Source organism: Mya arenaria, chromosome 14 (genome assembly GCF_026914265.1).
Source record: "Mya arenaria isolate MELC-2E11 chromosome 14, ASM2691426v1".
Classification (NCBI taxonomy): Eukaryota; Metazoa; Mollusca; class Bivalvia; order Myida; family Myidae; genus Mya; species Mya arenaria.
This window is the reverse complement of record NC_069135.1, coordinates 23,148,924-23,209,871: the sequence shown is the minus strand read 5'-3', so window position 1 is coordinate 23,209,871 and position 60,948 is coordinate 23,148,924. Positions and strand designations below refer to the sequence as shown.

The window sequence follows — 60,948 nt, the reverse complement described above, 5'->3', positions numbered from 1 at the left end:
CTCTTCAGAACTATTGGACCGATTTCAAAATTATTTCATAGAAATGTTTCTAATGTGACCTTCTGTCAAATCCATTCACCCAATGGTGATTAAAATAAACCACGGCCGCACGCCTAGTTTTCACGGTATGTTCGTACGGAAAACCACTGGCCTTATTACAAAATATTTTCATATAAATGTATGTCCATTAGGTCACCCTCTTATCATTTTTTTTTTACTTTCTTTATAATTATGTTTTGTTTTTGTGTTTTGAAATAAAGAAGATAATAACTTCAAACGTCATTAACCTAATGTATTGAACTTATAATGTAGGAGTTAAGACCGTTGATATATCTTTAAACTGATACATATTTTTTACGTTTTTATATGCCCTTTTTAAAACACAACGGGACGGATAACAAGCATTTGTCCACTCATTACCAAATTTGGTCAGAATGTGAATGGGCATGTAACCTTGGACGAGTTCGATAACCGAGATGATGTTGTCATTCAGAAGTTATTGCCCTTGAATTATAGAAAATCTGGAGTATTATTGAAGTTTTACTCAGGTCAGCAATATAAGGCCTTCTTAACTCATGTGTTTAAACTAAAAACGTTTTGTTTTTCTTCAACCTCGTCTCTAGAGCTAATTTAAAGACGGTCGGAACTCAATATAGAAAGGGTTACATCGTGCGATAAGACCTCGATTTGTAGTTTTGAAAAAAAAAAAAATCGGGTCTAAAGACAAATTGTACAGTTATCGCCATAACGCAAAAAATAATGCAGCTGCATGTTTACAATCTTTTACGGGGTTTTGCAGAAAAAAGGATGAACCCAACACTGTTAGGGATTCTGCTAATTATAACAGCAGCATTAAAATTTTCCAACGCACAAGTTGACGAACGCCCCGTTATCTTACCAGCCCCAGTTCGCGGCATTGATTGCATCTGTGACTACAATGCTAACCCTTGTCGCTGCAAGTTTGAAGTTGAACATCTTTTGACGATGATATACCAGGAGGGTGATGAGACATACCTTGTTAAACCGTATAAAGGAAAGTTGATGGCCAACAAAACCATTCTGAATGCAAGTCAGGCTGAACAAGTGATTACAGCAGACGGAGATGGTTCAAGACTAGTTATTGGAATCAACGGGAAGTTTCCTGGCCCGATGATTGATGCGTATGAGAATCAAGAAATAGAGATAACTGTTGTCAACCGATTCCATACGGACAGTGTAACGATTCATTTCCACGGTCTCCATCAAGTCGGACGGCCATCGATGGACGGAGTAGCTTTCGTCTCACAATGCCCCATTCTTCCCGGACAAACTTTTGTGTACAAGATCATAGCAAGTCCTCCTGGAACAAGTTATTATCACGCTCATATAGGAGACCAGAGAAGCATGGGCCTGTATGGGCCTTTTGTTATAAGGAAACCCCAAAGCGCTGATCAATTCTTTGGAGAAATTATCGTAACTCTCCAGGACTGGAACCATGATATGGATTCAGAAACAGCGTATCAACGAATGATTACCGAACAGTTTAACAGCGCAGGAAATAAGCTCCCTCCAACGTTTTCAGTAGACAATGCTAAATTTAGCAGGTTTGCATTTCATTCTGGTCTTGTAAATGGTAAAGGAAGGTATTGGTCAACAAACAAAAAACACAACAATGCGACTCTTGAAAGATTTATTGTTCGAAAAGGACAAAAGTTTAGGTACAGAATTATTGGCGCTCAAACACTATATCCAATGAGAGTGTTCATACAAGAACAAACTCTTTCACTTAGGACATCAGACTGTTATAATCTTAAGCCAATAGAAGTTCAGTCAATAATTGTACATCCGGGTGAACGGTTCGATTTCACGTTCAGTTTTGGGAGTGCTTCAAGAAAAGAATACCTTTTGGTTGCAGAAACTATTGAAACTCGCGATAGTCACAATAGCTACCATGCGGCTGAAGCGGTAATTGAAATTGAGGATTTTGATGAACCACGAAACGTTAACCCCGAGAACGACTACACAAAGACGGAAGTTTGCAGTGAAGTTGCAAAATGCGCTGTTTTTAATTGTCCATACGGAAGTCCGGGTACAAATTCTCAAAACTGCCTAAACTTTAACCACGTCACAAACACAGAGCCTAACAGGGATCCTTCTAGTATTATGAGCATTGACGAAGAATACTTCTTCAACTTTGCTTTTCCCGGGAGAGGCTATACACCAGGGTCAGTAAATGGTCGAGAATTTGTGTCCCCTGTATCTCCAGTTCTAACACAGCCTGGTTCACTGAAGACAAAATGCGGTGAAAAGGACTGTACCAATGACATCTGCAAGTAAGTTTCATTCATAAATAGTATTTCATGCATACTGTCGAGATTACTACAGAATGTCATGTTTAAATAATGTTCGCAATAATTCATAACCTCCGTCTAAAATTTCCAAATGACCATCTCATGATAAAAATGTGTAATTGTTAAGTATTCCATTTTGATTCGGTTAAAATGACAACAAAACTGACTGGTACAATTATATTTTTGTTTTCCCCTAAAGATAACTTATTAAAACATGTATTCAAATATATTGGTTTGAATTAATCAATCCGAGATTGAGTCATAAATATTTATTTTTTTAGGTGCACATATATTGTGGACCTACCAAAGGACAAGGTCATTCAGCTGATCTTTACTAACCTTGGCACTGGGTCGGGTTGGTCCCATCCTGTCCATTTACATGGTCACACTTTCTTTGTAATGAAAATGGGGTTCGGTAAGCACCTTTTGTTTTATCTATAGATTTACAAATAGCTGATATTGTTAGTTTTGCCGTGTGATTGCGGATTAACTGACTCTCATATCTCAATATTTAATAGAGGACACTTTATTGGTTCAGTGTACGATCATGGCATATTTCACGAATGGGATGGAGGTGAAATATATTGCGAACTTACACTGAAACAAATATTTTTTTTCTTTTCATAATAAGCCCTAAAAATACATAAATTGTGTAGTTTTTCATAAAAACGAACTCAATTATGTCCGGAAATTTTGTCGTTGAAATTATTTTCAAGCTCTGTGTGCGCTCATATATGAGTTGGAAATAAGAGTGCTTAAATTTAAAAACAGTGAAAAACTCAAATTGTTATTTTACTGTTTGAAAAATCTATAAAATCACCAGAAATCATAAAATAAATGTCCATCATACATATTTCTCAGAGTGCATCGAAATTTGCCTTCTTCTCATACATGAATTTAGACGACATTTCAACCTATTCAGCAATATGCTTATTAGCAAAGCACAATAAAAAACTCTGTTTATAGGTGCATACGATGAAACAAACGGGCGTCTCATAAACGACACTGCAGACATCATGTGTACAGATTTGAACAACTTTTGCACGGATATGCGATGGACCAATTCTTCTTGGACAGGTGGAAACATTCCTGACCTGAATAACGATCCTCCCCAAAAGGATACCATAGTTGTGCCGACCGGTAAGAGGATTGCTTTACTTGCAGATACAATGATCTAGCATATTTGACGCACATAATGATTATTCAGAATGAGATTGTCGTGAATGTTGTGTTAGTGGAAACCGCGGTTGCCTTGAGAAAGATAATCAAGAAAAAAGCAAATCGGTCATTTATATACATTTTATTTCTTTTATACTTTTTTACATTTGTTCAAATTGTCAATAAAAGATGAAAATCATTTAAAACAATTATTAGTGTGTGTTTGCCATTGGTTAAGCACATAAAACATTTTATAAGGCACAAGCATTTCTTTTAGGAAAGGCTTTTATCTGTCTGAATTCAATATTGATGCCAATTGTCACAGGTATCTGCAGGTTAAGAACGATTTTGGGTGTTGTTGTTTTATCAAGTAATCTTGCGAATGCTATTCGGAGTAAGTCAACGAAACACTGCCATTATTCACGTTCATAATCGGTGTAATAAAATATAAGGGTCCACAGATAATCTACTATACATGATAGTCAACAGGGGGTTCAACGTAATTTATTTTTGCGGAATTTTAAGTGAGGGCATGTGCAGTGTGGAACAAAATGGCGGATTCCTTTGGTGTTTTTTAAGGATATTTTGACCTGGTTAGTAGGATTATATTACTGTTGTCATAATATAAATACGCCTACACGGAGGCCATACGTTTTGAACCTGTGTTTTGAGAGGCCTTAAATAAAAAAAAATATTGAATGTATAAGCTGAAAGATGGTTTGTTTACAAAGTGAAAATAGGAAGTTGTTTGACTTAAAACAGTGTTTTTAGTCAAAATATACCGTTCTTGGACGACGAATTTTAGTAAAAGTTTTTTTTTAAGTTTTTGCATCTATTTCTTTACGAAGGCTTAACATTGGTACATTATGGCCATTTTTATGTTTAAACACATTAAACTCAATAAAAGTTTAGTTAAAACCTCTAAAAACAAACGGGCTTTCGGGTAAGCGTATTTATATTACGATAACAATGACATGAACTTACTTTCAAGGTCAAAATATCCTTCGAAAATACTAAAACACCCCCCAAAACCGCCATTTCGTTCCACACATGTCACTCATTTAAAACTCTGCCAAAATATACGTGGGACTCCCTGGTATATATTTTGACGTTGTACAGAAAGTGCCTCGTTCGGACTGCACGCATACTTTTGGCGCTTCTATGTTATTAAGAACGTTAAAAATATGCACTATTTTATACATAAACGCCATTAATTTGACATTTTCTTTAGGCGGTTACGTTGTTGTCCGCATAGTAACAAACAACCCTGGTATGTGGTTCCTCCATTGTCACATCGACCTCCACAACACTAATGGAATGGCCATGGTTATCAGTTCCGGACAAGGGTCGTATCCAAAAACTCCTGAAGGATTTCCGACATGTGGCAACTTTCTGAACGATGAAGAATCGGATGATGGTGAGACATACTCGTTATTATAGTAAACGGGCGGTTTTTCAAACGGGCACAAGTTTGAAAAACGCGTGTTTGTACTGTGAAATAAGCTGTTAATGTTGTTGATTCTTTTATGAGATTCAGAACATGTGAATGTATGCGGTGATTACATACAAAGGTGCACATACGTATTTATTTCATCGGCAGTTCATTGACAAAAAAACAACAACGGTGTTAAATTCTGAACCACTCAGTTTGAAACAGTGAGTTTATTGAGATATAAGTTCACTGTTTCACTCATTTGAGCTCGCTTTCTCTGTAAAAAAAGAACGAAAACGTAATCCGGTCCGGAAAAAAATGAATGAGGTTGTTTCTGTTTTAACGTCGTTTGGCGCGATTTTACAATTAAAAATCAATTATTTATTATTTTTGATGAATACTAAGCATTAGGTAAAGAGAAAAAAGCCTGTTTCAGTATAATATTACGACATATTTCACCTCGAACATCAACAACCAATATTTCACTCCATGGAAAGCCACTCATGAAATATAGCTTTTAGTGGTCTATCGGTGAAATATATTGCACTGTAACAAACAATTATCCTTTATATCAATACGCATTAAAGAAATAAATTTAAAGTATACATACATACCAAAGTTCTAACGCATCGCTTAGGGTTTTATTGATTGCGAAAAGACGTACACGGGTTTGCGAATTTATTTCATTGGCTAAAACAAATGTTGTTGTAACTTGAGGCCACAACCCATTTGTTCTCTTTGGCACATATTTGTAAATGTATGTATAATGTATTCAGGGGAGATAACTAAAAACAATGTATGATAGGAGTATGGTTCTTAAATAATACACTCTCTCTCTTATTGCCATTTATCTAAATTTTAGGTTTCATTTCAATCTATTTAGTATTTGCCAAGATATGGCCCGGAAAAGTACCCAGTTTTGAAATGGATCAGGTAAAGGGGAGATAACTAACAAATATGCAGGCATGATAATAGTTCGTGTGGATTGCTCTTTCTACCATTGCTATATAACTATATTTGAAGCGGCATTTCATTCCCTTTACAAAGTACATAGATATGGCCCGGACAAGCACCATTCATGAAACAATGGTTAAGATGAGATTAACTTGATTAATATGTATGGCAGTATTATGGTTTTTGAACGCTTCACTTTTTCTCGTTATATTCTATCCGTATACAATGTACCAAGTTTTATTTAATCCAATCTGTAGTTTTGAAGTTATACTCCGAACAAGGAAGTTATGACCCGGATCAATAGCACCAATTATAAAATAATGTTTCAGGGAAGATAATTGTAAACACATGCATGGTAGGAGTATGGTTCTTGTGCATTGCACTTCGCCTTATTGCCATCTGTCTAGTTACCAAATCTTATTTCCATCCCATTAGAAGTTTTGAAGTTATTCTCCGGCCAAGGGGCCCCTTTGTAGAGAATAAAAAAATTCCCGTTGTTAAATTTCATTTAATATCTTTTGGATATTTTATTTTTATGTCCCCGAAGGTGGGCATATTAAAATCGCACCGTCCGTCCGTCTGTCCGTCCGTCCGTCCGTCCGTTCGGCTCTGTAACTTTCCCTTGTATGGACAGATTTTAAAATGACTTGCCACATGTGTTCCACATACCAAGACGACGTATGGCGTGCAAGACTCGTGTCCCTACCTCGAAGGTCAAGGTCACACTTAGTGGTTATTCACAATGGAGTGCTGCATATAAGGACAAAGAGTATAGGTTTTCGTGTCCGGGCTGTAACTTTCTTTTGTATAGACAGATTTTGAATTAACTTGCCACATGTGTACCACATACCAAGACGACGTGTCGCGTGCAAGACCCGTGTCCCTGCCTCAAAGGTCAAGGTCACAGTTAGTGTTTATTCACAATGGAGTGCTGCATATAAGGACATAGTGTATAGGTTGTCGTGTCCGGGCTGTAACTTTCCCTTGTATAGACAGATTTTAAAATAACTTACCACATGTGTTCCATATATCAAGACGACGTGTCGCGTGCAAGACCCGTGTCCCTACCTCGAAGGTCAAGGTCACACTTAGTGTTTATTCACAATGGAGTGCTGCATATAAGGACATAGAGTATAGGTTGTCGTGTCCGGGCTGTAACTTTCCCTTGTATAGACAGATTTTAAAATAACTTGCTACATGTGTTCCACATACCAAGACGACGTGTCGCCTGCAAGACCCGTGTCCTTACCTCAAAGGTCAGGGTCACACTTAGAGTTTATTCACAATGGAGTGCTGCATATAAGGACATAGAGTATAGGTTGTCGTGTCCGGGCTGTAACTTTCCCTTGTATGGACAGATTTTAAAATAACTTGTCAAATGTGTTCCTCATACCAAGACGACGTATTGCGTGCAAAACCCATGTCCCTACCTTAACGGTCAAGGTCACACTTAGTGTTTATTCACAATGGAGTGCTGGATATAAAGACAGAGTATAGGTTGTCTTGTCCGACCTGGAACTTTCCCTTGTATGGACATATTTTAAAATAACTTGCCACATGTGTTCCACATACCAAGACGACATGGCGCGTGCAAGACCCGTGTCCCTACCTCAAAGGTCAAGGTAACTCTAAGTGTTTATTCACAATGGAGACTGCATATAAGGACATAGAGTATAGGTTGTCGTGTCAGGGCTTTAACTTTCTCTTGTATGGACAGATTTTAAAATAAATTGCCACATGTGTTCCACATACCAAGACGACGTGTCGCCTGCAAGATCCGTGTCCCTACCTCAAATGTCAAGGTCACACTTAGTGTTTATTCACAATGGAGTGCTGCATATAAGGAAATAGAGTATAGGTTGTCGTGTCCGGGCTGTAATTTCTCTTGTATGGACAGATTTTAAAATAACTTGCCAAATGTGTTCCACATACCAAGACGACGTGTCGCGTACAAGACTCGTGTCCCTACCTCAAAGGTCACGGTCACACCTAGTGTTTCTTCACAATGGAGTGCTGCATATAAGGACATATTCGAGTATAGGTTGTCGTGTCCGGGCGGTAACTTTCCCTTGTATGGACAGATTTTAAAATAACTTGCCACATGTGTTCCACATACCAAGACGACGTGACGCGTGCAAAACCCGTGTCCCTACCTCAAAGGTCAAGGTCACACTTAGTGTTTATTCACAATGGAGTGCTGCATATAAGGACATAGAGTATAGGTTGTCGGGTCTGAGCTGTAACTTTCCCTTGTATGGACAGATTTTAAAATAACTTGCCACATGTGTTCCACATACCAAGACGACGTGTCGCGTGCAAGAACCGTGTCCCTACCTCAAAGGTCAAGGTCACACTTAGTGGTTATTCACAATGGAGTGCTGCATATAAGGACATAGAGTATAGGTTGTCGTGTCCGGGCTGTAACTTTCTCTTGTATGGACAGATTTTAAAATAGCTTGCCAAATGTGTTCACATACCAAGACGACGTGTCGCGTGCAAGACCCGTGTCTCTACCTCAAAGGTCAAGGTCATACTTAGAGTTTATTCACAATGGAGTGCTGCATATAAGGACATATTCGAGTATAGGTTGTCGTGTCCGGGCTGTAACTTTCCCTTGTATGGACAGATTTTAAAATAACTTGCCAAATGTGTTCCACTTACCAAGACGACGTGTCGCGTGCAAGACCCGTGTCCCTACCTCAAAGGTCAAGGTCACACTTAGTGTTTATTCACAATGGAGTGCTGCATATAAGGACATAGAGTATAGGTTGTCGGATCCGAGCTGTAACTTTCCCTTGTATGGACATATTTTTAAATAACTTGCCACATGTGTTCCACATACCAAGACGACGTGTCGCGTGCAAGACCCGTGTCCCTGCCTCAAAGGTCAAGGTCACGCTTAGTGTTTATTCACAATGGAGTGCTGCATATAATGACATATAGTTTAGGTTGTCGTGTCAGGGCTGTAACTTTCCCTTGTATGGACAGATTTTAAAATCACTTGCTACATGTGTTCCACATACGAAGACAACGTGTCGTGTGCAAGACTCATGTCCCTACCTCTAAGGTGAAAGATACACTTAGTGTTTATTCACAAGGGAATTCTGAATATAAGGACATAACAGTGTAGGTTGTCAAGCATGGGTGGTATTTTTTATATTCAGAGGCAATTTAAAATAACTTGCCATATGTATTTGACACGTAAAGGCAAGATCAACTTTTTATGTAATGACCTTGTTCGTAGGTCAATGTCACATTCGGGGGCATTCGTCACATACTGTGACAGCTCTTGTTTAGTCCTACATGCATTGCAATTTGCAATATGCAATAACCTTTTTTTCACAGGCGCAATTCGAAACAACATATTTTAAGTAGGGATCTTAAATAAGATTGAAAGTAAAAGTAGCAGTTAAAAAAACGAAGTTCGTACATTTCTGCCAAATGGATGCATTTACCATCGATTTAGAATTTCGCGACCGTTTTATGTTTGTTTAAATGGTGTTTATATCTGGTCCCAAATTCTCGAACCTTTTTAAGTTCCTTATAACAGGATAAAACTAAGCTGACATTTTTTTTCTATAATTTGCGTAATATTTACTTCATTAAGTGTATTTAGACTTTAAATAGGAATCATCTTTATAATTATTACAATGAACAACTTTTCATTTATCAAAACCAATGTGAAAGCATGTATTATTGCTTATTGAGATAAGCTACTCCAGCCTGTTAAGCTTAAAAAGGATCAAGAAATTGGGGCCAGTCCTCTGAATATTCATAATTTTGAATAAAGAAATAAGATGAATATATAAATTCAAACTGCATTGAATGCTTTAGAACTTTGGCTGAGTGTACTGATATAGCACTTTCGATAAATATTAAGCGTATAGTTTCATTGAAGATGTCTAAAAAACAAACATACAATTCCACAAATAAACGTACATGTATTCGTATACATTGTAGTATTTCCTAAGGTATTTTGTTATATTAAAGACAATAAGTATATTGTGACAGTATGACTTCTTTTTCTTTTGTCACACGAATTTTGTTTAATCACATGACTATAATTTGATGTACCGTTTATTTCAGAAACGAGTACACCACTCCCTCTATGGTCTGTAGTAGTAATGGGTTCTCTCGGAGGTCTTTGCTTCATATTGATCATCTGTATCATAATATTATGGTATGCAGCAAGGAACTGAGTTTAAAATGCTGTGCAGGCCGATTTCGATGTGGGTTGGATGTATGCTACCTGGAATATGTTTTATGTTTAAGGTGCGTTTTTCGCGCCGCATATTTCCTACCTTTTTACTCATTTATAAACACACCAATTTCCTTACATATTACTTCAGAACCTTAATTTACACAGGGGAGTATCACGTGATCGCTATAGTACATCGGCCGAACAAGATGGCGAATAATTCGCCCGCTTCAACGTATAATTTCAGAAAAACAGACAACACGCGAGTAAACTGTATTACAATGCGGATACTCTGCGCCTGTTATACAGATCCTTCCGTAATATTCACCATCCGTAAATGCCGAAATTATAATTATAATAAGGATATAATGTGGAATTGTTTTATGTTTTACAATTTCATTACATTATTTCGAACATGCTTTTGAAGATATGCACAATACTGACTGATCTATTAATTTTCCGTACAGCGACTAATTATCTGCATTGTTTGTTTGTTTGTTTTTTAACAAGTTGTACTGTAAACGACAAACAGCAATATAACGAGCAGCTGCTTGATTTCCTATATCCTAATCAGATCTGTAACATATTATTTCTCTGACACTGCCTTTCATGGCAAAGATTGGATACATTGATGTTAACCATGTGGTGTCACAATTGGTGAAAATGATAATGTGTATCTATTACAAAATCATACGTGTTTAGCTTACTTGAGCACAAAGTGCTCAGCGTCAGCTATTATGATAGGGTATTTGTCCGTCGTCCGTCGTCGTCCGTCGTCATCATTTTTCTTCAAACAGCTTGTCCTCCTTAACAACTGGGGCAATTTTAACCAAACTTCATATCAATGTTCCTTTAGTAGTCCTCTTCCGGGTTCCTTCAATAAAAGTGTTTCCATGCAGAACTCTTGTTGCCATTGCAACCGAAATGAATAAATCGTCTGCTCAGAATATGCTGGCCCGTTTTTAAAATAACTTCACAGAAATGTTCCTTAAGTTACCATATATCAAGTGTCTTCATCCAACGTTGTTTCGTAAAAAGAACGGCCGCCAGTGGGTAAGGCTACTTTTCACTATATGTCTTTATGGAAAATTTTAAAAATCTTCTCTCAGAAACCAGTAGCCCATTTTGTTATTTATTTAAACATATTCTTTGATGTTATTTTCCTAACAGTGTAAAAAATGTTTGTATTATATTTATTCGTACGTTTTCAATAGCTGTTGTTATTCAATAAGTGCTAACGAAGGACTCGCGGATATTTTGTAATATTTACACCTCAGCTCGGCAATTGCGAATATTTTCAGATGAACGCAATATATTCGGATTTGTTCGGATCGCGAATCAATGCATAACAATATCCATGTAAAATTGAAAAAAGAATATCTTGTGATTTTTTGTATTGTGTTAGGAAGCTCCGAAAAAAACCTTAAATCAACATGATAGAAAGTGTTAATTTATAATATGTTAAATGAATTGTTTCAATTTTACGTTTGAGTTGAAGTGATTGATTTTTTCCACGCGTTATCGGACATAATGTGATTAACTGTTTCCGGTTACGGTCGGGTCGTTCTATGTACGGAATAGGTGATAAAAATTACTGTGAGTTTCTAACAATTCTTGAATGAAATAATGAACTATTGTTGTAAAAACAAGTAATGAATTGCGTGATTGATGTCATTATCGGGGCTATGAACGCAGTTGGGCTGGATAAAGTACGCATTAAAGCACACACTTAAACCAGCCCAACTGCGTTTTCCAACGACACACACTTAACCAGCCCAACTGCGTTCATACCCCGATATTAACATCAATCCCGCAAATCATTTCTTAAATCTTAAATATATGATGACTCTTGACATATCCTATATGTATGTTTATATAATATTGTGAAACAGTTTGTATGTCATATGATTAACCACTCTTCTTTGCACTGACCATGACCGAAGTCACATTGTACTAAATATGACACTGATAAATACATTGTTTGTATTTTATGTCCTATGTTTACAATTCCAGTTTTTATTTACCTTTACTGAGATGTGTTGTAGTGTTATAGTTAGAAGTGTACATACAATAAATCATTATCTTACTAGATGTTATTTGTTTCATATACAGAAAGAAATATACCTTTTTAATAATATAAATTGCTATTTAAAAATGCTAACGCACGATACTCGAAAAGAGGCTAGCCTGTACAGCAGACCAAATTCAATACACTATAATTATCTAATTACTAAAGAACTTCATCCAGTGATACATCGTCAACTATTCTATAGTGATGGCATACTAATAATATTGACAATTTGTCAATGTATATCTGCGCTCTATGACTTTGTCAATATATCAATCAAGTCTTTATAATTGTCCACTCACGTTCGATACTTTTGCAGATGTCCTTTATTGACAATATTATTTGGCCATGCATATAACATAACATAACAAATCGCTGACTTCTTATGTTTTCACTAAATTCGAAGAAACCCGTATTTGGTGAATGATGCATTTTGTATTTCTATCAATTGCGATATTTGAATGAGTGGAATACTGTGACCGCTTAAGGATAGACCTCTCGTCGAATGCTTAGCCAAAAACTGTGTATCTTTTTCAAAACATGGACAATACAAATAATTACATCTTCAGAAATTGAAGTTCCAAACCGCGTAGGGCCATTGAAATCGGATTATCCTCCAACTTAATTATGAAACACCAAATTCTTTGCCCAGGTAAGCCCGGTACAGTGGAAGGGATACGAGGCCATAGCCTCCTGGCAGACGCGTTAGTGAAGCCTACGTGGTTGTAGTCCTAGATTGTGTAAGAACTCTCACAAACGCTTTACATATATTTAAGCCGACATTCCAATAACTCTTATTACCAATTATCTGACCGTTTTAGATATAAATATTTAGGCTAAGATATTTCGTTTGGGGTTTTCCTCCGACTGATTTGAAGAGCCAAAAGAAATTATTCCTCATGTTCTTGAAAACATTCTCCAAAATTCTATTCGGACTATCCCAATAAGTCGAATGTTTAAATACGGACATGGCTACGTTAACAGACACATATAATAAATAACCATAACCTCTCAAACTTGTCTTCTAGACAACAGTGTGTGTATACCACGTAGTAAATTACGTCATATATGCTACGTCGGAAGGCTCTATTTTTCTTAAAATGAAGACTTAAATCAAAGATAACTTTTCTTTTACTACACCATTTTAAATAAAACAAAAGACCGTCTATGCCTCTTACAGAGCCCCGCCTTCGTTTCACTACCAGAGTTTGATAAGGTGATTAGTTTCTACAGACACTTCGACAAACTTGTCTCTAAAATAATATTTTGACAGTGCTCCGTCAGACGGCCGCATTGTGAAAAGGTTTGTCGAAGTGTTTTAAGAAACTCTTAATCAAACGCTGGTGAAAGACCGAAGGTGGGGTCCATTTGCGGCGTAGACTGCGATATGTTTCATCTTTAAATGGTGAAGAAATAGTGAAGTTATGTTTGTTAAAAGTGTTCATTCGAAGCAAACTGTTACCTTCTGACGTAGCATTTATGACCCAATTGATCACGTGGTATACACACACTTGACAAAATAGCTGTGAAAAACCTTCCAGTCGGCCATGCTAATCTGAGTTTACCTTTATAATCTGGTGTAGATACAATACTTAAACACCAACATCAACACCAAGAAGTTCACTTAAACTTTATGCTATAGATACACCAACTCACACACCAGCGCACTAACCAGAAAGTTTACTTATACCACCTGCTGTAGATACACCAACTCACACACCAGCGCACTAACCAAAAAGTTTACTTATACCACCTGCTGTAGATACACCAACTCACACACCAGCACACTAACCAAAAAGTTTACTTATACCATCTGCTGTAGATACACCAACACACACACAAGCACACTAACCAAAAAGTTTACTTATACCACCTGCTGTAGATACACCAACTCACACACCAGCGCACTAACCAGAAAGTTTACTTATACCACCTGCTGTAGATACACCAACTCACACACCAGCACACTAACCAAAAAGTTTACTTATACCACCTGCTGTAGATACACCAACTCAAAACTTCAATAATAGTATTCCGTAATGGTGGACCTCTCCGTTAAAAATGGTCATTTGGTGACACGCCCATTGACGTTTCTTTTTAGCTTGCTTTTGATAAACAAACGCTGGTAAAAGACCGAAAGCGGGGCTCCATAAGCGGCGTAGACTGCGATATGTTTCATGTTTCATGTGAAATAGGGAAGTTATGTTTGATAAAAATCTTCATTCGAAGCAAACTGTTGCCTTCTGACGTAGCATTTATGACCCAATTGATCACGTGGTATACACACACTTGACAAAATAGCTGTGAAAAACCTTCCAGTCGGCCATGCTAATCTGAGTTTACCTTTATAATCTGGTGTAGATACAATACTTAAACACCAACATCAACACCAAGAAGTTCACTTTAACTTTATGCTGTAGATACACCAACACACACACAAGCACACAAGTTTACTTATACCACCTGCTGTAGATACACCAACTCACACACCAGCGCACTAACCAAAAAGTTTACTTATACCACCTGCTGTAGATACACCAACTCAAAACTTCAATAAAAGTATTCCGTAACGGTGGACCTCTCCGTTAAAAATGGTCATTTGGTGACACGCCCATTGACGTTTTTTCCATAAATGGTGAATTCAGTTTTGTTTAATGGATCCGATATAAAGTGTGTGTGTGTGTGTGGGGGGGGGGGGGTTAAAATATTCTACCTTAGAAGAAAGTGTCAAATTCAATACTGTAATAGTTGTTTTAGGCGTGAATAAATCTGCCAATATTAACGTTGCTCTTAGGGAATATGGTCGCTTACCTCTTTTTCTAGACTATAAATGTAGACTTATAAATTATTGATGCAAATAAATCATTATATATATACCATGAAATATTATCTAATCTTAAATAGATGATATAGAGAGGCGAACTTGGGCTTCTGGCGTAAGGGAAACTTTGTTAAAATTTTGGTCTGGCTTCGTTTTGGCGATGTCAAGCTAATCAATGAAAAGTGTAAATTGCATGTTTTAGATAATTTTATAACGATTGGTACAGAAATATTAACGAATTTTCTAGATATCTGCATCATATTCTTTTCAATCTCTCCTCGTTGAATACTATTTACTTGCAAATTAGGTTTGCAAAAGTCAGATGTTCGGTGACGAATTTGGTACAGAGACTGATAGACATCTAAGAATCGCTTTGTGATTTATGTTCTATAATGATATTGTTGTAGCTGAAGAAGAAACCATGTTTTTAATGCAATGAATTTGATATAATACGATGTTTTTATTCAGACAATATTACAATTACAAATTCATTTGAAAAAAGTATCTTAAAGCAAATAGTCGCGTTAAAGATATAATAAATTGTTAACATACATCATTTCATGCACGCATTTATGCACAATAACTAAACGTGTATAGGTCTGCAAAAGATAAGTTAAGATAGTCATGAGAAGACGATTGCTATTTTTGTATGACAGTGATGTATGTATGTTTTGTATTATGGGCCGGTGGCCGTAATTTACTATATAAACATGATTTGATTTGATACAAAAATAACGCCCAATAAGTTCACTTATACGTCCAAGTATAGACACACAAACTTACATCCCGACCAACATATGTGTATCTTTTCCGCCTGCTATAGATACACCAACTAAGACACAAACATAACAACCAAACAAACACACACTATCACCATTGTTCGAAAATTATCGGTCTTATTTTATTGAGTATCCCAGCAAATAGTTTTGTTTGCGATTTAATTGGCTAACTAGTTATCGTGTGATCGATAAGTCGGTCCTATGTAATGGTTGCATTCCGTACAGTTCAAACATGATATATAATTAATACTGTAATGTGTGATGAATTGTCATTGATTTTACCAGTTAACTCAATTATTAAAAATCCGATTATTTTAAATAAGCAAAACATCCTCCGAAACCTATTCGTCTGAAATTTGATGAATCGGGTCCGTCGATTCGTACGCAAATGGATAAACACGGTGACCTACGAGTTTGGGGACAGGTAAATGAATACCCATTTAATACATCAAAAGGTTTGTAATACACGGTTTAAGACACACGTTTATTTATATCTTGAAATTTCTTTTTTTCTTTAATTAGCTTATACAATTGCTTGTTCAGAACGTTTTTTTTATCAAACATATTTTATAGTTTTATTTTGCAATAATAATGTGGCTGGTCTATTTTGATCACGTGACCCTCCATGGTACAAATTTGAAACCTATTCAATACTAACGCCGCGTCAATAATTTCACTTTTTCGTCTTAGCATAAACACACCGACTCAAAACAACTTCCACTCTAACCAACAAGTTAACCTTGACCATCGGGTGTAGATACACCATACTTTTAAGAACGCAACAAAGATACCACATGAGCTGGACAAACAAAACAGCAAAAGCACCATCACTAAAATCTGCCACGCTTAAATATACTGTGTGTGACTATACTTTCCAAGTTTCCAAGTTTTATTTTTCAAACAACTCAGTTCATGTAACATGACAGCATGAGCATGTGAAAAAGAAATACATAATAACAACGAGGCTGTTGTAAAAAGTTAACATTCAAAGAGAAGTACAAAGCAAATAAAACGGGAGAGACATATGTTATACAATGCTTTATATGAATATGTCGAGAGTTATAGAGTATTGGATACATGTGTTATTGTACAGTACAAATATATTAACATTTAGAACAGTTTTACTATTTCCTGCACAAATTTACACAACGTTTTGTATTTCGACATTTGAGTGTTACACATACACACTAGAGATTTAAATTTGATGACATTCGGATTGATATAGTATTTTTTTTATCAATAAATCGCTTTCTGCTATTGGTTAAAGCTTTACATTCAAGTAGATAGTGATATTCGTCTCCAATGCTACTGTTTGCTTGATACAAAGGACACTTCCTCGATGACATATCAAGTCCAATCCAGCTTCCTGTCTCAATAGGAAGACGATGGTTTCTGGTTCGAAATTTAATCATAAACTTTAACAATTTGTAAGGTGAAGTTTTAAGATAGTTCTCAATTCCGAACTCGTTCTTAAACAATTTATAGTTGTTGCATTTACTGGAAGTGTTAACAATGCCATACCATTCATTTAAAAACAAATCTATGAGTTTCTGTTTAACATTGCAAGTCAACCATTTATGATTTGGAAATATATGTGCATCCCATATATTATTACGACCACATTTTATGAATATTTTTTTGACAAAAGAAATCCATAAAAAAGCATTTCTACGTATGTTTACATCAAAAATATAATTACTTAACATTATCGTATACATAGTTGTTACTAATTTTGGGTACAATGGTGATACAATTTTTGTCCAATGAAATCATTCTAGTCTCTATGTCAATTGATAACGGTTTGACGCCTGTTTCACCGTATACTATGCAAGACGCGGTGCTTGACTTAACACATAAAATATATTTCAAAAAATTAAGTTGAACTCTTTCTAAAATTTCATTATTGCCATATCCCCAGCATTCACAACCATATAGAGGTATAGGTTTCATCATTTTATTGAACAGATCTATTTGCATATCAATCGGCAGGGCTAAATGCTTACATTTGCTTAGAAGGCAGTACATAGCTTTAAGTGCCTGCTTTGATATTTCAACCTTAGCTTTATAAAAAGAGCCACTGTTGCTAAATACTAATCCTAAATATTTAAAACTATCAACCGTGTCCAATGGATTGCCTTTATACAGAAATTGATAATTACGTCTTCTGCCTTTCTGAATAACTAGAATTTTGGTTTTAGAAGTGTTGACAGTCAGTTTCCATAGGTCACAGTATTGTTCATAAAGGTCAATAGCATTTTGAAGATCATCAGCTGATTTAGATATGATGACAGTGTCATCTGCATACAAAAGTACAAATAATTTCAGATAGGCGACCAAATTATTATCTAATGGGTGAGTATTACTACTGACACCGTGCAAAACTGTACTATTTCGAAAATATTCATACAGATCATCTAAATAATAAGAAAACAATAATGGCGATAAATTCTCGCCCTGGCGTACACCAATGGAGCACGCAAAGTAGGTTGAATGATTTCCATTAACAGACACACACGATTTTGCATGATTACACATTGATTTCACAACATCCAAAAACAGGCCGTTGATATTGTATGACATTAGCTTGAACCATAGTAAAGGTCTATTTATAGTATCAAATGCACCTTTGAGGTCTATAAAAGCACAGAATATTTTTTTTATGCTTTTGTAACAGTTCAATTATACAATTTAACACAAACATGTTATCAACAGTAGAATAACCCTGTCTAAAACCTGCCTGGTATTGATTAATTAGATCGTATTTGTCACCGAATTTCTGTAGTCTCGAATTTAAGACGGAGGTAAAAAGTTTTCCTATACAGCTTATATATACTTTCGAACAGTCTTAATTACATCCAGTAGCGGACGTAGGAGGGGTTTATTTTATACGTCACTCGGGCTAGGTTAAGTTTTATAAAAACATATTAGCATATAGCCGCCGCCAAATTTAAATATGTATATAAACAGGCCTGCCATTTTCGCCTTCTACCGCTGGTTATATGGGCACTACTTACTAAGAGAATCAATATGAATAAGGGTATCAACAATATGTGCAGTGTGCAAAAATGGCTCCGTTTGTAGATAGAACTTTATAACGTTGATAATATGCGTCGCTCCACGTGAGAAAATGATTCACCGATTTACTGGGCTCATGGAATATAAATTAGTATTGCATGGAAAAAATGTTAACTTTTTGTAAGATACTTATGCTTTTGTGTACAAGTTCTGCACCGTTTTGAACCGAATAATAGCCTACGGTTACGCACAGCGACCATGTTTCAGGTTTATACTAGCAAAGAGAAATTCGTGTACATGCATTTGTTTAATCTATTCAGCTTCAGCAAAACAATGTACATTTACAAACGGGACCTACAGTCACCAAACTTGGTAAAAATGATAAACCTGTAATTAAAATTAATCAGCATCAAACGTTTTCTTAACTGACTAGTATCCATTGACTTAGCCAACCCACTATTGTCAGCTTGTTGTCTATGCTACATCTTTATTAAAAAAAACAGTCGGCATGTTATTTGATAAGTAACTTGCGTAAAACAAGTCAAAGTGTCCAATTGATACGAAGTGAGGTGGTGGCGGTAATCTTGGTTCTTGTTGGAATAACACGCGTTTGTATTGAAAAACAAGACAGACATACGGACAGACAGACGGACAGACAGTTCATTTCTACTTGTACAATGTGCATCGTCAACAACATATATGTTTATAATGGTCAATGTCAGCGTACATGCATACTAGAATAATTATACCATTTAAAGCAATTTTAAGCACATTACATTCTGTTTTGTCTGTATATGCGCACTTACCGGAAGTACTTTACAATAGGTCTGTTTACAACGTTAAATATAATCAATAGCAAAGTCGATGCCATTGGGGTTATTTGGTTTCATTTTTGTCATTGAATGCATTAAAACATCATGGAAGGAACTATAAATATTTAAATAACCGTACACTTTTTTCACCTTTAACCAACCAAGTTGAGTTACAAAAACATGAAAGGTTGCAAACACATATCTTCCCGACACAATATTGTATACTTTCGAATGGGTACGAAATAAAAACATTTACACCAACTACATGTTTACTTGTGCTATGGAAATGAACAACATCAGTATATATAAGATACACAAATCTCAATTCCCAGGGAAAGATCCTGTATTTGACGTTAGAGGGAGCGTAACTTATGGGGCTACAATATTGACTTGCGCATTTAAAGGGTTGTCGGGGGGGGGGGGGGGTCTGGAAGTAATCTCTCAAGAAAGAACTCTGGTTTCGCTAGTGATTTCAGTTTTCAGCGAATCAGCCGAATCAGGCAAATTACACCAATTCGCAGACTCATTTTTACGTGCGTTATCGTTTTAATAACACATGTCCGTGAATAAAAGCATGGTAATACTTCCTCAGACTACCTTTCATATCAATAGGTTTTGAAGCTGAATGGTTTGTGATTTTAAAAACGATAAAATAGCTTAATTTTAGATGTTGCAAGGACATGTCTTCTATTCCAAAGAGAAACTTTGGTGAATTAAAACAGTTGGCCCATCTTTTAAAGCCCGACCTTCGAATTGCACTAGCTGCTGATGCCGCATTCGGATTATTCTTAGAGTTAAACGGTGAAATGGTAAGAATAGACCAAGATTTAAAACAAAATATATAATTATGTTACCACTCGTTTGTTAGTATCGCTGTAACCATTCACTATTGTATTTATGTAAAGCCTTTGCTCACATTGCAATAGTAACACTGATGTGCTTTGCACATTATCTTCTAATTTTACATTAGTATTCATTGATGTAAATTGATAATAGCAAAACATATATAGCCGTGGTTGTGGTATAGAAAATGCTAAAAGAATGGTTATTTGTAACCTGAATGCGTTTTTATTTCATGTGATAATTGAAGCAAATGCATGTTTTAAAAATGAAACATTGTTTCACAATACATCTCATTGGCCTAAAACCTGAAGAACATATGAACAATATGTACTATATTGTCAAAAAGCGCTATAAACGATATTTTAAATAATCTACTTAAGATTTCGTTGACAAATGTATGGCCAAGTGCGTATATCGTAGTGATTAGACGGTTATATTTGAAATCAAAATCACGGGTGTGTGTGGGGGGGGGGGGGGTGGTCGGTTTATCTTTAAATTCAGGGAAATGCAATAACTCATTGTTATGACAATCGCCAACACATGTAGCTTATTACTTTTGACCTATGATCTATGGCCTATGACGCGTGGCTTATTTGATAAAAACAGTACTTAAGAACATTGTATTTTAAATTTTAAACTAATGTAACAACTGTAGCTGGACAATAACAGGAGTGCCGAGTACGCTTTTTGAATGATATTGTCACTAAAACTTTTAGTACAGCAATAAAAATTGTAGATACTTTCTATTATTTAAAGATTGTCATTTCCATCGAACTTCTGTTTCATCTAACTGTTCATACTGACTGCTTCCTAATGGTTAAACGTTTTGCCTTACTCAGTTAAAAACAAAAAGGTTTGGTTTCTTCAATGGGGTAGTTTGGCACTCTTCTGCCACCTCCTTGTCTCAACTCAACTTGCTTGTTCTGCCATCTACTGTAATTTAGCCAACTAAAATAATGTTCATTATGTTTGTTCCGGCAGTGTTTTTTGTTCTCAGTAGAATCTGCTGTATCAGCCTGTAATAGAAATGTATTTTAGCCGAGATCTTAAACAAACTATATATCAATACAATCTAAATAAAGAGCAAAATACAAACTGCAATGACTTTATTAGAGAAGAAAAAGATATTTAATTTATATATGTATATGCTGTTAGTAATAATATGCACTTTCTTTCCAAATGATAACACAATTTTATCGGGTGCTCAGGTATCAAAATTTACAATTATTTACAGTAGCTCAATGTAATCACAAGCTTAAGTCTACATAGGGTATCTTAAATAAAGTGAACTTTTATTCCATCTTAGAGGTTCAAAAACTGCATTTTTTTTTTCGCCGCAGTGCGCTAGAATTACAAGAAAGTAACCGCTCGGGCGTGCAAAGCTATTTACACTGAAATTGCACAAAATTATTTTGTTGCATTGTAGTTGTCTTAAACAATATGGCACACATTAATATTAAGTTTGTTGGCCATACCAGTAGGTATTGAATTTTTGATGTTTAAACATATGAACACACAATAGTATTGCTCGATACCGTTTCATTTACGTAAAGATTTAACAGAACTTTAATTCATATATTTTAAGATGTTATGGTGTCTAAGACTACCTCGAGATCACCATGCTCGTGCATATATACAAAAAGAAATGCATTAAGGTAGTTGTGATGACTTTAGTTCCTCAGTTGACTTTCAAACTCACTATCGTTAATCAACTTGTCAAAAACGCGATCGCATTTTACAATTAGCTTTGTTCCATATTTTTGTGAGTTTTGGATGCCTAGTATTAAATGAAAGGGTCTTATGGGTGGAATATATATATATAAGAAACTTGGAAAATTGATTGTCGTATACTAGGAGATTAAAAAGCAAGCCATTTCATGTCGGATTTCTGTAAAAAAAAAACTTGCATATTTATTGTGCATAAATGTAAACTATAGGCGATTCCAATTTAATGATATATTATGTTATATTCTCATCAGGTATCAGCATGTTATCTTATAACGATGGCATGCCTAAAACACTCGTTAAAGTTAAGGTTTATTAATTCATAAACCGCACTATTTACGACTTAATGGGCTAGTATATTATATCGACAACGAGTAACCCGGAAGCCTATTTTCAAGGACGTAACCAGTCGGGTGTGCAAAACTGTTTGCAGGGAGGTTGCCACATTTGTTCTGTTGCAAAGTTTTGTCTAAAACTAGCATTCAAACTCTTGCAAGCACCCGTTAACATAAGGCAAAAAAAAATGTTTGCTTAGGGTAACCTTCCCAAAATTTCTAGGTTGGGTAGGTCGGGATTTTTTTTTCAAAATCTGTCGTAAGTTCAGAGTGTTTTCTTGCACATGGCAGTCTTTCCTACATTACTGTCACTGCGTGACTTTGTTTTATCATATAAACAATAATTCCGATTAAAATCGTAACTCTCTATTCGCTAACGAATACTTTTTTTGCTCAGAAACGGAAAAAATAGTTAGGGTCGGCGCATTTTTATAGGTAGGGTCGGGTTACCCGAAACAGACATATTTTTTAGGCCTAATTATATGAGGAATTTACCTCGTTGGATTTCTCGGTAGGTGTTCCATTTTATTGTTTTATCTAAGTCGTTTTGGGTTTTAACAGTTTGCAGATGAACAAACTGAAACTAAATTGTATAAAGTTAGACTTCTATAGAAAGCATGCCCATGTATCTGTAAAAAAATATTTGCACTCTCATTTTATTTCTTCTTAATTTTAAAAGCTGCACTCTCACCGATTTACCGTGTTTCCAACTTTTTTATTTTTTTTTCTTGGAATTAGCAAATTTTGTCTAAATATGTTATAGTTTTGAAGAAAAATAATATCAGGTTAGCATTATAGTCACAAATACAATTAATGTCGCGACATGGGGCTGGTAAAATAACGGGGCGTTCGTCAACTTGTGCCAAAATACCTTTGAAAGATAGTAAATATGCAGCTGCATCATTTCACATAATGATGACAACCGTAAAAATAAACTATACACCTGATAAAAAAAATTAAAACTATAACAAATCGAGTGTTTAGTGCAACCTTTTTTACATTAATCCGTATTGCACTTAGCCCTCGAGGCGAGGAGAAAGAAAATCAAAACCTTTAAACTTAAACTCACTCTCTTTTTGAGGTGAATTAGTAGCGTTTCAACGTTAATTCGATTTGAACAAAATCCCAATAACATTAGCGTACAAAGCATTTTGTACATTTATATTTCGGTATTAATATGAATCCTTTTCAATCTCAATAATGAGTCCACGGTTGAAGAATATCAGTTTGAGTGCAAAGAGGCTCGTCTTCTTAAGCTTACTCAACTCTTAAGCACACCGAAACATTCGTCAATCTTATGGGTATTGACTTACTTATTGTGCATTATTGATTTTGAACGGTTTGCATATTATAGATCACAATCTATAAATTTCTAATAAATTATAATAAAGTTAATGAGATGTATTCAAAGATAATAAAAACAACATAGATTGTCGTAGACATTGGTTTTGCTTTGCTTTATATTGAATCCAACCGCAGAAGTTTAGATAACAGATTTATATTTAGATTAAATAATTGCTCAACGTTTCAAATGCGGGTATATCAACAAAATGGTTTGAATGTGTAATAGGATGCTATTATCCAAGCATAATTAAGAACATTTTAGTCAAAATAAATTGCGGCAATGTAATACTTGACAACATTTCTTATTTTCTTTCGAAAAAAAAGCAAATAGAAATTATTATTTCATACAAGTTTTATTTGAACTAAAAACCGGATTTTTCATAACCAAGCAATCCTCATATTAACATGTTTCGATGTTTAATTTCAAAACACAACAACAAGAACGTAAACTTCTAAGTATTAGTTCACCGATCTGTTATTGAGAATCTGTATAAAGAAATACATCCAAAATGTCGTTTATCATTGATCAAACGACGTCGCGCTTGTCCATGAAGACCGCAACAATGAAGTAAAAATGACGACATAGCACCGAGCGATTCATGTAAAATGAACGTTAGAATTCTGTATATAAATTTTAAGGAAAATGTAATCCAGAAGAAAACATCATTGAAGTTGACCTATGCTCTTTTATGCTTGTACTAAAGCTGCACTGAACGTTTTGACAACTTTTTTTTTATTTTAGAATACAGAACATTTCTCGTCCGATTTAAGTTGAAATTAAAAACAAAATTTCAAAGTCCAATAGTTTTATTAATTGTTTTTGAACATCAATTTTACATATAAATCCCCAGTGTGCAATTTCATTAAAATCAATACCAAATTATAAGAATAATAATAAGATGTAAATTATTTTCCCTTTGTTATAATGTATTAACCGCCAGGTGGCGTTTACAAGCACGAATATGTGCGCATATAGATGCAAAGGCATTCAGCTTTAGAGAACCGATGCGTTAACATCGATTTAATTGATTGTAAAAAACTTACAAAAAATTGTTTATGAGACTTCTATCACTGTGAGGGAGCAAGAATTGTGACGTCACCACACATGTGTACGACCACGGCGATCTTGACACAACAAAAGGTATGTTTGTGTATATTTTCTTTACTAAATTGAATCAAATTAGAACAATACCTAGCCCATGGTACGCCACATGATTTCCGCTTTCATTTGGTAAACTGTCTGTTATTCTTGTTGTTGTAGTTTTTGAGAACATTCAAAAACAAATTTGGAATCGGCGATGCAGACGACCACACATTTTGTTTATCTTGCAAAAAACAATGATAAATCGGCTAATTTCCAATGGTTCTTTACAAAAAGTTATATAAACAGTAAATATATACCATTAACAATACATTTTCAAGGCGAAATGATGTTTTTGAAAGAAATCGTACAATATTAAATTATGCAAACGACCACACTCGAGAATTTTAGGCGAACGACCACACTTTTTTTATCTAATTTTGATAAGAGTGCGAATAAAGCTTCAAATACTTTATTTGTTAATGTGTATAGTATTTATTTTAGATGGAGAGTCGACAACCTCAGGTCTGCAGATATTGTGGCAAGGTCCTTCCGAACATTTTAACACTGCGGCAGCACGAAACAACACATACATTAATAGAAAACTTATTGTATTTTCTAACAATATTTTGTTTTTGAAAATTATCGCCGTATGTACATAACCAGGAAGGCATTTTCAGAACTGGTTTAGTAAATTCCTGCTTTTGTTTGAGGCGATGGGTTTTTAGCTCGACTATTCCAAGACTAACGAGTGCTATCCTACTCACCCTAGCGTCAAACTTTGGTTAAGGTTTTGCATGTAAGCACCTTTAAGTCATTATCTCAGCAAATATACGTATTGCATTGAAACTTCAGACAGGCGTTTCCAACTATCCAACAGACTTAATTAATCAAGTAAGATAGCTCCAGTTTGCATAAAATATAAATTATGGCCCTTTATTATTCGACTAAAAGATTCTGGTTAAGGATTTGCATATATACCAAAGCTTTGCAATCCAAACTTAAAAGCGATGGAGCAGTTGAGCGCACTGTCTCTGTGACAGCTCTTATTATAAAAGATCACTGCACTGTGATTAATTTCATTTTTTGTGATTTTTTTCAGAACTTTATTAGTAAATTCTTGTATTATTTTAAGTCGATAGGTTAGCAATAAAGATTAATCTAGGTGATTCATTTCACTTTTTGTGATTTGCTCTGTGATTACATTTGTATGTTTATATGTTTACATGTAAACAGCCTGATCAGTATAACATGCTATATCAATCTTATAAATGCGATTGTTTCACAAACAAATGCGGACATTTTTTGTTTCATATTGATGTGATTTATACTCTGTGTTTACTGTGATCCGTTTGTATTTTTAAAATAAAGACAATAAACGTTATCAAATTTCAGTTTTATTTGATTATTCTTCACTATTGTTGCCATATAACAACACTGATTATTGCCATATAAGTGACGTGTCAATAAAGAATAAAGGCACAACACATATTTAATCAAAAACAACTTGTTATTGAGTAATGACTTCACATGTCATTCGCCGGCTATAAATGAACTACCCAGTAACATTTGAAGTTCCATATGATCATATCGATAGTCAACATTGAATGTTTAGGAATCTCATTTATGATGTAACTAACGTTTTTCAATCATTTCTCCTCGCATTTTCCCTTCTGACACCCAGTGCCCCTTTTTGTAATAAATTTCGATCCAAATATACTGTACCACTCTTCTTCCTTTTCGTCGAAGGTATATCGAACATACAGTCCCTAAAATTGTGTGGATGAGATAAATTAAATGTATGTTTTTTTCATCTTACAATACAAACATTGGTGTTTTAACAAGTTTAACGATTGACAGACTTAGAGAAATAGGTGTCATGTGATTTGGGTGGGTTTTAGCCCTATCAAATGTGCGTAAGATCTTGGCATCCGAAAATTGCCCTAGTATTTCTTTTCATACTAGACACACATCCTAGAGTGACTTTATCAGCATCTTACTTGACAATCATCTCCTTTACAATGGTCGAATGCCTCGAAACGCATGCCGCACAATCTCGGTCACATTCTGGTGTTGACATGTCGGATTTGTCGAGAAGATTATACACGTGTGTGCGTCCTGTGTGGATACAAATGTCCTACGAGTAGAAAAAACATTGAGATCACGAAGGCTTTATTCGCACCCCCTTCGAATTTAATTTAAAAAGTGTGGTCGTTCGCCTTAAATTCTCGAGTGTGGTCGTTCGCATAATTTGATATTTTAATATTGCCATCAAAACCATCAATACTCCTTGCAAAGGTACTCTAAATGGTATATATTTGCTTTAATAAGTGTTTTTCGTAAAGAACCAGGTGAAACTAGCCGTTGTATTATTGTTTTTGCAAGATATACAAAATGTGTGGTCGTCTGCATCCTCGATTCCAAATTTGTTATTGAATGTTCTCATAAACTACGACACCAAGAATATCAGACAGTATACCACATGAAATCGGAAATTATGTGCCGTACCATGGGCTAGGTCTTGTTTTAATTCGATTCAAGATAATAAAGAAAACATCAAAAACATACGTTTTGTTGTCTCAATTTCTCCGTGGTCGTTCGCATTTGTGGTCACGTGATTGTTTTTGCTCCCTCACAGTGTCTATAATAAGCATTGTTCAAAATGGTTTTGAAATTATTGATTTCTATAGGAGGTTATAGAATGGTATTCAGGGTTTTGAATATTGGCTGTCATTATTTGTAATCAACTTCATTCAATGAATTGAAAATTCAAAATGGAACGGTTAAAGGAACATATTGTAGATTGATGCAAAATACTATGTTTTAATGTGAATGCATATTTATTTTACCCCTGCTTTACAAAGTAATGTTTGGGCTATATAGGAATCAGGCACGTCGTCACGTCCGTCCGTCGGTCCGTCCGCCCCATTTTTGTCCGGTCCATATCTTTCTTATTCATGGTCGGATCTTAAAATGTTAAGCAGAAATCAACGACATACCATGACGTGTCGCGAACAAGACCCGTGTCCCTAACTTCAATGTCATGGTCACAGCAGTTCTGTATCAAATATGTTTTTTTTCTATATAATCCTAACTAATAACAGTTCTTGTCCGGTCCATTGTCTTTGTTATACATATATAATGTTGGAATTTAAATAACTTATCCAGAGTCACCACCATATCATGAGGATATGTCACGTACAAGACCCGTGTCCGTACGTTCAAGGTCAAGGTTACAACAATGCTATGGTTTGCTTAATAAACGTAATTGATGTCAGTTCGTGTCCGAATCATAACAGTTACATTGATGGTCGGATTTCAAAATTGTATTGCAGGAGTGACCACTATAGCATGAGGCGTGTTGCATACAAGACCCATGTCTCAACCTTCAATGGCATGGTCACAGCATGTTTCGGGGAACTTGTATGTGTTACTATATAAGCTTTACTGTTAATAGTACGTGTCCGGTCCATATCTTTCTCACTCATGGTCTGATAAAAGACATGGTTTTTTATCATTAAATTCAAATAAGTAAAACATGATAATGCAATAAATAAAGTAAAAATCATCAAGTTGAATCTGTATTCCGGCCCTTTAAAGTTAATTTACAAACTGCACATTTTTTACTTGACAACGCGCAACCCGGTTGCATTTCTCCGGGTAAATCAATCGGGCGTGCAACGCTGCTTGCACAAAAGTTGCACACATTCCATTTTGTCTTCAACTTACAGACACACGTTAAAATAATATTTGAAATTTAGCTAGTTGGACTAACCGGTATGTGCTCTTTTTTAGTTTCATCTTAAACCTTTTGGGTTTTAACAGTTTGCAGATGTAAAACGTTAAGTTTGTAGTATTTAACAAAACGTTTTTTTTAAACTGTACGATATTTAAGTTTCCATCAATATCATTATACAACGCGGGTGCATCTATACAGCAACGAACTGCATTTTCTTCTTATGTATATTTCTTTATATTTGACAATACAAACACAATAACAAAGACATGAGTCAAATTCTATGATATTGTCTTTACAATACAAGTTATTACAATGTCATCATTGCCTTACTACTTATGTACAGAGAAAACTAACTTTCATTTTGCATGAATCGCTCGGCGCTAAGACGTCATTTGTTTACCTTATTATTTAATATTGCACTCTGCTTGGACACTCGCGACGTCATTTGACCAATGGCAAACGACGTTTCGAATATCCGCCGTTCCTTTACTCAGACACTGATTGTCAATAACAGATTCATAGCCTTAATTCTTTGTATTAAAGTTTTATTTTTTTTTAAACATTGACCTGTGTGAATATGAGGATTGAATTGCTGATTGAACAATATAAACTTTGGTGTTTTTTTTTTTTTTTGAAAAAAAAAATAATTGTCAAGTATTACTTGATCATGACTAATTATATTTGATTACGAGACTATCGAGACGAAAGAATAGTTATATAAAATTACCCATTTAAACAACGGCAGCACGGACATTTTGCTGATTTACGAGCATTCGTTAATTTGCCTTGTTAAACCAATCTTGATTTTCAGAAAATCTATCTATAGCACTGCGGCATGGATACAATATTAGATATAACAAAATCAATATCTATGCCATTCTATGGGCTTACTTCACTCTTTGGATGTATCTCATTTACTTCATTGTATTTTATTGGAATTCAATAGTTCCAATCCTGTACAGTAAATAAGTCAATACCTGTATGGTAAGGAATGCCGTTAGGGCCATCGCCGGTGAATGTGTTGATCTGAAACGCAATACTCGATAGTAAGATTATTAAAACGCGAAATCGATACAGGACAATGATGAAAAACGCGAAATCACAACAGTTCGATATCGAAAACGCGAAAGTACGATAACGAAAAAGCCACAGTACGTTGATGAAAATGCGACAGTACGATAACGAACACGCAACAGTACGTTGATGAAAACGCGACATTACGATAACGAAAAAGCGACAGTAAGTTGATGAAAATGCGACAGTACGATAACGAACACGCAACAGTACGTTGATGAAAATGCGACATTACGATAACGAACACGCAACAGTACGTTGATGAAAATGCGACATTACGATAACGAACACGCGACAGTAAGTTGATGAAAATGCGACAGTACGATAACGAAAACGCGACAGTACGTTGATGAAAACGCGACATTACGATAACGAAAAAGCCACAGTACGTTGATGAAAATGCGACAGTACGATAACGAACACGCAACAGTACGTTGATGAAAACGCGAAAGTACGATAACGAAAAAGCGACAGTAAGTTGATGAAAACGCGACAGTACGATAACGAAAACGCGACAGTACGTTGATGAAAATGCGACAGTACGATAACGAAAACGCGACAGTACGTTGATGAAAACGCGACAGTACGTTGATGAAAATGCGACAGTACGATAACGAACACGCAACAGTACGTTGATGAAAACGCGAAAGTACGAGAACGAAAAAGCGACAGTAAGTTGATGAAAATGCGACAGTACGATAACGAACACGCAACAGTACGTTGATGAAAACGCGACAGTACGATAACGAAAAAGCGACAGTAAGTTGATGAAAATGCGACAGTACGATAACGAACACGCAACAGTACGTTGATGAAAATGCGACATTACGATAACGAACACGCGACAGTAAGTTGATGAAAATGCGACTTTACGATAAAGAAAACGCGACATTACGACACGGTACGATGATGATAATGCGTTAGATACTATCGTGTTTTCACCATCGTACTGTCAGGTTTTCACCATCGTAGTCTCGAGATATCGCGTTTTCGTTATCGTAGTATCGTACTATCCGTTATTATAATAACTTTATTTAAAGAAGGTAACACATTAAGACATAGGCATCATATTATAAATAAACATAACACACGTCTTGTAGACACGTACAATGCGGCCTTCTGAAAGAACACACACACACAAACACACACACGCGCGCGCGCGCGCGCACGCACGCACGCACGCACGCACGCACGCACGCACACACGCACACACACAGGCACACACACACACGCACACACACACACACACACACACACAGTAAAGAAGATGTGTTGCAAAAAATGCTCAAAACACAAATAAGAAAACACATTTCAGTACCGCAAAAATACATATTGTTAAAAAGCATTATTACATTTTTTTTCATCGTGGCCTATAACTAAAATAAATGATCGTTTTGACATAAAACAATGCTTAGAATGGAATTGTAAGCATAAATTTATGTCATTTCAGAAAGGTACGTATTAAAATGTAATACGAAAACAGAAACAAACATGAATATAATTATCATCTTACTTTCGCGTTATCATCATCGTACTGTCGCGTAATTACACTCGTACTGTCGCTCGTAATGTCGCGTTATCATCATCGTACTGTCGCGTTACCATCATCGTACTTTCGCGTTATCACACTCGTACTGTCGCGTGTACAGTCGCGATATCATCATCGTAATGTCGCGTTATCACCATCGCACTGTCCCTCGTACTGTCGCGTCATCATCATCGTACTGTCGCGTTATCACACTCGTACTGTAGCTCGTAATGTCGCGTTATTATCATCGTATTGTCGCGTTATCATCATCGTACTGTCGCGTTATCACTCTCGTACTGTCGCGTTATCATCATCGTACTGTCGCTCGTACTGTCGCGTTATCATCATGGCACTGGCGCGTTATCATCATCGTACTCTCATGATATCATCATCGTACTATCGCGCTATCATCGTCGTACTGTCGCTCGTATTGTCGCGTTGTCATCATCGTACTGTCGCTCGTCTGTCGCAATATCATCATCGTACTGTCGCTCGTATTGTCGCGTTATCATTGTCGTACTGACGCGTTATCACACTCGTACTGTCGCTCGTATTGTCGCGTTATCATCATCGTACTGTCGCGTTATCATCATCATCACACATTCCTCTTCTTTTCTTTGTTGACATTCAAACATGCAACTTATGTCAGTCGAACATATGTTAAACGCTTAAAATTCACCTCAAAACGAAGTGTATTTTTGTCTATTGCGAAAGGGTGATTGTCCATCGTCGTCCGTTCTTCTTTAGCATTTACCTTATAACAAATTATCCCACTAAATCACTGCGACGATTTCAACCAAAATTCACAAGAAAGTTTCTTGGGTGGTCCTCATCCAGATTCCTTCAATAAAAGTGGTTCCATGCAGAACTCTAGTTGCTATGGCAACCGAAAGTAAAAACTTTGAAAGACTTCTTTTCCGAAACCACTGCCCCGATTTCAAAATGATTTCACAGAAATGTTCATTTGGTACGCTGGTATCAAATTTCTTTACCCCATGAAGTTTCGTAAAAAAAACATGGTCGCCAGGGGGCGGGGCTCATTAACTGTGTCTATATGGAAAACTTAAAATTTTCCTTCTTAGAATCGCGTGACCGATTTTAAAATAATCACAGAAATGTTCCTTTGCTCTGTCAAATTCCTTCACCACATGTAGATCCATATAAAAACCATTGCCGCAAAGACAGGTTACTTTTCACAATATGTCTTTATGGAACACTTTTTAAATCTTCTCTTCAGAACTATTGGACCGATTACAAAATTATTTCATAGAAATGTTTCTAATGTGACCTTTTGTCAAATCCATTCACCCAATGGTGATTAAAATAAACCACGGCCGCAAGCCTAGTTTTCACGGTATGTTCGTACGGAAAAAATCGCTTCAGAAACCACTGGCCTTATTACAAAATATTTTCACATAAATGTATGTCCATTAGGTCACCCTCTGATCATTTTTTTACTTTCTTTATAATTTTTTTTTTTTGTGTTTTGAAATAAAGAAGATAATAACTCTAAACGTCATTAACCTAATGTATTGAACTTAAATGTAGGAGTAAAGGCCCTTGATATATCTTTAAACTGATACATATTTTTTACGTTTTTATATGCCCTTTTTAAAAAACAACGGGACGGATAACAAGCATTTGTCCACTCATCACCAAATTTGGTCAGAATGTGAATGGGCATGTAACCTTGGACGAGTTCGATAACCGAGATGATGTTGTCATTCAGAAGTTATTGCCCTTGAATTATAGAAAATCTGGAGTATAATTGAAGTTTTACTCAGGTCAGCAATATAAGGCCTTCTTAACTCATGTGTTTAAACTAAAAACGTTTTGTTTTTCTTCAACCTCGTCTCTAGAGCTAATTTCAAGACGGTCGGAACTCAAACTATAGAAATAGAAAGGGTTACATCGTGCGATAAGACCTCTATTTGTAGTTTTGAAAAAATAAAAATCGGGTCTAGCGACAAATTGTACAGTTATCGCCATGGTGCAAAAATTAATGCAGCTGCATGTTTACAATCTTTTAAAGGTTTTCGCAGAAAAAAGGATGAATCCAACACAGTTAGGGATTCTGCTAATTATAACAGCAGCATTACACTTTTGCAACGCACAAGTTGACGAACGCCCCGTTATCTTACCAGCCCCAGTTCGCGGCATTGATTGTATTTGTGACTACAATGCTAACCCTTGTCGCTGCAATTTTGAAGTTGAACACCTTTTGACCATGATATACCAGGAGGATGGTAAGACATACCTTGTTGAACCGTTTGAAGGACAACTGCGTTTAAAGGGCGAAAATAAAACCATTCTGAATGCAAGTCAGGCTGAACAAGTGATTACTGCAGACGGAAATGGTTCAAGACTAGTTATTGGAATCAACGGAAAGTTTCCTGGCCCGATGATTGATGCGTACGAGAATCAAGAAATAGAGATAACTGTTGTCAACCGATTCCATACGGACAGTGTAACGATTCATTTCCACGGTCTCCATCAAGTCGGACGGCCATCGATGGACGGAGTAGCTTTCGTCTCACAATGCCCCATTCTTCCCGGACAAACTTTTGTGTACAAGATCAAAGCAAGCCCTCCTGGAACAAGTTATTATCACGCTCATATCGGGGACCAGAGAAGCATGGGCTTGTATGGGCCTCTTGTTATAAGGAAACCCCAAAGCTCTGATCAATTCTTTGGAGATATAATAGTCACTCTCCAGGACTGGAATCATGATATGGATTCGGAAACAGCGTATCAACGAATGATAACCGAACAGTTTGACAGCGCAGGAAACACGCTCCCTACAACGTTTTCAGTAGATAATGGTAAATTTAGCAGGTTTGCATTTCATTCTGGTCTTGTAAATGGTAAAGGAAGGTATTGGTATTCAAAAAATTCACACAACAATGCGACCCTTGAAAGATTTATTGTTCGAAAAGGACAAAAGTTTAGGTACAGAATTATTGGCGCTCAAACACTCTATCCAATGAGAGTGTTCATACAAGGACAAACTCTTTCACTTAGGACATCAGACTGCTATAATCTTAAGCCGATAGAAGTTCAGTCAATAATTGTACATCCGGGTGAACGGTACGATTTCACGTTTAGTTTTGGCAGTGCTTCAAGAAAAGAATACCTGTTGATTGCAGAAACGATTGAAACTCGTGATAGCCACAATAGCTACCATGCAGCTGAAGCAGTTATTGAAATTGAGGACTTTGAGGGACCACGCAACAATAACCCCGAGAACAACCGGACGGAAAAAGCATGCACTATTGGTGCAAAATGCGCTGTTTTTAATTGTCCATACGGTAGTCCGGGTACAGATATTCGAAACTGCCTCAACTTTAACCACGTCACAAACACAGAGCCTAACAGAGATCCTTCCAGTATTATGAGCATTGACGAAGAATACTTCTTCAACTTTGCTTTTCCCGGGAGGGGCTATACACCAGGGTCAGTGAATGGTCGAGAATTTGTGTCCCCTGTATCTCCAGTTTTAACACAGCCTGACTCACTGAAGACACAATGCGATGAAAATGACTGTACCAATGACATTTGCAAGTAAGTTTTATACTAGCAATTCCATTCACAGATAGTATAACATGTATATAATCTAGGTCATTACAGAGTATTATCTGAAAATGATGTTCGCAATAGTTTGTGTAAAATCTTAAAATAACCATTTAAGGGATGCCGATCTCACGGTAAAATTGTGATAATCATGTATTCTTTTCATGTTAAATGACAACATAACAAAAATAAATTATACAGCAAGATTTTTGTAACAAGGAAATGTATTAAAACATGTATTTACAATTTTCGGTTTAAATTATTAAATCAATCTTTTCAAGGTGCACATATGTCGTTGACCTACCAAAGGATAAGGTTATTCAGCTGATCTTTACTAACCTTGGCACTGGGTCGGGTTGGTCCCATCCTGTCCATTTACATGGTCATTCTTTCTTCGTAATGAAAATGGGGTTCGGTAAGCACCTTTTGATTTATCTATATATTTAAAAACAGCTGATATCGTTAGTTTTGCCGTGTGATTGCGGATTAATTGACTCTTATATCTCAAGGTTTAATAGGACAATTTATTGGTTCAGTGTAAGATCATGGTATATTTCACGAATGGGGTGGAGGTGAAATATATTGCGATCTTACACTGAAACAAACATTTTTTTCTTTTCATAATAAGCCTAAAAATACATTGGTTTTGTAGTTTTTCATAAAAACGAACCAAACTATGTTCTTCCCTTATAGGAATTTAGACAACATTTCAACTACATGTATTCAGCAATATGGTTATTAGCAACGAACAATACAATAACTGTTCTCTACAGGTGCATACGATGAAACGAACGGGCGTCTCATAAACGACACTGCAGACATCATGTGTACAGATTTGAACAACTTTTGCACGGATATGCGATGGACCAATTCTACTTGGACAGGTGGAAACATTCCTGACCTGAATAACGATCCTCCCCAAAAGGATACCATAGTTGTGCCGACCGGTAAGAGAATTGCTTTACTTCGCAGATACAATGATCTAGAATATTTGACGGATACAATGATTATTCAGAATAAGCTTGTCGTGAATGTTATATTAGTGGAAATCATGTCATATATTAATTTTCATCCGAATTCATCAGACCAAAAAAGTTGTTTAAATAAAACCGCGGTTGCCTTGAAAAAAATAAACAAGAGAAAAACAAATCGGTCATTTATATTCATCTTATTTCTTTAATACTTATTACATTTGTTCAAATTGTCAATAAAAATGAATATCATTTAAAACAATTATAAGTGTGTGTTTGCCATTGGCTAAGCACATAGAAACACGTAACAAGGCACAAGTATTTCTTTTAGGAAAGGATTTTTATCTGTCTGAATTCAACATTGACGCCAGCTGTCACAGGTTTTACATATACAGCTTAAAAACGATTTTGGATGTTGTTGTTGTTTTATCAAGTTATCAAGCACTGCCAATATTCCCGTTCATAATCGGTGTAATGAAATATAAGGGTCCACAGATAATCTACTATAAATGAGAGTCAACAGGGGGTTCAATGTAAATTATTTTTGCGGATTTTAAGTGAGGGACATGTGCAGTGTGGAACAAAATGGCGGATGCTTTTGGTGTTTTTTAAGGATATTTTAACCTGGTAAGTAGGATTATATCACTGTTGTCATAATATATATACGCCTACACGGAGGCCATACGTTTTACCCTATGTTTTGAGAGGCCTTAAGTTGAAATTTATTGAATGTATGAGCTGAAAGATTGGTTTTTAACAAAGTGAAAATAGAAGGTTGTTTGAGTTGAAACAGTGTGTTTAGTCAAAATATACCGTTCTTGTAAGACCTATTTTAGCTAAATTATTTTGAAGTTTTTGCATTTATTTCTTTACGGCGGCTTGTGCACTTAATATTGGTACATTATGGCCAGTTTTATGTTTAAACACCTTAAATTCAATAACATTTTAGTTAAAGCCTCTAGAAACAAACATGCTTTCGGACATGCGTATTTATATTAATGAACAACAATGAAATGAACTTACTTACAAGGTCAAAGTATCCTTCGAAACTACTTAAATACCCCCAAAAACCGCCATTTCGTTCCGCACATGTCCCTAACTTAAAATTCTGCCAAAATTACGTTGTACTCCCTGGTATATAATTTGACGTTGTACAGAAAGTGCCTCGTTCGCACTGCACACTCACTTTTGGCGCTTCTATGTTCTTAAAAACGTTAAACATACGCACTATTATATACATACACGCCATTAATTTGACGTTTTCTTTAGGCGGTTACGTTGTTGTTCGGATAGTAACAAACAACCCTGGTATGTGGTTCCTCCATTGTCACATCGACCTCCACAACACTAATGGAATGGCCATGGTTATCAATTCCGGACAAGGGTCGCATCCAGCAACACCTGAAGGATTTCCGACATGTGGCAATTTTCTGAACGATGGAGAATCGGATGATGGTGAGATATACTTATATTTACACTAAATGTGCGATTTTTCAAATGGGTACCAGTTTGTAAAACCGCGTGTTGTACTGTGATATAAGCTGTTAATGTTGTCGATTTATTTTATGATATTCAGAACATGTGAATATATGCGGTGTTTACATACAAATGTGCATATACGTATTTATTTCTTCGGCAGTTCATTGACAAAAAACGGTGGATTAAATTCTGAACAACTCAGTTTGAAACAGAGAGTTTATTGAAATATAATTTTACTATTTCACTCATTTGAGCTCGCTTTCTCTGTAAAAAAGAACAAAAACTTAATCCGGTCCGGAAAGAACATTGAATGACGTTGTTTCCGTTATAACGTCGTTTGGCTTAAATTTGACGCGATTTTACAATTAGAAGTCAATCAATTAGTATTTTTGATGAATTATAAGCATTGGATAAAGAGAAAAAAATCTATTTCAGTGTAAGATTACAACATATTTCAATTCGAACATTAACAACCAATAGTTCACTCCATGCAAAGCCACTCATGAAATATAGCTTTTATTGCTCTATCGGTGAAATATATTACTATCTTACACTGAAAGAAACAATTATCCTTTATATCAATACGCGTAATTGAAATAAATTTAAAGTATGCATCCATTTAACCAAAGTTCTAACGCATCACTTAGGGTTTTATTAATTACGAAAAGACGTACAAGGGTTTGCGAATTTATTTCATTGGCTAAAACAAATGTTGTTGTAACTTGAGGCCACAACCCATTTGTTCTCTTTGGCACATATTTGTAAATGTATGTATAATGTATTCAGGGGAGATAACTAAAAACAATGTATGATAGGAGTATGGTTCTTAAATAATACACTCTCTCTCTTATTGCCATTTATCTAAATTTTAGGTTTCATTTCAATCTATTTAGTATTTGCCAAGATATGGCCCGGAAAAGTACCCAGTTTTGAAATGGATCAGGTAAAGGGGAGATAACTAACAAATATGCAGGCATGATAATAGTTCGTTTGGACTGCTCTTTCTACCATTGCTTTATAACTATATTTGAAGCGGCATTTCATTCCCTTTACAATGTTCCAAGATATGGCCCGAACAAGCACCAATTATGAAACAATGATTGAGATGAGATTAACTTAATTATATGTACGATGATAGTATTACGGTTTTTGAACGTTTCACTTTCTCTCGTTACCATCTATCCACATACCAAGTTTTATTTAATCCAATCTGTAGTTTTGAAGTTATACTCCGAACAAGAAAATTATGACCCGGACGAGCACCGATAATAAAAAATGATTCAGAGGAGATAAGTGTTAACACATGTATGGTAGGAGTATGGTTCTTGTGCACTCTACTTCGCCGTATTGCCATCTGTCTAGGAACCAAGTCTTATTTTCATCCCATTAGTAGTTTTGTAGTTATTCTCCGGCCAAGGGCCCCTTCGGGGGCATAAAAATATCACCGTTGTTAAATTTCATTTATTATTTTTTGGATATTTTATCTTTTAGTCCTACATGAAATGCGATTTGCAATATGCAAAAACCTTTTTTTCACAAGCGTAATTCAAAACAACATAATTTTAAGTAGGAATCATAAATAAGATTGAAAGTAAAAGAAGCGGGTAAAAATGAAGTTCGTAAATTTCTACCAAATGGATGCATTTACCATCGATTTAAAACTGTGCGAACGTTTTTTTGTTTTTTAAATGGTGTAAGATCTGGTCCCAAAGTCCCTTATAACAGGATAAAACTAAGCTGACATTTGTTTTCTATATTTTGCGTAATTTACCTCATTAAGAGTATTTAGACTTTAAACAGGAACTATCTTTATGATTATCACTATAAACCACTTTTCATTTATCAAAACCAATGTGTTAGCATGTATTATTGCTTATTGAGATAAGCCTCTTGAGCCTGTTAAGCTTAAAAATGGATCGAGAAATTGAGGCCAGTCCTCTGAATAATCATAATCTTGAGTGAAGAAGTAAGATGAATATATCAATTCAAACTGCATTGAATGCTTTAGAACTTGGGCTGGGTGTACTGATATAGCACTTTCGATAAATATTAAGCGTATAGTTTCATTAAAGATTTCTAAAAACATACATACAATTCCACAAATAAATGTACATGTATTCGTATAAATTGTTGTATTTCCTAAGGTATTTTGTTACAATAAAGAAAATAAGTATATGGTGACAGTATGACTTCTTTTTCTTTTGTCACACGAATTTTGTTTTATCTCATGACTATAATTTGATGTACCGTTTATTTCAGAAACGAGTACATCACTCCCTGTATGGTCTATAGGAGTTATGATTGCACTCGGAGTTGTTTGCTTCATATTGATCGTCTGTATCATTTACCGCGAAGTAATGGGGCGGCGTAAGGAGCGGTATTTGGTTAGAGAATGAAATTGGCAATTTGTTAACATTTATATGCTTTATTAATCAACTCAACTCAACTATACTTTATTGTAAATGAAGGCCTCCGGCCTAGAATACAACATAACATTGTATATAGTATATAATTGAAACAGTGCACCCTTGATTTTTGATTATCTATCGGTTTTCAATAGCAATCATTATTTTTGACACATAGTATGCTACTTGCTTTAAAGTGTATTCATCTTTGGTACTTATAAGGTTAATAAATGTTCACTGATATGTCTGACCATTCAACCAATTAAAAAGGTAATTTGTTCTTATTTCCCCGTATTGAGGACACTCAAAAAAGGCATGACTCATTTTCAATGATCTGTACGTTCAGACGTGTGAGACAATAAAAACAGATGCGATCTTTACGCTGAACATTATAATGTCTGCCTAATTCTATTTTTAGTTTATGGTTAGAGCATCTAAATCGCGTTAGTGATCGTCTTATCTGAAATGGTATTTCAATGAATAAGTAGTTTTCAGGATTCAATAACGATTTAAAGCATTTATAAGTATCGCAGCGCGAAGAGCTATCGATATTGTTATGCCAACTTTGCGCCATACAGTCTGAAACGCGCTGTTTGAATGAATGTAAAAACATGGTCATGTCCCCGATATCTTGTGCAACCCAAACATACCCAAACCCAAACCTAAACAGCAAATCTTTAATACAAGTTGCCCATGTTCGTATTCCAATGTCGTCTAAGGTTTTCAGTTTACTGGAAATCTATGGTTTGGCATTTGCAGCATTGTACACCAATATTTAATACATTTATAATAATATATAGTGCAAAGTGGAAGACGTCCGCATTCACCCAATACCATGCTATTATTTATACAAGAATTAACACCCAAAAAGTATCTGCAGAACTCTACATGTGATCGTTCAATTATTTCACTGTGTTCATAGCCCCATATTTCAGACCCAAAGGTGAGTATTGGGGTGACCATGCTATCAAACAATTTAAAAATATCGGAATTGGTAAAATATCCAAATGGGTTTTGGTATTGTCTGATAGAGAGGCTAGCATTGCGAGCCTGTGATGCCAATTTTGTTTTATCTGCGGTCCATGATAATTTTGGTGTAAGTAATAAGCCAATGTATTTATAAATTGACACAGTATTGACTTCTTCACCGTTTAAAACCATTTCTCGTAATTGCGCAATGACCCCACATTCCTAAAGACAATAATTTCTGTCTTTTTAGGTTTACTTGCATGCCGGTATCATGGCAAACACTTGAATTTGCATTGAGTTGTGATTGAAGGTTATTTGCTGTATCCGTACAGTTCGCTATATCGTCAACATACATGAGACCAGGGACGGATCCAGGAATCAACGTTAGAGGGGGCGTAGCTTAGGGGCGCAACCTTTTGACATGCACCCCTACCTCTGAACCGAAAGTGTAGGGCATAAACTGTTTGCATATGGATTGGGGGTTAAGAAATCAAGAAAAATTAACAATTTGTAGTTGGAAATGGTGCATTATGGGCGTATTTTATTATTTTTTATCTCCTAAATTGACATAAAAAGTAAACTTTGACGATTTTAGAGGGGGCGCGCGCCGGATGCGCCCCCTCTAAATCCGCTAGTGGAGACAGTAAATATCTGGAATATTATTGGTAATAAAAATGCCATTCCTGCATTTTCTCTTATATATGCAACTAAATCATTAATACAAAGAGAAAATATTATCGGAGAATTCAAATCACCTTGTCTAGTGCCTATATTACATATAAATCCTTGAGTAATAGTATTTCTGTCAATTTTAACATGTGCACGTACTAGTTTCGAATACATGGATGTCAGTACCACTTATAATTTCCCATTCATACCTTTCCCTGCCAAACTAGAGAACAACTTAAAGTGTACTAATGAATCAAACGCCTTTTTTAAAATCGACGTAAAGAACATAGAAACGACCACGTGGCATTGTAATATACTTTTGAACCATACTTTGTAGGCAAAATAAGTTATCCACGACCGAATACCTGACCTAAAAACAATCTCTTACAATACATTCCATTCATGTATTGTTTAATTCGTTGTAATAAAGTGATAAATCGTAATTTACATTTCGTTTTCCATCTTTCTTGAATAGGCATTGTCTGTATCTGGCTAGCAAATGTTCCAAACCGCTATGTGTCTAACGCCAAACGTCAAACCGCAATACGCTTAACTGGATTTCGATTACGAAACTAAACATGTAAATGTCAACTTATCACTGAAATGTTACGTCGTTTGATTCGAAATTGTCTTCATATATTGGAAATCGGAATGTGTCTATTGCTTAAGTTCAAACCGTGATACGATATAACTAGAATTTGATTACGAAACTGAAGATGAGCTTGTCAATGCTAGCTCCAACTAATCACGGAAAAGTTACTTCCCCTTACTTTGAAAATGCCATTTGTTCTATGGTGGAAATCACAGGCATCTGGCTTATTGTGTTCCTAAAATACCGCTAACGTCAAGTCAGCAGCCAATAGCTAGCAGCCAATAAGTGTTTGCGTTGACTTACAGAAATAGATACGACGAAATAGAGAAATTGCCAAATACATTAAGTCAGCAGCCAATAAGGAATTTAATCATAACCGTTATAAATTTTGCACTGAAAATTCTTGAAATGCACCAGATTGTGGAAGTAAAAGGAAACATAAAACAGATGTATTGGTGAACGCTGAATAAGAATTGGACGTAATTCAGTTTAATGCAATCAATAAAATGATGAAAGAATATCGATTAAAGAAGTAATAAGACCACAAGTCTGGATTGATATCAATAACATCGATCGCTGTATAAATGTATTTGTAACCATTGAACGAGGTCAGGACGTTCTGTATAATGCAATAAATGTAATATTAAATGAATATTAATGAAAAATTAAATAAACATACATAATCAATAACTGCTTTGATGTACAAGCCAACACAGCCTAACCAATTGACACCAAACATCACGGAATTTGGGTGGCTGTTACGACCAGAAGGAGGCGATGTGACGCCCCAAGACCAGGTACAAGCATGTAGGGGGACATCCAGGGCTATCACCTAGCACCGCCTAATAACTTCCATCTTGGGGTGAGCTTGACCAAAATTGACCCCCAACGTCCAGGACCCCCTATTTGGGTAAAACAAGCACACTGACCTACTTTGGGTGGCTGTTACGACCGGAAGGAGGCGATGTGACGACCCAAGACCGGGTACTGGCATGTAGGAGACATCCAGGGCTATCATCAAGCACCGCCCAATAACTTCCATCTTGGGGTGACTTTGACCAAAATTGACCCCCAACGTCCAGGACCACCTATTTGGGTAAACCAAGCACATGGACCTACTTTGGGTGGCTGTTACAACAAGAAGGAGGCGATATGACGCCCCAAGACCGGGTATTGGCATGTAGGAGACATCCAGGACTTTCACCTAGCACCGCCCAATAACTTCCATCTTGGGGTGAGCTTGACCAAAATTGACCCCCCAACGTCCAGGACCAAATATTTGGGTAAAGCAAGCACACTGACCTAATTTGGGTTGATGGAACGACCAGAAGGAGGCAATGTGACGCCCAAGACCTGGTACGGACATGAAGGTGACATCGAGGGCTATCACCTAGCACCGCTCCATAACTTCCATCTTGGGATGAGCATGACCAAAATCGACCCCCAACGTCTAGGACCACCTATTTGGGTGAAAGCACACTGACCTACTTTGGGTGGCTGCTACGACAAGAAGGAGGCAATTTGACGCACTAAGACCGAGTACTGGCATGAAGGGGACATCCAGGGCTATCACCTAGCACCGCCCAATAACTTCCATCTTGGGGTTAGTTTGACCAAAACCGACCCCAACGTCCAGGACCCCCTATTTGGGTAAAAGAAGCGCACTGACCTACTTTGGGTTGATATAACGACCAGAAGGAGGCAATTTGACGCCCCAAGACCGAGTACTGGCATGAAGGGGACATCCAGAGCTATCACCTAGCACCGCCCAATAACCTCCATTTTGGGGGTGAGCTTGACCAAAATCGACACCCAACGTCCAGAACCCCCAATTTGGGTAAATCAAGCACACTGACCTACTTTGGGTTGATATAACGACCAGAAGGAGGCGAAGTGACGCCCCAAGACCGGGTACTGACATGAAGGTAACATCAAGGGCTATCACCTAGCTCCGCTCAATAACTTACATCTTGGGATGAGCTTAACCAAAATCGACCTCCACCGTCCAGGACCACCTATTTGGGTAAAACAAGCATACTGACCTAATTTGGGTTGAAGGAACGACCAGATGGAGGCGAAGTGACGCCCCAAGACTGAGAACTGGCATGACAGGGACATCCAGGGCTATCACCTAGCACCGCCCAGTAACTTCCATCTTGGGTTGAGCTTACCAAAATCGACCCCCAACGTCAAGGACCACCTATTTGGGTAATAAGAGCACACTGACCTACTTTGGGTTGATGGAACGACCAGAAGGAGGCGATGTGACGCCGCCCCAAGACCGGAAACTGGCATGTAGGGTACATCCAGGGCTATCACCTAGCACCGCCCAATAACTTCTATCTTGTGGTGAGCCTGACCAAAATCGACACGCAACGTCCTGGACCACCTATTTGGGTAAAACAAGCACACTGACCTACATTAGGTTGATGGAACGACCAGAAGAAGGCGATGTGACGCCCAAAGACCGGATACTGACATGAAGGTGACATCCAGGGCTATCACCAAGCAACGCTCAATAACTTCCATCTTGGGATGAGCATAACCAAAATCGACCCCCAACGTCCAGGACCACCTATTTGGGTGAAACAAGCACACTGACCTACTTTGGGTGGCTGCTACGACCAGAAGGATGCAATTTGACGCACTAAGACCGAGTACTGGCATGAAGGGGACATCCAGGGCTATCACCTAGCACCACCCAATAACTTCTATCTTGTGGTGAGCTTGACCAAAATCGACATCCAACGTCCAGGACCACATATTTGGGTAAATCATGCACACTATATAGTGGGTCAAATAGCGGGTCCTGGACGTAGGGGGTCGATTTTGGTCAGGCTCACCCCAAGATGGAAGTTATTGGACGGTGCTAGGTGATAGCCCTTGATGTCACCTTCATGTCAGTACCCGGTCTTTGGGCGTCATATCGCCCCCTTCGTGTCGTTCCAGCAACCCAAAGTAGGTCAATGTGCTTGTTTTACCCAAATAGCGGGTCCTGGACGTTGGAGGTCGATTTTGGCCAAACTCACCCCAAGATGGAAGTCATTCGGCGTTGCTAGGTGATAGCACTTGATGTCCCCTACATGCCAGTATCCGGTCTTGGGGCGTCACATCGCCTCCTTCTGGTCGGAGCAGCCACCCAAAGTCGGTCAGTGTGCTTGTTTTACCCAAATAGGTTGTCCTGGACGGTGTAGGTCGATTTTGGTTAAGCTCACCCCAAGATGTTAGTTATTGAGCGGTGCTAGGTGATAGCCCTTGATGTCTCCTTCATGTCAGTATCCGGTCTTTGGGCGTCACATCGCCTCCTTCTGGTAGTTATATCAACCCAAATTAGGTCAGTGTTATTTTTTTACCCAAATTGGGGGTTCTGGACGTTGGGGGTCGATTTTGGTCAAGCTCACCCCCAAAATGGAAGTTATTGGGCGGTGCTAGGTGATAGCCCTGGATGTCCCCTTCATGCCAGTACCTTGTCTTGGGGCGTCAAATTGCCTCCTTCTGGTCGTTCCAGCAACCCAAAGTAGGTCAGTGTGCTTTGTTTTACCCAAATAGCGGGTCCTGGACGTTGGGGTTCGATTTTGGTCAAGCTTTCCCCAAGATGGAAGTTATTGGACGGTGCTAGGTGATAGCCCATGATGTCACCTTCATGTTAGTACCCGGTCTTTGGGCGTCACATCGCCTCCTTCTGGTGGTTATATCAACTCAAAGTAGGTCTGTGTGCTTGGTTTACCCAAATAAGATGTCCTGGACGTTGGGGGTCGATTTTGGTCAAACCCACCCCAAGATGGAAGTTATTGGGCTGTGCTAGGTGATAGCCCTGGATGTCCCCTTCATGCCAGTACTCGGTTTTGGGGCGTCAAATTTCCTCCTTCTGGTCGTAACAGCCACCCAAAATAGGTCAGTGTGCTTGTTTCACCCAAAAAGGTGGTCCTGGACGTTGGGGGTCGATTTTGGTCAAGCTCATCCCAAGATAGAAGTTATTGAGCGTTGCTTGGTGATAGCCCTAGATGTCCCTTTCATGCCAGTACTCCGTCTTGGGGCGTCACATCGCCTCCTTCTTGTCGTTCCAGCAACCCAAAGTAGGCCAGTATGCTTTGTTTACCCAAATAGGGATTCCTAGACGTTGGGGCGATTTTGGTCAAGCTCATCCCAAGATGGAAGTTATTGGGCGGTGCTAGTTGATAGCCCTACATGTCCCCTTCATGCCAGAACTCGGTCTTGGGGCGTCATATTGCCTCCATCTGGTCGTTCCAGCAACCCAGAGTAGGTCAGTGTGCTTTGTTTTACCCAAAAAGCGGGTCCTGGATGTTGGGTGTCGATTTTGGTCAAGCTCATCCCAAGATGGAAGTTATTGGGTGGTGCTAGGTGATAGCCCTGGATGTCGCCTTCATGGTAATACTCGGTCTTGGGGCGTCACATCACCTCCTTCTGGTCGTACCAGCAACCCAAAGTAGGTCAGTGTGCTTGTTTTAACCAAATACGAGTATGAATTTCCCATACGTTTAAGTCAATTTTGTTTAAACAATCCAAGATTGAACTCATGCGGCAGTGCTACACATGTAGGTGTTAGCCCAGATGTCCATTTTATGCCAGTTACCTGTCTTAGGGCGTCACATCGCCTCATTTTGGTCGTACCATCAACCCAAAGTAGTTTAATGGGTTTGTTTAACTCAATCAAAAGGGCCCAAGAGGTTGGGGTCAATTTATTCAAGCTGACCCTAAGATGGAAGTCATTTGTAGGTGCCAGTTCTTAGCCATTGCCAATACCCTTTGCCATGCACTGACCCCGTCTTGGAGGATACATATGGTCTTCCTAACCCCAGTACTACGCTTATTGAATGAGCACAGGGAATTGTCTTCTGGAGAATTTATTTGATCAGCATGAATCTAAATTTAATTACACTATCAACCAAGTGGGATTTTTTCTTTCAAAAAACGAGTTGCCACCGCGGGAGAGAATGCGTCATCGCGGAATATCGCGACGATATTTCCTCGGCAGCCAAAGCGGTGGTGCGCGTCATCACCGCAATCATCTGCTGTTACTGCGTACGACTTAATTCCGTATACATGCACGCGGCATATCGCCGTGATTCGGCTAAACCGCGATGTTCAGGTATTTGTGGTACAACGAGAATATTTTACAAGTAGATTAAACCGTGCTCGCGGACAAGATTTCACTTGATTGCGAGGGTAATCAATCACATTGCTCTTATATAAATACTGAATACACAACCAGAACGCAACTCATGGTAAAACGATTGAAGAACGTTGCTAAAATAATTTGATACCAAATTTTACGAGAACGCTATTCATATTATACATATTTTTACTTAATATAGCGGGTGTTTCGGATTAAAAACCAAATACCAAAACTTATAAAGTAAAGTAATTACTGGGGGAAGGGGGTTAACTGTTCCAGTAATAATATTTTAAAAGCTGATGTAATATTTTAAATGTTTATGTTATCTGGGGCCAAAAATAAATCCAATTTAAATTCTTCTCCCATGTGTAATCAACATATTAGCTGGTTATCCCGGATACTGTTTAGCCGCGGGTAGCCTCTACTGAGTACTGTAATACATATTTATGGTTTTCTTTTGTTTGTATTGGTTCTTTTTGATTATGTTTCATCGTGTTTTATTTATATTTGCGTTAATAATATTTTCATTAAAACATTGTTTTTGTGTGGCAGGTGTTCTTATTGGCTGCTAAAAATTAGTAGATTCCTTTCATATTTCATGTTTCGTGGTAAAAGTACTTATTGGCTGCTAAGTCCCTTATTGGCTGCTGTACTTATTGGCTGCTGTTATTGGCTGCTAGCTTGCTGTCAGTTAAAATACCTCGGCCAGTCTCAAACAGGAATTGGCCTCGGAAATAATAAGGGTTATTAGAAAATAGTCCATCATGGCCGACAAAGGAGATGCTCAAACATCCAAGCGATATGTAGTCTACTAGACCAAAGACAGGATGAGGGGAGAACTATTACCACTTATTTTTGAGTGTACCACTTATTTGTGTTATTTTTATACTTTATATATTTTATTAAAAGTTAAAAATGGCATAAAAAATGTCCCAATGAGAAACTTAATGGAAATGTCTTTTAATTTTAGTGGGTGGGGTTAAGTCTACTTCCAATTGACAGATGCTGAGATATAGTAAATAATAATTTTTGAGCTCCAATGACCAGTGGCTAAATTAAGAACACAAATTCTTTATTTGATTTCTTTGAAATACAAATAAGTCTGAATCTGACTTTACTTAGATTGATAATAGGTTAGACTTTCTTATAATGCACCAATCAATTGTAACCACGCCCCCCCCCCCGGTCCGGGGGTATAGCTGGGGAAACGGGCGGTGTTTTTACTTTTCAGGTGGCCCGGCAGCCGGGGGTATAGCTGGGGAAACGGGCGGTGTTTTTACTTTTCAGGTGGCCCGGCAGTGCCGGGTGAATGCGGTGGTTTTATCTTCGCTTTAAATATATCGGGGAATGGACCTTACCTAGTGTCCCTGGGGTTCGGAAGCATTTAGCGGGGATTTTACCATCTGTTCGTCCCCGAAGGGCGAGAATTTTAACGGGGGTTGGCTGGCTGGACTGAAAGTCAAAGTCCCCGCTATTCCCCGGACCTTGGGGGGGGGGGGGGGCTGTGGTTAAAGTTGACTGGGGTATAAACACAGTGTTTTAAACAAACTTCATTTTTTTAAAATTCAAATTTACTTTTCTTTAAGTTTAACCATAGACGTTTGGTTTATATGTCCGTGCTAAAACATACCTCTTTTCCAAATATAATCCTGGACTGTCAGTGACATAGTTAAATACATTTATTCATCAAATGTAATGGCACAATTGGATGCCTGTTCACTAATATAGTTCTCAAAATAAATTAAATCATCATGCTAGTGGTCTAGCAAAATGGGTTTGAACACAAAAACCAGCACACATTTCTTTCAATGTTAAATTCTATAATATCAACCGGTGGTGGTGATGCAGAAACAGATGTTGACATTTTTGCTGTGTCAATGAATATTGCAGACATTTAAATTTTAATCTTATTGTTATTTTCAGAGGGCAGTATGGTACCAGTGGTGCGGCCGGCTCTGAATTCCTGGCTTGTTCTGATGAAAAATGGCAGATGAGGTAATGCTTGTGTTATTTTCGAAATTCGGACAATACTTCAAAAATCAAGTACCCTACTGATTTTAGCTAAAAGGTACTTGCATGTTTGTACAATTAATCAACAAAGAATGATGGTAATATCAACATTGTATTGGAATTTTAACATAATAACAATTTTATTTAACATCAATTCTTAAATTTGGTCTAAAGCTTAAAGCTGCTTTCTAACAGATTGACAGTTCTTCTTGGTCGTATTTCAAAAGCCTTTCAATTGATATCAAAGAAGTAAAGAAGGTGAATATTTAAATTAAATGTACACAAATATATGGCTTACAGCAATATGGAAAAAAATATTTTTGGCAGTTTTCCAAACAATTGAAATCTGTTCTATTATGCGTGACCTTATATGACTAAATTAAAGGATTTATGCCGAATTTTCAAACTTGAATATAAAAGGCTGTGATCTGATATTATGTCAGCAGTCAAATATAATTTTCTAGATATTTGCACAATAATTGGCAATTTGCTTGTTAAAAGACAAAAATAAAAAAGTTGTTAGAACAGTAAATCTGTGAGGATGCAGCTTTAAATTGGTGTGACACTTAATATTTTGTGAATAATTTCTATGTTATTGTACAGGCTTTTAAAATAATTGATCTGAAAAGATCATTCCTATTATTTCTGTTGTATTTCATGTTGTTGTTTTTTATTTTAGGCACTGGAATATAATCAAATATGCCATTGTACTGAGGATTGACCTACAATACATGGAAAGCATGTAACGCAACTGCAAAGCCAACCTGGAAGGGAAAATAATTACAAGATGGAAACAAAGTGGAACAGCATGTTCAGTGGAATAACTTGATATTTGATGACTTACGTACTGATGTGAAGTTGCAGATAATAGTCCACTGTCGGCCCGTGATTAGTAAATACAAAAAGTAACATAAAAGCTGCACTCTCACAGATTGACCATTTTAACAACTTTTTAACCAGGTTTTCACATAGTGAAACCTGGTTATTAGAATGGCGAACGTCGTTGTTTGGGCGGGCGGGCATGCAGGCGGGCGGGCGGCCGGGCGGCCGGACGGCGTCAAACTCACCTATGAAACTGAATAACTTTGGTAAGGGTTGACATATCTTGACCAAACTTGGTCTATAGAAAGATTTTATGCGTACCTTTCATGGGATTGCGTTTGGGGTCCCTAGGATAAAGGTCAAGGTCACTGTTACTAAAAAACAAAAACGGTTGAAACTGAATAACTTTAGTTAGGGTTGACATATCTTGACTCAACTTGGTCTATACAATGAGAGTTTATGGGTACCTTTCATGGGACTGCATTTGGGATCCCTAGGGTAAAGGTCAAGGTCACTGTTACTAAAAATAGAAAAACTGTTGAAACTGAATAACATTAGTTAGGGATGACATATCTTGACTAAACTAAGTCAATAGGAAGAGTTTATGGATACCTTTCATTGGATTGCGTTTGGGGTCCCTAGGGTCAAGGTCACTGTTACTAAAAATAGAAAAAACGGTTGAAACTGAATAACTTTAGTTAGGGATGACATATCTTGACTAAACTTGGTCAATAGAAAGAGTTTATTGATACCTTTTGTGGGATTGCGTTTGGGGTCCCTAGGGTCAAGATCAATGTCACAGTTACTAAAATAGAAAAACGGTTGAAACTGAATAAATTTAGTTAGGGATGACATATCATGACTAAGCTTGGTCTATAGGAAGAGTTTATGGAGACCTTTCATGGGATCGCGTTTGGGGTCCCTAGGTTTAAGGTCAAGGTGGCTGTTACTAAAAATAGGAAAACGGTTGAAACTGAATAACTTTAGTTAGGGTTGACATATCTTGACCAAACTTGGTCTGTAAAAAGAGTTAATGAGAACCTTTCATTGGATTGCGATTGGGGTCCCTAGGTTCAAGATCAAGGTCACTGTTACTTTAAATAGAAAAACGGTTGAAACTAAATAACTTTAGTTCGGGATGGCATATGTCGCGATACTCGGAGTACGAGGGTTCAAACCCAGGCGTGCTGAAGAAATAGCCACGCAAAGTATAATTATAAGAAATAAACAAAACACGTCTGTGATGTCCAAAATCTAATATACGAGTGCTTAAATACAGATACAGCATGTAAGACATTAAATGAATACAGAATGAAATATAAATGGAATTTACCTGAAGAAATAGCCACGCAAAGTATAATTATAAGAAATAAACAAAACACGTCTGTGATGTCCAAAATCCAATATACGAGTGCGCGGATTCCTCGTGCACGAGTGAAAGGTTAAGGTTAACGGATATAGAAAAATAAAGTGAAAATGAAAGCGAAAGAATAATAAAGATCAGACTGAAAGTGAAAGTGAGTGACAGGGGTTAAGTTCTACTATTACTATGATGAATAATATTAGACACATATAGACAAACAAACAATGACAAACACATAGACAAATGACCCTGCGACACATATCTTGACTAAACTTGGGGTACAGAAAGAGTTTATAGATACCTTTCATTGGATTTTGTTTGGGGTCCCTATGGTCAAGGTCAAGGTCACTGTTACTAAAAATAGAAACATAGTTGAAACAGAATAACTTTAGTTAGGAATGACATATCTTGACCAAACTTGGTGTACGGGAAGAGTTTATGGATGCCTTTCATGGGATTAGAGTTGGGGTCCCTAGGGTCAAGGTCACTGTTACTAAAAATAGAAAAATGGTTCAAACTGAATATCTTTCGTTAGGGTTGACATTTCCTGACCAAACTTGGTCCATAGGAAGAGTTTATGGATAATTTCATGGGATTGCGTTTTGGGGTCCCTAGATTCAAGGTCAAGATCAATGTTACTAAAAATAGAAAAACAGTTGAAACTGAATAATTTTAGTCAGGGTCTACATATCTTGACCAAACCAGGTATAAAGGAAGAGTTAATGGATACCTTTCATTGGATTGCGTTTGTGGTCCCTAGATTCAAGGTCAAGGTCACTGTTACTAAAAATAAAAAAAATGGATGAAACTGAATAACTTAAGTTACGGTTGACATATCCTGACACAACTTGGTATAAAGGAAGAGTTTATGGATACCTTTCAATGGATTGCATTTGGGTCCCTAAGTTCAAGGTCACTGTTACTAAAAATAGAAAAACAGACACTGGCTGAAGTTCTTCTGTCAATCATTAAAAACCTGGTTTCGTTGCATTGCGCGTTTCTTATTTATTTTTTGTCTTGGAAAGAGCAAACTTTTGCGTAAATATGTGCAAACAATAATTAACGATTGCTAACAAAAAATCAGATCGTAGATTTTCATATTTCCGTTCGAAAATTAATGTTTTATGGCTTAAACCGTAGTAACGACTTAAGAAAAATGCTTAAAACATTAATTTTTAGACTTCTGCGATCTGTTTTTTGTCAGCAGTCTTTTATCACTGGTTTCCATGGATTTTCGCAAAAATTGGCTCGTTCCAAGACAAAAAATAAAAAAACTTGTCAAAACGTCCTCTCTGTATGAGTGCAGCTTTAAACCCTCGATGCCTGAAGATATACAATTCGAAGCTGGACATTTGCTTTACAACCTAGATAGAGCCAGACTCCTTAATTATGCTTGGTAGTGCTACTCAGTGGTAACCCTCTTGCAGTCAACTTTTTAAAATATATTTTTCAGAGTATTTGAGTGAACTTTACATTTAATCCGGACACATATTTCTTCACTGTGGAACTTTTTTAACAACGTAAAGTGCATATTTATTTAACTGTGGTAAAGGATTTATCAACGATTAAAACGGTTTTCATTAGAAGGAGGGAAGATAACTACAGAAACAGAAACAGATGGAATTAGCAGACCAAATAAAGAAGAACAATTTTGTTAAGTTCAATTTAAAATACTTCCGAAAGTCCTAAGGGCACGTGTCATATTGTAAATTTGGCTCTTTAAAATGTGAAAAGGTGAATGTGGTCTAGAAGATAGGCCTTGGTTTCTGCCTCAAATACAAGGTTGTGGGTTGACGGTTCAAGCCCCACCGAGATACTTTCTGATGACCTCAGAAAAAGAATGTCCGTACAAGTTTCTACTAAGGCAACATACTTGAGAATGATTCTGCAAGCTTTCAGCTTGCGTAGCAATCTAGCTGAAATGATTAGGTTTAAAATAAGATACTAGCTGACTTGCAAACAGTTTTTTCCATTTGTGTTAATTTGTTTTTCAGTCTGTTAGAATGTTTATTAGAAGTGATGAGCATTGCTTACCGCAACTAATATTAATGTTCTTTATTATGTTAAATTTAACACACATAAAATGACTTGTGATTTTACTGATACATTTTTAGCTCACCAGACACGATGTGCTCAAGGTGAGCTATTGTGATCGGTCTTTGCCCGTCGTCCGTCCGTCAACAATTGCTTAACAAACATCTCCTCTGAAACTACCTGGCAAAATTCAATGAACCTTCACAGGAAGCGTCCTTTGATGTCCCTCTACAAAAATACAACAAGGGGTCAAGATTGATTAACAACAACAACAAAATGGCCTACTTCCTGTTTTGCTTTAAAAACAGCTCCTCTGAAACTGCCAGTCCAATTCAATGAAACTTTACAGGAAGCTTCCTTGGGTGACCTTCTAAAAATACAAAAAGGGGTCACAATTGATCAGCAATAACAACAACAGCAACAACAAAATGGCTAACTTCCTGTCTTACTTTAAAACATCTATTCTGAAACTACCACTCCAAATTCAATGAAACTTTACAGGAAGCTTACTTGGGTGACCCTCTACAAAAATACAGCAAGGGGTCACGATTCCATTGAACTACATACACGTAGACCATTGTAATTATACACTCTTATCTTTTTTGTGCTTAGTGAATACACCATATATAAACAAGACTTACTCACATTCATAGATGGGAAGCCATGCTGTGTTGGATTAAAATTGAGACAATTTTACTGAAGGCTCTTCATAAGTATTTTTATCAAATCCTCATAATTTATAGTAGAAATATATTTTATTGGATGGTGCACTGTCCGTCGTTCCTATGTCTAACACAATTGTTTGTGAACATCAAATTATGCCTCTGGGGTCAAAACTCGCTTTGCGATAAGGTTTTCTGTGGACTTATAGAAAATCTTCTTGTCTGACACTGCTAGGCCGAGACCTTAAATAATTTGTTACGAGCATCATATAGTGGTCCTCTACCGAGATTTTGCAAATACGCCCCTTGGGTCAAATTTGGTCCCACCCTTTTTGACCTACTGTCTTATTTTTTAAACTAGAGCGAATAAATTTTGACCATGTTCACAATTCTGTAAACCAATAACAATGGGCGTTTTTGTTGGCAATAAACTGGTTTCCGTTTTATTTCGGTTTCACAAACTGTGTATTTGTTGTTACAGTTTCAAATAAAACCAAGACCAGTTTTATCGTTTTTTTTAAACAAAAACCGAAACCAGTTTTTCAGTCACTATCGAATGGAGGCGGGTTCATCGGTTCATTCCATCCGAAAACTAGTTTACTTTTAAAACAGCATGGCGGTAATTGATCAACCACGTTTGTTGAAAAATATGTTTCTTTTACAAAGCCTTACAATTGGCAAATGAGCTAAATGAAAAACGTACTATTAATAAGTGTGTGTTAATATATCGGTTTGTATGCCCCGCCATGTTTTTGAAACTGTTCACAATAACATGTTTTTGTTACTACAAGCAAAATTATCAAAACTGGTTTCGAATCTGCTGAAACCAAACTGAAACTGGTATTTTCTTAAATCATTAAATGTAATAATGTAATAAAATTTATTCTGAATTTCCTTGTTTTTGTTTGAAGAAAACGTGTTGAGGTTTTGGCAACGCATTGTGTCCTCATCATTGTTTTGTGCAAATCAAAAACACTCAAACAATGTAATAAAAACGTACTGTCAAGCCAAGTACTCGAGAGGCACAAGGGTATTGCCAAAGAGACTGGTAATTTATTTAGACAAATAAAATGCATAGAAAGATCTATAACTCGAACGCATAGTTATGCTTTAGTTCTCTTCTTGATAGTTTATGGTAAAGACTGGGACATTCAGTATTTTTTATAATTAAGATTTGATTTTGTATTGGCAACTTTAAGCCATGGATAAGGGGTAAAAAACAGAAAGATTGTGTAGTCTCCCAAAATACTCAATGCACTGAAACAGATTGAACGTTTTGACAACTTTTTTTGTCTTGGAACAAGCCAATTTTTGCGAAAGTCCATGGAGACGAATTATATCAGACTGCTGACAAAAAATTAGATCGCAGATTTTTATATTTAAGTTCAAAAATTGATGTTTAATGCATTTTTCTTAAACATTTAGTAACGGTTTAGGCCATAAAACATTATTTTTCGAACAGAAATATGAAAATTTGCGATCTTGATCTTTTGGTCAATGCAAAAATTTGATTATTCCAAGTCAAAAAAAAAAGAAGTTGTCAAAACGGTAAATCTGTGAGAGTGCAGCTTTAAAGGGCTTTACACAGAAATGAAATTTAGAAATAGGAGCAAAACCTAAATTATAATTAACATTACATTGGATTGCATACTGATGGCTCCATTATTGCTTGTCTAATATTTGAAATAAAATTAAGGAACATATGCATGTTGATCATATCTGAAAGTTACTGGAACTGCCGGTATACTTGTTTGCATTTTATGGAGCTGGACATTAAAAAGTCATTATGTGAACAGTGATCTAAAGGCTAATTATTCAAAAAAGGTTGTTATTGAAAAAAGGTCTGGTGAACATTGATGAAAAGCTTAGTAACCTGGCAAAATATTTTGTTTTAGGCTTTCATTTATTAAAAATAAATGTTCACTTGAGTATCTTATCAGTTACTGTTTTGGTTGTTGTTTTTTGATAAAAGGACAATTTACTCATATCTATTAAGACTAATAATTATTGATTTAGACAAATATATTGTGTATGGAAACTTTTAATGAGAGTGTTTATTCAAAGACTAAGAGGAAAAGTGAGCTCTATGTGAAGCATGATCTACAGTGATCAAAAACTATCTGAAGACAAATCAAGTTCTGCCAACTTGGCCAACACAAAGATTTGGCCGAACTCCCTTGCACGTGTATGGTATATTACTCATTGAGCTAACTGAGTGGCAAGTCACCACCCTATCCCAACCCAACATAACTGATTACACAAAAATGTTCAGTTTGCAGCCCGAACCCAATAATGATGAATCAAAGGCATGCATGGCTATCAACTGATAAAGCTGACTGGGGGGCAAGCTCACGCCCACTCTACCACAACCCACAGAGTTTTGTACAATGCAATCAATGTTTCTTTTTTACAGAATAGTAATGTTTATTTTAAATGGCAAGGAAAGCTGAAAAAACACACACGCAATCTATGACTTATAACTTACTTTTCATTGGGTAATCGTACGCTGGTTGAGAAAATGCTGACATTTAGTCCATACATGCATTTTATCCGATATATTGGTTTGCATGCCATGAACTATATGACCATTTCGATTATTGTCAACTACATTTTCTGTGTGTTCACAATTTTTCTAGAGGAAAAAGTGTACTTCAGGTAAGTTATGACTCTGACGCGGAAGTCATTCTAAAATGCTGACCATGCTTTTTTAATGATGTTTAGCCTGGACATAAACATAATAAAAAAGCATGGTCAGCATTTTAGAATGACTCATGACGCGGTCGTTTATATGCCGACCCTTTATATGGACTATAATACTATCGTTTGCCAACATTACTTATAGAAACAATACTTGACTTTAATACGTAAAATATCACTCCCATTTGTAATAAGGTGACTTAACGTTCATTTGGGCAGTTGTAGATAATCGTTTCATCGGCCCTGTTGTCCCAAAGGTAACCATCAGTTGACGAGGTGATAAATGGTATAATTAGCATCTCGTCAAGTGTATTGTCCGATGCTGTATGTATATGGCACAGCAACCACGACATGCATATGCTATATACCTACTCCCATGCTATATACCTTAAATGCATAATGTTGATTTTTCTGTTTTAAAATGATTAAACTTACATTATTTAGATTTTGATTATTGTAATTCTATTTATAATTTGAAACCCAATGTATCATTCCTTTTAGACAACATTAACCCCATTGTACACTTTGTTTTCATATATGAATTTACTATGTGCCTGCATAAAGCCTCGTTATACTTAGCACTTATAATATCCTCATGTTTGTAAACTCTCTTTGCATTGAGTGTATGAATAAACTTTGAAACTTTTGTAATAATGTGTGTCACTTAAGTTTTCGAAATGAATATGAACTGCAAATTTTGCCATATTGTTATTGTTTTATTTATTATCCGAAAATTTGAGAAAACTCTCATAAACATGTAAAGTTTATCTTCAATGCGAATATATAGATATACCATGAAATATTATCTAATCATAAAATAGATGATATAGAGAGGCGAACTTGGGCTTCTGGCGTAAGGGAAACTTAAAATTTGGGTCTAGCTTCGTATTGGCGATGTCAAGCTATTCAATGAAAAGTGAAAATGGCATGTTTTAGATAATTTTATAACGATTGGTACAGAAATATTAACGAAATTTCTAGATATCTGCATCATATTCTTTTCAATCTCTCCTCGTTGAAAACTATTTACTTGCAAATTAGGTTTGCAAAAGTCATATGTTCGGTGACGAATTTGTTATAGAGACTGATAGACATCTAGGAAAGGCTTTGTGATTGATGTTCGATAAAGATTTTGATGTAGATGAAGATGAAACCATGTTTTTAATGCAAAGAAAATGATACAATGCGATGTTTTTATTCAGACAATATTACAATTACAAATTCCTTCGAGGAAGTATTTTAAAGCAAATTGTCACGTTAAAGATATAATAAATTGGTAACATAACATCATTTTATGCACGCAACTATGCAAAATAACTTAACGTGTATAGGTCTGCAAACGATAAGTTAAGATTGTCATAAAAAGACGATTGCTTTTTTTGTATGACAGTGATGTATGTATGTGATGTATTATGGGCCGGTGGCCGTAATTTACTATATAAACATGATTTGATTTGATACACAAATAATGCCCAATAAGTTCATTTATACGTCCAAGTATAGAAACACAAACTTACAACCCAACCAAAATATGTGTATCTTTACCGCTTGGTGTAGATACACCAACTAAGACACAAACATAACAACCAAACAAGCACATACTATCACCATTGTTCGAAAACTATCCGTCTTATTCTATTGAGTGTGCCAGTAACAAGTTTTGTTTGCGATTTGATTAGCTAACTAGTTATCGTGTGATCGATAAGTCGGTCCTTTGTAATGGTTTGGTTCCGTACAGTTCAAACATGATATATAATTAATACTGTTATGTGTGAGAAATTGTCATTGATTGTACAATTTAACTCATTTATTAAAAATCCGAATATTTCAAATCAGCAAAACGTCATCCGAAACCTTTTCGTCTAAAATTTGATGAATCAGGTCCTTTTTTTATCAAACATATTTTATAGTTTTGTTTTGCGATAATAACGTGGCTGGTCTATTTTGATCACGTGACCCTACATGGTACAAATTTGAAACCTATTCAATACTAACACCGCGTCAATAATTTCATTTTTTCGTCTTAGTATAAACACACCGACTCAAAACAACTCAAAACAACTTCAACCCTAACCAACAAGTTTACCTTGACCATCGGGTGTAGATACACCATACTTTTAAGAACGAAACAAAGATACCACATGAGCTGGACAAACAAAACAGCAAAATCACTAAAATCTGCCACGCTTAAATATACTGTGTGTGACTATACTTTCGAACAGTCTTAATTACATCCAGTAGCGGACAAAGGAGGAGTTTATTTCATACGTCACTCGGGCTAGGGTAAGTTTCATAAAAAAACATATTAGCACAATGCCGCCGCCAAATTTAAATATTTAAATAAACAGGCCTGCCATTTCCGCCTCCTACCGCTGGTTATATGGGCACTACTCTAAGAAACACTTGCTGCCTGTGTAAGACTAAATGTAGAAATAGAAATCAATGTACCCGTGATTTTCGGAAAGCATTTTTTACATATTTTGGCTTAATAAGTTTTGAAGTGAATTCGCATTGTGTGTTACGAAAATTAACCTGAAGGCGATCAAAATAAATGGGGATATCAAGAATATGTGCAGTGTGCAAAAATGGCTCCGTTAGTAGATAGAACTTTATAACGTTGATAATATGCGTCGCTCCACGTGAAAAATGAGCCACCGATTTACTTCGCTCATGGAATATTAATGAGTATTGCATACAAAAAAATGTTAACTTTTTGAAAGATACTAATGCCTTTGTGTACAAGTTCTGCACCGTTTTGAACCGAATAATAGCCTATGGTTATGCACAGCGAAACATGTTTCAGGTTTATACTAGCAAAGAGAAATTCGAGTACATGCATTTGTTGAATCTATTCAGATTCAGCAAAAAATGTACATTTACAAACGGAACCTACAGTCACCAAACTTGGTAAAAATGTTAAGCCTGTAATTAAAATTGATCAGTATCAAACGTTTTTTTAAGTGACTAGTATCACTTGACTTAGAAAACACACTATTGTCAGCTAGTTGTCTATGCTACATCTTAACGTTTATTAAACAAACAGTCGACATGTGAATTTGATAAGTAGCTTGCATACAACAATTCAAAGTGTCCAATCGATACGAAGTGAGATGGTGGCGGTAATGTTGATTCTTGTTGGAATAACACGCGTTTGTGGTGAAAAACAAGACAGACATACGGACAGACAGACGGACAGACAGTTCATTTCGACTTGTACAATGTGCATCGTCAACATCATATATGTTCATAATGCTCAATGTCAGCGTGCATGCATACTAGAATAATTATACCATTTGAAGCAATTTTAAGCACATTACATTCTGTTTTGTCTGTATATGCGCACTTACCAAAACTACTTTACAATAGATATGTTTACAACGTTAAATATAATCAATAGCAAAGTCGATGCCATTGGGGTTCTTTGGTTTCATTTTTGTCATTGAATACACTAAAATTTCATGGTAGGAACTATAAATATTTAAATAACCGTGCACCTTTTTCACCTTTTACCAACCAGGTTGAGTTACAAAATCACGAAAGGTTACACATATCGTTCTGTCACAATGTTGTATACTTTCGAATGGCTACGAAATAAAAACATTTGGCCACACCAAATTGATATTTCGTTCCGCGGATTTACCGCTCCTATTTTTTTGTAAATGTAAAAAAAATATTTTTATTTTTTTTGTGCGCCGCAGCTCCGTTTTGATCGCCAAGCAGATTTTTTTCATGTAATCATTTATTAAAAGGCTAAAAATAATCAAGTGAAATTTTCTACGCTCGTTTTCTTGTTTTTGTAAAGGGAAATTACAGATGCGTAGTGTTTTTATACTGTATATCGATCGGTTTAGCATGGGTTTCAATAAATTCAATCAAAATGGCGGCTTCCGGTATAAACAATGTGGCTCGAAGTTTGGAAATTAAATCTTATTTTTGACAATAACTATGTTTTGAGCATGCTTGAAGTCATTGCTGATCGTCTCATGCACTAAAGGATCATTATTTAAAGCAACTATTATGCAATAAAGCATGCGTATCTGAGACTGGTAGCGATTATATTGCGTAATGAGTGACTCGTTTTGAATGGAAATCGGAATGATCAACTTAGTACTATTTTATTCAAGTCATAATACAAGGGACAAAAATTTTAAGTCGTTACGACGATGCTGAAGATGACAGGTCAACTTAACTGGAACATGAGTCATTGTTTGGTCCAAATTGATGTATCAAGCTCATTTTTGATCAAATTTTGACAAAAGAACAGTTTTGAACAAATGTCTTTTCACAATTAGCGATATAAACACTGGTCTGGATATACCTCAACATAAGTAA

The 60,948-nt window shown here is 36.5% G+C and overlaps 2 protein-coding genes across 2 annotated transcripts; both read left to right on the top strand.

Moving 5' to 3' along the window:
- Positions 1 to 760: 760 nt before the first annotated feature.
- LOC128215839 (uncharacterized) lies at positions 761 to 12,142 on the top strand. Its single transcript, XM_052922450.1, has 5 exons — positions 761 to 2,312; positions 2,612 to 2,745; positions 3,297 to 3,470; positions 4,720 to 4,905; positions 9,961 to 12,142. Exons 1-5 carry the CDS (start codon positions 808 to 810, stop codon positions 10,071 to 10,073), a joined length of 2,112 nt encoding a protein of 703 aa, XP_052778410.1. The 5' UTR covers positions 761 to 807; the 3' UTR covers positions 10,074 to 12,142.
- Positions 12,143 to 28,576: 16,434 nt separating this feature from the next.
- LOC128216983 (uncharacterized) lies at positions 28,577 to 41,114 on the top strand. Its single transcript, XM_052923753.1, has 6 exons — positions 28,577 to 28,672; positions 33,269 to 34,797; positions 35,088 to 35,221; positions 35,580 to 35,753; positions 37,047 to 37,232; positions 39,516 to 41,114. The coding sequence occupies exons 2-6, from the start codon at positions 33,287 to 33,289 to the stop codon at positions 39,650 to 39,652; spliced, it is 2,142 nt and encodes a 713-aa protein (XP_052779713.1). The 5' UTR covers positions 28,577 to 28,672; positions 33,269 to 33,286; the 3' UTR covers positions 39,653 to 41,114.
- The last annotated feature ends 19,834 nt before the right edge of the window (positions 41,115 to 60,948 follow it).

Bases quoted from the DNA above. Each gene is read 5' to 3' on its own strand.
- LOC128215839 (XM_052922450.1), top strand. From the start codon at position 808: ATGAACCCAACACTGTTAGGGATTCTGCTAATTATAACAGCAGCATTA. The intron at 2,746-3,296 runs GTAAGCACCTTT...CTCTGTTTATAG, and splicing joins TGTAATGAAAATGGGGTTCG to GTGCATACGATGAAACAAAC. The intron at 4,906-9,960 runs GTGAGACATACT...CGTTTATTTCAG, and splicing joins CGATGAAGAATCGGATGATG to AAACGAGTACACCACTCCCT.
- LOC128216983 (XM_052923753.1), top strand. From the start codon at position 33,287: ATGAATCCAACACAGTTAGGGATTCTGCTAATTATAACAGCAGCATTA. The intron at 35,222-35,579 runs GTAAGCACCTTT...TGTTCTCTACAG, and splicing joins CGTAATGAAAATGGGGTTCG to GTGCATACGATGAAACGAAC. The intron at 35,754-37,046 runs GTAAGAGAATTG...CGTTTTCTTTAG, and splicing joins TACCATAGTTGTGCCGACCG to GCGGTTACGTTGTTGTTCGG.